The sequence below is a fragment of the Microcaecilia unicolor genome, chromosome 11 (assembly GCF_901765095.1).
Source record: "Microcaecilia unicolor chromosome 11, aMicUni1.1, whole genome shotgun sequence".
NCBI classification, from domain to species: Eukaryota; Metazoa; Chordata; class Amphibia; order Gymnophiona; family Siphonopidae; genus Microcaecilia; species Microcaecilia unicolor.
The window spans coordinates 174837802-174909890 of NC_044041.1; the positions used below are offsets into that span (position 1 = coordinate 174837802).

A 72089-nucleotide genomic window follows, 5' to 3' on the forward strand; every position below is an offset into this window, starting at 1 on the left:
AATGGGGTCATGTGGGCAGGTTGAGGAAGCCCTGCTGTTATCTGGGTGTTGCTTCATCTACAGTTGTCATCAGGGTACTTCCCAGTCACAGCTGCTGCCTTCCATAACAGGAACAGTACAGAAAAGCCCCCCCCCCCCCCCCCCCCAAAAGGATGAGGGTCTAATGGTTTCTTACCTTTTACAGGTACTATAAACCATAACAGATCACATACAATAATTTTACCCTGGGTTCAGGTAGTTAACCACTAACTGGCAGAGTGGTTTAGGCTGTGTGTACAACTCCTCACCTCCCCTCCTGAATTCTAGCATTTAGATAATGTTTTTCCCCAATTTCTTTCAGACCTGTCATGCAGCAGTTATGCCTAGAGAATGGCACGGGGACAAAGTTTGTCTCCGTCCCTGCAGGCCCTGTCCCTTCTGACCTCATCTGCTGAAGCCTCAAACACTTATGATTTTATATTCAACTCTTTTTATTAAAGTATAAAAAGGAACAATACGCTGTGCAACTGTTGTGTATAAATTACAAATAGAGAACAATAATAACAATGAACAGCTATAATAACCCTCCTTCCCACCACCACCCTCTACCCTTTGCAACCCCAACAATAGCTGATTTCTACTACACCAAGGAATCCTAATTCACACTGTTAAAATGTCCAGGGGTATAAAATACAACCCATTCTATATGCCCTAGAGGGAAAAAATATGCCCTATGAAGCACTGTTACGGTTTTTTTATCTGTGGATAAATAAGAAGTCATTCAATCTAGCTCTCCAGTCTTCCACAGTCCTTCCTGGAATAGAAGTTGTCTTCTTAGAAGATGTGCTGGTAGCAGGATGTACAGGATCCCCCATGCAAATTTTGCTAGTTGTGGCCAGTATGTTTGCTTGTTTTTCCAAAAAATCAAAATATCTCACTTAAACATAAGTAACAGTCCAGTTCATTAACAAGCTTCAAAGTAGAAAATGACACGGGTCCCCTGTCCATGTGGGCTCTGTCCCCATCCCCATCCCATGGGCTCTGTCCCCGCCCCGTCCCCGTCTCCATCCCCACAGTTACTGCAGTTCCCTGTCCCCGTGTCATTCTCTAGTTGTGCCACCTTCGACAACACACACATCTCTGTAGCAGGACTGAATTTGAATATATTTCAATTAAAAAAAGGTCTTAATTATTAGTGGAGAGGGTGTGGCACAGCAGTAGAGGATGATTCCAGAATGTGTCCGCATCTCAGCACTCCACTCCATAGCGGTCAAAGTGGCGCAGTAGGACCCCCAGCTGCAGGTGTATCTTTCCCATGGCAGTGGTCTGCAGACGGTAACGGTCAGCCCCACTATAGATCAGGTCACTGTTCTTCAGCTGAGGCCCACCTCCGACAAACAGCTGGGACAGCTGCTCTTGCCAGGAGCCCTGAGGGCGCCAAGTCACACACTCCAACTGGTGGAAGCCAGGGCTGGAGGGCACGTGGCAGAAGCCATAGCCATATAGCTCATGGCGGCCAAAGGAGTCTTGATGCCAAACCTGCAGGTGCAACTTGGGCCAACCTAGGAGAGTGAGAGAATGAAAACCAGTCAGTCTAAAATCCTGTATTTGCACATTCAGGCCCCGATGCTCAATAGTAAATGCGGGCTGTTAGCGCCGTACTAGCACCCGCATTTACCTGCGCAGAATGTTCAGAAGGGTCTAGAGCGGCAAACAGCACATGCACCAGGCCTTAGCGCACACAGCATGCAAATGCAGTCAAGCTCATGTTAATGAGGGCATTTTGTGTTCCTCCCCAATGCTCAGAAAACAGAACCCTAAACAAAATTAATGTCAGGTCAGAGCAGCAATTAAGGTATTGGAAGAGAGAATTTTCCATGATTCTCATGCTTTTCTCATGATTATTTCTGCAAAATCTGCCAGATTTGATTGTTCTTGGAAGTAGAAGGAAGCCCACGCAAGCCTTTAAGCGCTGGTTGTGAGAAACAGCAAACCCCACACATTGGCATCTCTTTCCTGCATCTAAATTTAAAGCATCCATGCTAACAGAAAAAAAACAAATTTAAAAATGCCCAGTGAAAGCACACACTGACGTCTGTTTCCTGCATCAATAAAAATGCTTAGATTTAGGCCACAGAAAACAGGTACCAATGTGGGCTTCACATTTGGGTTTTACCAGGCGCATATACATAGAAGCAGAGCTTAATGCGTAACTCTTCTGCGCATGCACCAAGCGCAATCCTCCCACTGAACTCCCTAATGCTCAACACTATGAGCACCTATATTTGCATCTCATTAGCACTGAGCATTAGGGCATTGTTTTTCTGCGCTGTTCCAGCGGTATTTTTACTGCACTGTTAGGAACAGCGCTGGAGTTTTGAGCATCAGGTCCTCAGCAAACCACCATAGCAGGGCACATACTTAGTAATGCAACAAAGCAAAAACATAAAAACTGACCAAACACGGCAGGTCAATGCCACCAGACAAAGATGGCGACAGACACAAAAAGGGTGGGGATGCATAGCACAACGTTAAGTTATCAGAGACATATCGATAGCAACTCCAGTAGTTAGAACATAAAGAAAAGGCTGGGCGGATGTCTACGTCCCAGAAACGCCAAAGAAAGACCATGATCAAGTATTTTACATCATATTCATTGTTGCTTTAATCATGAATTGAGAATGAGTGAGGCAGTTGGGCAGACTGGATGGACCGTTCAGGTCTTTATCTGCCGTCATTATGTTACTATGTACATATAAAGACGATAATGTGAGAAAACTATTGTACATCAAGCACAGTGGCTCTCACAGGAAAGAGGCTGTGCAAAAGAGAACAGATTGCTGTCTTTCAAAAGTGGATCCTTTCTTACAACTATCTAGGGGGAAGTAATCTTTGCACAATGCTTAATTTTGTTGGACAAATCCTGGGGTTAACAGATTATCTTTAGAAACTGTATTTCCAGTTTTTACAGCAAGACCCCTAAAACCCTAAACACAACTCCAAAATCAGAAGATTGCTCATCATAGGGAAGGGAAGGTCTCTTTTTCTTAAAATTTGGTCCAACCTTCTGCTGCTGGAATACAAGGCTGGAAGCATCTAGTTGAGTGAACAGTAGTGTTTTCCAGCGCAGACGCAGCAGAGCAAAACAAAGCGGATTAAATCGAGAAACCAAATTAGACTGATAAATTGAATTAAATAAAAGAAAAAAAAAAGAAAAAAAACCCTCTCCTACAGCTGAAATGAACAGAAAACTTCATCCCAAGGCATTGTAATGATGTAAAATTAATTTGCATTGAAGGGGGGCTCTGGGCTTTCTTGTCTGAAACTGTTGGCTCACTGAGCCGTGAATAATGAATTTCTTAATCTCTGTAATCCCCAAACTTCTGCTTTGAATCTTTTCTTTTTTTTTACAGCCTGAAAGGGCAGAACACAGGAATGGCACTTTCACAAACCACTGTTGGAAATAAAGAGGTAACAGAAAGACAGGTAAAAGGGGGTATTTGTTTATTGATTTCACGATTTTATATATCATTTTTCCCAGTAAAAGTAGCCAGTCCAAAACTATGAACCTTCCTTTTCACAGATCACTACTTAAAGCCCATCAGCAGTTCTGCATTCAGTTCTTGAAATCTTCTTAAGGTTACTGAGAGTATTTATTTATTTATTTCCAGGACTTGATATACCGAAAAAAAGGGCCAAAACTGGCAGCTCAGCAGTTTACAATGAAAAAGTTAGTAATCTGATGGTGGACAGAGAATGAACACAAGGACGAGAGACATAAGCACAGGTAGGCAGCTGCAGCTGGAGGGTGTGAGAAAGAGAATCTAGTTGGGACTGGCCTCAAAGACTGAGGCGGTCTTTAAATGAACTTTGAATTCTTGAAGAGAAAAAGGGGACCTAAGTGGGGGTTGGGGCCAAGGTAACTAAAAGCAGTCTCACGTGTGAGGGAGACATGAACAGAAGGAGCTGGGTCACAGAGCAAGTTATCAGAGGCAGAACAAAGAGCATGGATGGGTGAATAGGGGATCAACAGTCTATTCAGGTAGGCGGGGGACAAGAGACAAGAGTGGTTTTTAAAGACCAGAATGAGCAGCTTAAAGTGGATGTGAGAAGAAACTAGAAGCCAATGCTCAAGACGGAAAAGTGGGGTGACACGGTCAAAATAGTGGGCCAGGTGAATAAGTTTGACCGAGATAGATTGTATGAGTTGGAGACGTATTAACAAAATATAAAGGCAAACCAGCCTAGAGAGAATTACAGTAGTCAATACAAGAGACTATTAGGGCTAAGAAGAGTGTGAGAATAGAATGAGGTGACAAGAAAGGGTGAATGGCACAGATATGTTGGAGGGCAAAGAAGGAGTAACACATAACAGAGTCAATTTGCAGTTTAAAGGTCAAGTCAGAGTCAAATATGATCCCTAAGATCCTGACAGAAGAGCTGTAGTTGATGGGCCTGTTGTCAACTATAGGTAGTGAAGGCAGAGGAGAGGAGAGAGGAGTAAAGGCAACAGTTTCACATTTAGAAGGATTAGGGAAAAGACAGTTTTCTTAGGGCCAGGTTGAAACAGCAACTCAGGCAGGATTTCAAGCAAGAAGGGTCAGGACAGTGGTAGAACTGATGATGCAATATGCGGAATACCAACTGATTATAAGAGGAGACTTCAATATCACAGTGACCCCCTCACTGATTGTAAAGCTGCTAAGCAGCTGCTTGTGCTGAGTCACGAGGATACGGGGGTCAGTTTTTTGTTGACACAGCTGGATATGGTGGATGCATGGCGAACACGGAGTTTACTCACTATTCCAACATCCACAAGGTCTATGCCAGGCTAGAATACATTTTAGTGCCCACTGCTGCTTTTTCTTCACTATCTGTGTAATATTTAACCTTTGATAATTTCCGATCATGCGGCAGTAGAGATCACCTTGCGGGTGTCAGATAGGAGTTTGTCTCGCTGGTGGAGAATTAATTCTAATCTTATACAGAGACCCGTTTGCCATATTTTATGCAAGGCTTGTCAGGATTCTCTCAATGAAACTGAGGGTATTAGTGCGACTACACTTCCTATTTGGGTCAAAAAAAGGAAGGCTAGGGACCGGGAACTACTGAATCTCACAGATCAGTTGCGAGCTTTACAGAGGAGACACCAAGCTTCTTTTTAGGATGGGGATAAGCAGCAATATAAACAATCACACATGCAGATAGACAAATTACTGGATCAGAGAACATTTTGTTGTATAAATACTGTGACAAAAAGTGGGCTTCCAGACCTGAAAACTGAATTGTTTCATGAAGTGTATTTCTCCTAATTGGCCAGCAGATGGTGCATGTTTTGAGTTTTAATGCTGTTGCAGAAAGAGACTCTTCTTTCCAGTTTAAGCTTATGGAAAAGCAATCTGCAGTACCATTGGGCAGCTACTTTCAAAACTGATGCCCTGAATTTCAAATCTAGCCTAAAGGTACTGGATTTTTCCCAGCCAGGTAGCAGAGAGAGAAAGATCTCTTTACTAAGGCCCTGTGAGCTACTACTACTACTGTTTAGCATTTCTATAGCGCTACAACGCATACGCAGCGCTGCACAAACATAGAAGACAGTCCCTGCTCAAAGAGCTTACAATCTAATAGACAAGAAATAAAGTAAGCAAATCAAATCAATTATTGTGTACAGGAAGGAGGAGGGTAGGTGGAGGCAGGTGGTTACGAGTCAAAAGCAATGTTAAAGAGGTGGGCTTTCAGTCTAGATTTAAAGGTGGTCAAGGAAGGGGCAAGACGTAGGGGCTCAGGAAGTTTATGCCAGGCGTAGGGTGCAGCGAGACAGAAGGCGCGAAGTCTGGAGTTGGCAGTAGTGGAGAAGGGAACAGATAAGAAGGATTTATCCATGGAGCGGAGTGCACGGGAAGGGGTGTAGGGAAGGACGAGTGTGGAGAGATACTGGGGAGCAGCAGAGTGAGTACATTTATAGGTTAGTAGAAGAAGTTTGAACAGGATGCGAAAACAGATAGGGAGCCAGTGAAGCGACTTGAGGAAAGGGGTAGTATGAGTAAAGCGACCCTGGCGGAAGACGAGACGGGCAGCAGAGTTTTGAACCGATTGGAGAGGGGAGAGGTGACTAAGTGGGAGGCCAGCAAGAAGCAGATTGCAGTAGTCTAAACGAGAAGTGACAAGGGTGTGGATGAGGGTTTTGGTAGAGTGCTCGGAAAGAAAGGGGCGGATTTTACAGATGTTGTAAAGAAAGAAACGACAGGTCTTGGCAGTCTGCTGGATGTGAGCAGAGAAGGAGAGAAGAGTCAAAGATGACCCCAAGGTTTCGAGCCGAGGAGACAGGGAGAATGAGAGAGCCATCAACAGAAATAGAAAACGGGGGGAGCGGGGAGGTGGGTTTGGGGGGAAAAATGAGAAGTTCAGTTTTGGTCATGTTTAATTTCAGGTGGCGTTGAGACATCCAGATAGCAATGTCAGACAAGCACGCTGAAACTTTGGTTTGGATGCAAGGTGAGATATCAGGGGTAGAAAGGTAGATTTGGGAGTCATCAGCATAGGGATGGTAGGAAAAGCCATGGGATGAGATTAATGAACCAAGGGAAGAAGTGTAGATAGAAAAGAGGAGGGGACCAAGAACCCTGAGGTACGCCGACAGGCAGAGGGATAGAAGTAGAAGAGGATCCACCAGAGTGAACACTAAAGGTGCGGAGGGAGAGGTAGGAAGAGAACCAGGAAAGGACAGAGCCCTGGAATCCAAGTGAGGACAGGATATCAAGGAGTATGCTGTGATCGACAGTGTCAAAAGCAGCGGAAAGATCAAGAAGAATGAGGATGGAATAGAGACCTCTGGATTTAGCCAGTAACAGGTCATTGGAGACTTTAGTAAGAGCAGTTTCGGTTGAGTGGAGAGGGCGAAAACCAGATTGTAGTGGGTCAAGAATAGCATGTGAGGAGAGAAAATCAAGGCAGCGGCGGTGAACAGCACGCTCAAGTAATTTGGAGAGAAAAGGAAGGAGGGAGATGGGTCGGTAATTAGAGGGACAAGTAGGGTCGAGTGAAGGCTTCTTAAGGAGAGGTGTGACCACAGCATGTTTAAAGGCGTGGTACATTTTGAGGAAGAAAGGAGAAGTGTAGTTTCCTCTACAGTAACTTCAGGAAAGGAGGAAAAAGAATGAGGGGAAGGAGAGAGAGGGGAACGGACTAGTGGAGGGAGAGGTGGCGAGGTAGAGAATTCAAGGTTTATCTTTTGAACCTTGTCGTGAAAGAATTCAGCAAGGGTCTGAGGAGATAATGAAGGGGGAGTTGGGGGAGGGGGCACCTTGAGGAGAGAGTTCAATGTGGTGAAGAGAAGTCGAGGGTTAGAGCCAAGAGAGTTGGTCAGTTGGATATAATAATCCTGTTTGGCGCGTAAAAGAGCAGATTGGAAGGAGGTCAGCATGAACTTAAAGTGTAAGAAATCAGCAAGGGCCCGAGATTTCCACCAGAGGCGTTCGGCGGAGCGGGTACAGGAACGTAGGTAGCGGATATTAGAAGTCAGCCAAGGTTGTATAACCTGTGAGTAGCTATATTTCCTGAACTCCCCAGGTAGTAAACAAATGTTTAGATTTTTATAATTGATCCATATTCAGTTACCTGTTATTGTTTGCCGAGTTCAACTTTTTCTGTTCACTGTTCAAGTTCTGTGACAATAGACATTTTTAAGTTTATTGACTCTGCTGTTCTGGACTAAGAATCTTGGTATTTCTATGCTTGGTCCGTTGGACCCCTGGAGTGTGGCCCTGTGTCCTAGTAATCACTGAGGAATAACTTGAGAGTGGAAGACTAGCCCAGAGCGAGTGGGACCCAGCCGGTGGGAGGAGGGTGCTAGTATAGAACATGAGCCCAGGTGCAGGCGAGTCTGGGGAGATCCCTCAGGTGGACACAGGGTAACCCCCAGGCGGGTGCTTAGCATTTTGTGACAAATACAACTTGCATAGATGGGGTAATAAGTCAGGGAGATTGCTGGCGAATCTGGGTCGCCCACGTAAACACTTGGTAATTCATTTACATATCTGAGGGCAGCGGGTGGGGATGCGAAGTGAACAAGCCTTTTTGCAATATTACAAAGGCCTCTATACTAAAGTACCTTGCAATGCCATGCAGCAGGATGCCTTTTTTGCAGATCTGGATATCCCTTCTTTGTCTTACTCAGAGCGGGCCTTCTTGAATGCCCCAAATAAGGTAGAGGATATCAGAGCAGCTATAGCATCTTTGAAGCAGGTCAAATCACCAGGCCTGGATGGCTATGGCCAAGAATTCTACAAATTAATCCTGGATTTGGTGCTTCCCGTTCTACAGGTGTATCAGGAAAAAACAGAATATGGGTGAGCTGGGAAAGTACCAAAATAGAGCTTGTCTTGTTCTTCCCTAAGCCAGGGAAGGATTTAGAAAGGGTGGAGTCATTTCGTCCCACAGCCTTGCTTAATCAGGATTTGAAGATTCTGACAAAATCTTGACTTCCCGTTTGAATAGGTTTCTGCCCCAGTTAATAAATTCAGAAAAGATATGGTTTGTACCCGGTTGGTATACGGTATGCATCCTTCAATATCATCTGAGCAATTCTAGTGTTACACGGCCCTGGTGGTGAGCAGGGCCTTTGCTGAGTCTGGATGCGGAAAAGGCCTTCAACAGGGTAGTTTGTGATTATCTGTTTTAGGTGCTGAGGAAGTTTGATTTGGAAGAATCATTCAGTTCGTGGATTCATTTGTTGTACTCCACTCCAAATCCATAGTTAATGGTGAATGGGTTCCTGTTGAAGGTCTTTCAGCTACTGAGGGGCACCCGTCAGGGATGTCCTCTCTCTCTCCACTCTTGTTTATTTTATCTTTGGAACCGTTTGCGCAAAAGGTTAGGCAGCAACTGCATTTGCAGGGGCTCTGTATGGGGGACCAGGAGTAACGTATTCATTTGTTTGCAAATGATATACTGCTTTCTCTAGGTCGCCCTGCATTGGATTTGGGTAAAATCACAGATCCGATTTGTGCATTTGGAAGTCTTTTGGGTTTAAAGATGAACTTCTATAAGTCGAAGATGGGGGGGGGGGGGGGGGGGGGGGGGCTGACTGGCCGATTCGGTTGGCTTCTTCTAGCATAAAAGTATCTGGGTGTTCATTTGGATCCAGACTTGCGTATGATGTATAAGTTTAACATGCAGGCTAAGTTGGATAGCATTTAAAAAAAAAAAAAAAACTTGCCTTTGTCTCTACTGGTCAGATGTGCCTTGTTTAAAATGGTCATAAGTACATAAGTACATAAGTAGTGCCATACTGGGAAAGACCAAAGGTCCATCTAGCCCAGCATCCTGTCACCGACAGTGGCCAATCCAGGTCAAGGGCACCTGGCACGCTCCCCAAACGTAAAAACATTCCAGACAAGTTATACCTAAAAATGAGGAATTTTTCCAGTCCATTTAATAGCGGTCTATGGACTTGTCCTTTAGGAATCTATCTAACCCCTTTTTAAACTCCGTCAAGCTAACCGCCCGTACCACGTTCTCCGGCAATGAATTCCAGAGTCTAATTACACGTTGGGTGAAGAAAAATTTTCTCCGATTCGTTTTAAATTTACCACACTGTAGCTTCAACTCATGCCCTCTAGTCCTAGTATTTTTGGATAGCGTGAACAGTCGCTTCACATCCACCCGATCCATTCCACTCATTATTTTATACACTTCTATCATATCTCCCCTCAGCCGTCTCTTCTCCAAGCTGAAAAGCCCTAGCCTTCTCAGCCTCTCTTCATAGGAAAGTCGTCCCATCCCCACTATCATTTTCGTCGCCCTTCGCTGTACCTTTTCCAATTCTACTATATCTTTTTTGAGATACGGAGACCAGTACTGAACACAATACTCCAGGTGCGGTCGCACCATGGAGCGATACAACGGCATTATAACATCCGCACACCTGGACTCCATACCCTTCTTAATAACACCCAACATTCTATTCGCTTTCCTAGCCGCAGCAGCACACTGAGCAGAAGGTTTCGGCGTATCATCGACGACGACACCCAGATCCCTTTCTTGATCCGTAACTCCTAACGCGGAACCTTGCAAGACGTAGCTATAATTCGGGTTCCTCTTACCCACATGCATCACTTTGCACTTGTCAACATTGAACTTCATCTGCCACTTGCACGCCCATTCTCCCAGTCTCGCAAGGTCCTCCTGTAATCGTTCACATTCCTCCTGCGACTTGACGACCCTGAATAATTTTGTGTCATCGGCGAATTTAATTACCTCACTAGTTATTCCCATCTCTAGGTCATTTATAAATACATTAAAAAGCAACGGGCCCAGCACAGACCCCTGCGGGACCCCACTAACTACCCTCCTCCACTGAGAATACTGGCCACGCAATCCTACTCTCTGCTTCCTATCTTTCAACCAGTTCTTAATCCATAATAATACCCTACCTCCGATTCCATGACTCTGCAATTTCTTCAGGAGTCTTTCGTGCGGCACTTTGTCAAACGCCTTCTGAAAATCCAGATATACAATATCAACCGGCTCCCCATTGTCCACATGTTTGCTTACCCCCTCAAAAAATGCATTAGATTGGTGAGGCAAGACTTCCCTTCACTAAATCCGTGCTGACTTTGTCTCATCAGTCCATGTTTTTGTATATGCTCTGCAATTTTATTCTTAATAATAGCCTCCACCATCTTGCCCGGCACCGACGTCAGACTCACCGGTCTATAATTTCCCGGATCTCCTCTGGAACCTTTCTTAAAAATCGGAGTAACATTGGCTACCCTCCAGTCTTCCGGTATTACACTCGATTTTAGGGACAGATTGCATATTTCTAACAGTAGCTCCGCAAGTTCATTTTTTAGTTCTATTAATACTCTGGGATGAATACCATCAGGGTCCCGGTGATTTACTACTCTTCAGCTTGCTGAACTGACCCATTACATCCTCCAAGGTTACAGAGAATTTGTTTAGTTTCTCCGACTCCCCCGCTTCAAATATTCTTTCCGGCACCGGTGTCCCCCCCAAATCCTCCTCGGTGAAGACCGAAGCAAAGAATTCATTTAATTTCTCCGCTACGGCTTTGTCCTCCTTGATCGCCCCTTTAACACCATTTTCGTCCAGCGGCCCAACCGACTCTTTGGCCGGTTTCCTGCTTTTAATGTATCTAAAAAAGTTTTTACTATGTATTTTTGCTTCCAACGCTAATTTCTTCTCAAAGTCCTTTTTTGCCCTCCTTATCTCCGCTTTGCATTTGGCTTGGCATTCCTTATGATCTATCCTGTTACTTTCAGTTGGTTCTCTTCTCCACTTTCTGAAGGATTGTTTTTTGGCTCTAATGATTTCCTTTATCTTACTGTTTAGCCACGCCGGCTGACGTTTAGTCTTTTTTCCCTTTTTTCTAATACGTGGAATATATTTGTCCTGAACCTCCAGGATGGTGTTTTTAAACAGCATCCACGCCTGATGCAAGTTTTTTACTCTGCGAGCTGCTCCTTTCAGTCTTTTTTTCACCATTTTTCTCATTTTGTCGTAATCACCTTTTCTATAGTTAAACGCTAGCGTACTTGATTTCCTAGTTTCACTTCCTTCAATGCCAATATCAAAACCGATCATATTATGATCACTGTTATCAAGCGGCCCTCGTATCGTTACCCCCTGCACTAGATCATGAGCACCACTAAGGACTAAGTCTAGTATTTTTCCTTCTCTTGTCGGCTCCTGAACTAGCTGTTCCATGAAGCTGTCCTTGATTTCATCAAGAAATCTTATGTCCCTTGCGTGTACAGATGTTACATTACCCCAGTCTATATGCGGGTAATTGAAATCCCCCATTATTATTGTGTTGCCCAGTTTGTTTGCGTCCGTGATTTCCTTTAACATTTCCGCATCCGTCTGTTCGTCCTGGCCAGGCGGACGGTAGTACACTCCTATCACTATCCTTTTCCCCTTTGCACATGGAATTTCAATCCACAGTGATTCCAAGGAGTGTTTTGCTTCCTGCAGAATTTTCAATCTATTTGATTCAAGGCTCTCGTTAATATACAATGCTACCCCTCCACCAATCCGATTCACCCTATCACTACGATATAATTTGTACCCCGGTATGACAGTGTCCCACTGGTTATCCTCCTTCCACCAGGTCTCAGAGATGCCTATTATATCTAATTTTTCATTTAGTGCAATATATTCTAACTCCCCCATCTTATTTCTTAGGCTCCTGGCATTCGCATATAGACATTTCAAACTATGTTTGTTGTTCCTAAGTACATCATGCTTAGTACTTGACAGTATTAATTGGCAATCTTTTGTCTGATTTTTATTGTTATTTAAAGATACCCGATCTACTACAGTCTCTTTTGCAACCTCACTATCAGGATACTCTATCTTCCCTGTTATGGTGATATCTTTGAAAGATACCTTATCCCGAACCATGCTCTTTTGAGCGACTGTCGGCCTTCCCCCCATTTCTAGTTTAAAAGCTGCTCTATCTCCTTCTTAAACGCCGATGCCAGCAGCCTGGTCCCACTCTGGTTAAGATGGAGCCCATCCTTTCGGAATAGGCTCCCCCTTCCCCAGAATGTTGCCCAGTTCCTAACAAATCTAAAGCCCTCCTCCCTGCACCATCGTCTCATCCACGCATTGAGACTCTGGAGCTCTGCCTGTCTCTTGGGCCCTGCGCGTGGCACAGGTAGCATTTCAGAAAATGCTACCCTGGAGGATCTGGATTTCAGCTTTCTACCTAAGAGCCTAAATTTTGCTTCCAGAACCTCTCTCCCACATTTTCCTATGTCATTGGTACCCACATGTACCAAGACAGCGGACTCCTCCCCAGCACTATCTAGAATCCTATCTAGGTGACACGTGAGGTCCGCCACCTTCGCACCAGGCAGGCAAGTCACCAGGCGATCCTCACGTCCACCAGCCACCCAGCTATCTATATGCCTAATGATCGAATCACCAAGTACAACAGCTGTCCTAACCTTTCCCTCCCGGGCAACATTTGGAGATATATCCTCGGTGCGAAAGGATAATACATCCCCTGGTGGGCAGGTCCTGGCTACAGGAGTACTTCCTACTTCACCAGGGTGATGCTCTCCTTCTAGGAGACCTCCCTCCTCCAAGGTAGAACAGGGGCTACCTGACTGGAGGTGGGACTTCTCTACAACATCCCTGTAGGTCTCCTCTATGTACCTCTCTGTCTCCCTCAGCTCCATCAAGTCTGCTACTCTAGCCTCAAGGGAACGGACACGTTCTCTGAGAGCTAGGAGCTCTTTGCATCGGGCACACACATATGACACCTCACCAATTGGGAGATAATCATACATGTGACACTCAATGCAAAAGACTGGATAGCACCCCTCTCGCTGCTTCCCAAACCTCCTTATCCCCTACAGATGATCTCCTTCTGGGTGAGTTCTTAGAAAGGATGCTTCAATCTTTCCTTTGGAGAGGGAAGGTCCCCAGGCTTAGTTACTATAAACTTGTGATGGAGAAATCTAAGGGGGTTGCTGGAGCTCCTAATTTGCATCTCTATAATGCAGTGGCAAAGCTGAGGTGGATTAGGGAGTCGGGAGAGGAGTCGTCGATGATACGCTGAAACCTTCTGCTGAGTGTGCTGCTGCGGCTAGGAAAGCAAATAGAATGTTGGGTGTTATTAGGAAGGGTATGGAGTCCAGGTGTGCGGATGTTATAATGCCGTTGTATCGCTCCATGGTGCGACCGCACCTGGAGTATTGTGTTCAGTACTGGTCTCCGTATCTCAAAAAAGATATAGTAGAATTGGAAAAGGTACAGCGAAGGGCGACGAAAATGATAGTGGGGATGGGACGACTTTCCTATGAAGAGAGGCTGAGAAGGCTAGGGCTTTTCAGCTTGGAGAAGAGACGGCTGAGGGGAGATATGATAGAAGTGTATAAAATAATGAGTGGAATGGATCGGGTGGATGTGAAGCGACTGTTCACGCTATCCAAAAATAATAGGACTAGAGGGCATGAGTTGAAGCTACAGTGTGGTAAATTTAAAACGAATCGGAGAAAATTTTTCTTCACCCAACGTGTAATTAGACTCTGGAATTCGTTGCCGGAGAACGTGGTACGGGCGGTTAGCTTGACGGAGTTTAAAAAGGGGTTAGATAGATTCCTAAAGGACAAGTCCATAGACCGCTATTAAATGGACTTGGAAAAATTCCGCATTTTTAGGTATAACTTGTCTGGAATGTTTTTACGTTTGGGGAGCGTGCCAGGTGCCCTTGACCTGGATTGGCCACTGTCGGTGACAGGATGCTGGGCTAGATGGACCTTTGGTCTTTCCCAGTATGGCACTACTTATGTACTTATGTACCCCATGTTATGCCCACCGGAATTAGCTAGGGCGTTGGCAGGTACCTGGGACTGTTTAACATTGATGCATACGCCCTGGAGGGACGGAGGTGATGCCTCCAAAGGGCTCCTTAGGTCACTCCCTCGAGCCTGGAGTTGGTGGCATAGGCATTTATCTCCGGCAATTTCCTTTTTGGCAATTTGTAATAACGCAGATTTCCCAGAGAAGCAAGGGGACCTCTAGACTTCGGCTCTGGGAGCAGTGAGGATGTTGGACTATGGGGGATCTGGTAGCCTTGTTGGAAGATTGGAGGACTGGCCTAGCGGTCAGAGCACTGGGCTTTACATCCAGAGGTGGCCAGTTCAAATTCCACTGCTGCTCCTTGTGATCTTGGGCAAGTCACGTAACCCTCCATTGCCTCAGGTACCAACTTAGATTGCGAGCCCTCCAGGGACAGGGAAATGCCTAATATACCTGAATGTAACTCACCTTGAGACACTACTGTAAAAGTGCGAGCAAAATCCAAATAAATAAATTTCCATCATGTGAACAGGTCAAGCAGAAGTATAGCATTCCCAAATCCCACTTTATTCACTATTTACAGTTATGCCACTATTGGGGGGAACTGAAGCGGAAGGTGGAGGATAGTATACACTGGAATGAAACTGATGAGGGTCTCGGAGATTTACCTATCAAATTCAGGGTCTGTTATCAAGCCGCACTAGTGGTTTCTGCACAGCAATAATGATGGAGCCCGTTTAAAGTAAATGGGCTTTGTTGGAATTACTGCACTGGGAGCTGCTAGCACAGCTTGATAAAAAGAGGCCCTTAATAAATTAGAGATTTGGTATAAAGACATTTTTATAGCTGGCTCCACTTCCCACATGAATTCCACAGCCAGACTCTGGCAGGAAGAGCTGGGCATAGATATTACAGTTTGAGTACCTATTGGGATTCTCTTCTGTCCCTCTGCAGGAAATTATGTTGAAGCTATCTCATAAGGTGTATATTACTAAGTGCAGAGGGGTCCAGATGAACCTCTGGGACTCCGATGAGTGACTGAAATGCAACAGGCAGCCAACAACAGTCCTATATGCCTTAGACTGTCCCTTGCTAGCTGACCTGTGGAGTTCAGTTCAATTTGCCTTTGGGCAAGTACTTGGTAAACCCAGTTTACATATATTCTGTTAATGTTGGTGGATTGGGAACCTGAAGAGAGTAGGGAGTCCAACAGAATAGTCTTCATTGCACAGAAGTAGTTTATTCTCTATGCTATTTTGATGGCAAAAAAGCTGATTTTAAAGGGATGGATTTCAGTAACTGCTCCTAATCCCTTGTGTAATGTAGTTTTTCCAGGATCACCTCCAGGTCCCGACTGAGGGAGATGCATAGGGGGTCCTCCATCCTACATCTTTGTTTGGCGGGGGGGGGGGGGGGGGGGGGGGGGGGGGGGGGGGGGGGGGGTGGGGGGGGGAAGCAAGGGTGTGGATGGGAGGGGATGTATCTGTTGATCGGATGTTGTGAAGGATTTTTGGAAGGGAGGGGTGCTCTAAAAACTTGCATCCTGCAGGTTTTTACAGTCCCTCTGGATAACAGTCCACCAGGGGACCAGTTGATTTCATTATGGACTGTGCAAAGCTGTATAGTTTTTTTTCTGAGTTGAAGATCTGTGTACAGTGCCTACTGGGAAATCACTAAGTTGACTGTATACTTGTTTGGGTTGCTCCTTGCAGGTTACCAAGAGGACAGGGAAGGGTTGCTAAAGCAATACAGGGCCTGCACCACAGCCCCTACTTCCTGCACCTGTATAAGAAGACGTTTTCCTGAGTTTCTGCAGTCGGGCCCTTCCACGACTGCATTTGAATTCTGACTAGAACACCAACTTTAAACCCCCAATTTCGGCATTGTTCATTTTAACTATTTTTCTACAATAAAGCTCCTGAACTTCGTATTTGTCATCTGTGTGCCTTGACCACATTATAAGCTAGGGATGGGCTCTCTTGAAATGAATGTAGAGGGCACACTAGGTGTACATAATGCCAAACTCTCTAGAGGTTGCCCAGAGTTGGGGGTGCAATTTTGGGTGTGGAACACAGATCTACATGTAAACTAATTAGCTAATTAAGCGCCAACACTTAGTGGCATTAATAAGCACTCAATTAGCAATAATTAGGAATTACACACAGATCTGCCCTATACCCTATTCTATAGCACAACATAAGAACATAAGTATTGCCATAGTGAGACAGACCGAAGGTCCATCAAGCCCAGTATCCTGTTTCCAATAGTGGCCAATCCAGGTCACAAGTACCTGACAAGATCCCAAAAAAGTACAATATATTTTAAGCTGCTTATCCTAGAAATAAGCAGTGGATTTTCCCCAAGTCCATTTTAATAATGGCTTATGGACTTTTCTTTTAGGAAGCCATCAAAACCTTTTTTTTAAACCCTGCTAACTGCTTTTACTACATTCTCTGGCAACGAATTCCAGAGTTTAATTACACATTCAGTGAAGAAATATTTTCTCCAATTCGTTTTAAAATTTACTAATTTGTAGCTTCATTGCATGCCTCCTAGTCCTAGTATTATTGGAAATTTCATAGCGTGTAGCGCCAAAGGGGCAGTGGCATTCTCAGAAAATAGGTTTAATGTTATAGAATACCTGCATTTGCTCGCCAACTACCATTATTTGGGCACCAGCTTTTAAGTGCTTTCACCCAAAGTTAGTTGTGAAATGTGCAGCAAGCTAGTATTCTGTATAGGTCGTTCTGCGCCATTTACAGAATACTAGCTTAACGCAGATCATCCCAGTGCCTAACTTGGGGCGCCATTTGCTGAATTTCCCTCATCATGTACACTTTGAAGAAGAGGGGCAAACTTAACATTTGTTAGAAATTAAAGAAAAAAAATCCAAACAAAAATGAAAAAAAATCCAAACAAAAATGACATGAAAAAAGTCCTGGATGCTCCACCCTACTGAAAACTCCATAGAGCAAGGATTGTGTGTCTAACTGTTGGACACATCTAGCAGCACTATAGAAATTATTCATAATTACTCAGGAAGGCTTAAAATACTAAACCCTGTGCTTGCTGGAGACATGAAAAGAAATGACAGTATGTGACAAACATTCAAATATCTGTCAGGCAGGATTTTCCGTACAAGACGCAGTTCAAGGACAAAAGCCATGGTGTGAAACTAGAAGGAGGGAGGCTCAAAAGGAAAATATGGCAAAATTATTTCCTAAAAAGGTGGCGAATGACCGAAAATATCATCAGTAAAGGCAGGAGCAAGCACACCTGGCTTAAAGTCTCACTGCAAGAAACAACATTATCCAGAATATGGAAGAGTATTATCAAAACGTGTATTATAAAAAAAATATTTAATTAACAATATTTAATACTGTTGACGAACCATCACAAAAATCAGTCCAGTAGGCAGGCAACATTTGCATTAGATAATTTAGGGAGTTTTTTTTTTTTTTTTTACAAAAGATCAGCTCCAGTCATCTGCAGAAGGGCCCATAGGAATAAAACAGGACCTGCTGAAGATTACTCAAGCTAACCTTTAATAAAAGGCCCCCTCACACCGCATGCATGGGACAGCTTGGTGAACCAAGGAGGTCTGTATCAGTGGTTATGTGATCTGCTAATGACCTGTATGATCCTTCTCATCACATTCTCTTTTTGACAGGAGCAGTTCTCATGGAATGATTTGCTGCACACGTAATGTAGAATATATGCACTCATCTTCAGAAAATTAAATTAGTTTAAAAATGATTTACTCTTTAATTAAGGGTTTTGTTCTGGTGCCACGTGCTGGGTTTTCCCTAACTCCCTACATCTCCACTCTGGGGTTACTCAGGCAGTCAGTACAAGGAGTTCACAGCTCCTAGAGAGCAGAATACCACCCTCCTCGACATTCCTCTGATTCCCGGTAACCATCAGAGCGATACAAAACAAGCCACAAACATTTTTACCTTGCAAGCCTTTCGTGGCAAAGTGTATGTCGATGGGATGGGACCAGAAAGCCATCTCTTCGTTTTGGGGATTGTCGACTTGGGTCTGTCCTTCCGCCACCCCAGACAATAACTTCCAAGCACTACCTGAAGAACAAACAAAGACATCAGCTCCCAACCCCCAACGGTACAGCATGCCTGCATCCGAACACACTGTTCTCCATCACTGTCAGGAAATTAAACAAAGGCTTTGGGTTATTAAACAGCTCTGCATGTGGGGACAGTTGCTCAATTCTGTAAACAGAGACCTTAAACTCAGGTCAGGGAATGTCTAGGTGTCACACTGATACTGGAACGCACTGCTCTGTTACATCTATAAAGCCTCTCGAGGTATTAGGCCTATCAATACATTGTTCCATTTATTATTTCCATATGTTATTAACAGCTCTTCTCCTCAGGTATCACAGCAGCTGACAATAAAAAAAAAAAACAACCTCTAGTTACAATGAATCATATCTCATCCCCTCAAAAAAAAAAAAAAACTCCTCCTTCAGAGTTCCCTACTCTTTTGCGCCTCAGTTAATATGAACCTGAGGAAAGGTACCTCTTTCCTAGGAATAGATTTAAGTATGTTACACGGTGTAGGTCAGGAAGGACGTCAGAGGTCCTGAGTTCAGGGGTCTGCGCTGCATGTGTGTTTATGTGTTGTGGCTGTTTTGCTTATGGGAATGGAATGTTATGTACATCATGGTTTCTGGGAGAATATTATTAATGTATTCTGTTATATTCTTATAATATTCAAGAGTATCTATATAAATAAATCCCACCTCGAATGTTCTGAATCTCACTCCAAATCACTGAAGCACTGAACTCCTGTAGTCTTCATAGGCTAGGCTATCAGGAGGACCAGTCACCCTCACTCATAGACCCGCCCTCAGCCACGCCCCATCTGTACTTAAAACGCTACCTCAACGTTCTGAAGACAAAACCTGCTGAAGCCATCTGCACACTCCCTCAAGGGTTTGTTAGTTCATGGTGGTGAAGCCATGAAACTCACCATCTCTGTGTTCCCTGCCCTCGCGTCAAACGTCATGATGTCGAGGGCACAACACAGACGGCCATCAACACGCCAGCCACCACCCACACACGTCACTCACTCCATCCCTCCCACTTCAAGCCTGTCACGCCCCTAACAAGCACTTACACACTCCCCCCTCCCTTCGCGTTACTGCCTGCCCCGCCCCCGACCCTCTCGAGACCACCTTTACCTCCGCAAAACCTGGCCCGAAGCCTCTGCGTCCCTGTGCTGACGGCAGTGAAGTTCTTTTCAGGGCTGCGGGGCGTGCCTTGATGAAGGAGTATCTGACATCTCTGTGCGTGCATCTGACATCAGACGCATGCACAGACACGTCAACAGAAGCTCCTTCAACAAGGAACGCCCCACAGCCCTGAAAATAACTTCACCTCCATCAGTACACGTACGCAGAGGCTTCGGGCCAGGTTTTCCGCAGGTAAAGGTGGTCTCCACGGGGTTGCGCCACGGGGGAGGCACCCCAGCAGTAACGCCAAGGGAGGGGGTTCTAATCCGACGGAGCGGGGAGTGTAAAACTCGGTGGGAGGGCCAAGAAGGGGGCGTACTATTGCGACTGAGGGGGTCTAGAACTCGGGAGGGACTAGGGAAGGACACACGAAGGGGAGCCTTGCTAGCGCCCGTTTCATTGCGATTTGAAACGGGCCTTCGTTACTAGTAATAAATAAATTCATAATACTCTCCCAGAAGCCATAATGTGCATGATTATGTTTTGCTTATAAGGATTACTACTACTACTACTACTATTTAGCATTTCTATAGCGCTACAAGGCTTACGCAGCGCTGCACAAACATAGAAGAAAGACAGTCCCTGCTCAAAGAGCTTACAATCTAATAGACAAAAAATAAATAAAGTAAGCAAATCAAATCAATTAATGTGAACGGGAAGGAAGAGAGGAGGGTAGGTGGAGGCGAGTGGTTACGAGTCAAAAGCAATGTTAAAGAGGTGGACTTTCAGTCTAGATTTAAAGGTGGCCAAGGATGGGGCAAGACGTAGGGTCTCAGGAAGTTTATTCCAGGCGTAGGGTGCAGCGAGACAGAAGGCTCGAAGTCTGGAGTTGGCAGTAGTGGAGAAGGGAACAGATAAGAGGGATTTATCCATGGAGCGGAGTGCACGGGAAGGGGTGTAGGGAAGGACGAGTGTGGAGAGATACTGGGGAGCAGCAGAGTGAGTACATTTATAGGTTAGTAGAAGAAGTTTGAACAGGATGCAAAAACGGATAGGGAGCCAGTGAAGGGTCTTGAGGAGAGGGGTAGTATGAGTAAAGCGACCCTGGCGGAAGACGAGACGGGCAGCAGAGGATGCAATCAAAACAGAAACACAAACACATGCAACGCATAAAAGTCATAAAAAACAAACCCTGTAACTTCTCCAGCAGCTTGACTACAGAGATAAACTCACCCAGGCAGGCTGAAATCAGGGTCTCTGTCCCACACTGTGTAACAATTAAATCTATTCCTGGTCGTGAGGTGCCTTAAGTTTATGCTGTATTTAGCTCAGGTGCGAAACAGTGAGGAAGTCAGAAGGGACCAGCTGAGCAGAGTAGTCTATATTTATCTTAAACACTGATGATTACATGGCTATCAGGTATTACTTACATGTTTTATGGCAGATGACATATCTTGGGACATGAAGAAAAGAAAGATGTAGTGGGAGTCAATCTATTACTGGCCCCAGCAATCTGAATTCCTGTTCTAGAACTGGGTTCAATTTTTTTTATTGTATTTTTATTGAACAAGAGAAAAGCACAAACAAAATATATTACAAATATCTGTATGCAGAGAAATCAAGTTGAACCCCAACTATCACTACTACAGAGGCACAGTACTGAAACTAAATGACAAGCTAACCAATAAGAAATTTAATTGGATTGTGCACCCTGACCATTCATGAGACAATATACATGTTCCCCCCCCCCCCTATAATAGCTAAATAACTAACCCCCCTCATCATTAGCCCCCCCCCCCCCCGATTCCCAGAGGCTGGTTCCTATCCCACCCCATATCTCCATTTTGTTAATTATTGGACAACTACAGCAGGCACTCGCGGCTCTTCTGCCACAGATCACTGCAGGGAATGGGACGTCCCCGGGTCCGGTCAAATGAACCTCCACCCTCCCACTCCGCCATTTGTTTCATACTAGCGTACCATTTAGCGAGAGGGGGAGGAGTTCTGTCCACCCAGTGCTGCAACATAACTTTCTTAGCCAACACTAGGGCCAAGAGAGTGAGCTGGATCTCATGCAACCCCACATTGGGAGTTATCTTATAGGCCAGAAGGAAACAACGTGAAAGGTCCTGCTCCATCACTCCCACTCCCAACATTAGAGCTCCTCTGGCCTGCTAGCTGAGCAAATGACTTGGAGGCTCTCCATGCCTTACCCACTCGGTACCTCTAAAGTCTGTAATGACCTGTTCCTTGCCAAATCCAGAGGCCACTACTCCATCCTCATCCTCCTTGATCTATCCGCCACTTTTGACACTGTCAATCATGACTTACTTCTTGCCACACTGTCCTCATTTGGGTTCCAGGGCTCTGTCCTCTCCTGGTTCTCCTCCTATCTCTCCCACCGCACCTTCAGAGTTCACTCTCATGGATCTTCCTCCACCCCTATCTGTTGGTGTTCCCCAGGGATCTGTCCTTGGACTCCTTCTCTTCTCAATCTACACCTCTTCCCTAGGCTCCCTGATCTCAACTCATGGTTTCCAGTATCATCTCTATGCTGATGACACCCAGCTATATCTCTCCACACCAGACATCACCGCAGAGACCCAGGCAAAGGTATCAGCCTGCTTATCCGACATTGCTACCTGGATGTCCAACCACCACTTGAAACTGAACATGTCCAAGACCGAGCTCATCGTCTTTCCACCAAAACCCATGTCTCCTCTTCCTCCACTTTCTATCTCAGTTGATAACACCCTCATCCTCCCCGTCTCATCTGCCCGCAACCTCGGAGTCATCTTTGACTCTTCCCTCTCCTTCTCTGCGCATATCCAGCAGATAGCCAAGATCTGCTGCTTCTTCCTCTTTAACATCAGCAAAATTCGTCCTTTCCTCTCTGAACACACCACCCGAACTCTCGTCCACACTCTCATTACCTCTCGCCTTGACTACTGCAACTTACTCCTCACCGGCCTCCCACTTAGCCATCTATCCCCCCTTCAATCTGTTCAGAACTGTGCTGCACGTCTCATATTCCGCCAGAACCGATATACTCATATCACCCCTCTCCTCAGGTCACTTCACTGGCTTCCAATCAGATACCGCATTCAATTCAAGCTTCTCCTTCTTACCTACAAATGCACTCAGTCTGCTGCCCCTCACTACCTTTCTACCCTCATCTCCCCTTACGTTCCCGCCCGTAACCTCCGTTCATTGCACAAATCCCTCCTCTCTGTACCCTTCTCCACCACCGCCAACTCCAGGCTCCGCTCATTCTGCCTCGCCTCACCCTATGCTTGGAACAACCTTCCTGAGCCCTTACACCAAGCTCCCTCCCTGCCCATCTTCAAGTCTTTGCTTAAAACCCACCTCTTCAATGCTGCATTCGGCACCTAACTCTTACCGTTCAGTAAATCCAGACTGCCCCAATTTGACCGCCCCTATCGGACTGACCATTCACTTGTCTCTTAGATTGTAAGCTCTTTGAGCAGGGACCATCCCTCTATGTTAATTTGTACAGCGCTGCGTAACCCTAGTAGCGCTTTAGAAATGTTAAGTAGTAGTAGTAGTACCACCCAGAAAGTTTTATTATAAGCGACGGGCATCTGCATCATCAAGTGTGGAGAAAGCACGAAATTTCTTATTTACGTTACGTAAAGCGAGGAGATAGTGTCGCAGCTGTATATAGGAAAATAGAGATTTTGGGGAGAGGTGTCATTTGTCCTGACAAGTAGTGAAGGAAAAGATCCCGTCTCCCCCCCCCCCCCCCCCCCAGTCATTTGGCCTACATATCTGCAACCATTATGTGCCCATCCCACAAAAGAAGTTGTGCGTTGACCTGCAGGGAACCCCGGGTTATGACGAACCTCCAAAAAGGGCGATGGGCCAGACGCCCCCCCCCCAACCTCTGCCGCCACCAGTCCCACGCCATCTGAAGTGGTCTCAGAAGCGGAGAGAGTTTAACTCGAGATCCACGGGCGTGCAGAGCATTAAAAGACAAATGATGGGGAGGCAGCACTATCCCAAACACAAGCAGGTGCAAACACAAAGTGTCTCGAATGTAGTTCATGAATCCACTGGATGGTCACGAATCCACTGGATAACCGCTGCAACGTTATAGAGCCTAAGATCCGGTAAGTTAACCCCCCCCCCCCCCCCCCCCCCCCCCCTCACTTTTATCACTAATACATTTATTATACCCAATTCGGGCATGTCGCTCTGCCCATACGAAAGAGGAGATCATCCCCCTATAAAACCTCTCCTCATTGCTATGGACCCACAACGGCATCATCTGAAGGGGATATAAAATCTTGGGGAACAGAACCATTTTAACCAATGCCACTCGGCCCAAAAACAAAATAGGATAATCTTTCCAACGCTGACAGTGCGCGTGAATCATCTCTCATTTTTCATGAATGTTTTTCCTATACATCGTGGAAAAATCAAGATGTAGGTATACTCAAATATTTCATTGGGCCCGTCGACCACGCCAGTGGGAAGTCGGGCCAGCTCTTACATTCACAATTAGTAGACAGCGCTAATGCTTCCGCTTTCTCAAAATTTATCTTGAGCCCCGAAAATGAACCAAATTTCTGAACAAGATCAAGAGGGGGATCCCCCCCCCCCCCCCCCCCGAGACGCCTGACCCAAGAATACTAGCATGTCATCCGCAAAAAGGTTAATTTTGTACTCATGACCGCCCACAACTATACCTTGAATCTCCATCGATTGCCTAATTTTATTAGCCAGGGGCTCTAGGGCAAGGACAAACAGCATGGGAGATGAGGCATCCCTGTCTCGTACCCCACTCCAAGGCAAATGAGGGTGTCAAACTGCCATTGATCAATATTTGTGCCGTGGGACTTCTGTAAAGGGCTCGAATACCAGTCAGGAATTCCCCATAAATGCCAAACTGCGGCAGAACGCAAAAAAGGTAATCCTAGATGATTTTATCAAATGCTTTTTCCGCGTCGAGGCTGGCAATTATAGCATCTCCCGATCGTCCTTTGGCTTGAATGGCGTTCAAGGCGCGCAATATATTTGTGGAGGCATATCTCCCAGGCACAAAACCAGATTGATCCCCATGTACCAAAGAGTGAAGCACCCTATTTAATCGGGCAGCCATGATGCTGGCAAACAGTTTTATGTCCTAATTTAACAAAGAAATAGGACGGTATGAGCCCAGTTGTTCCTTATTACGGCCAGGTTTAGGTAACACTGTTATAGATGCAAGTGTCAGGGTTCCCGTGGGCTGTCCAGGAGTGCAGAAGGCCTGGCATAAGTCACAAAATGGCCCCACAATCTGGGTCCCCAGTAGTTTGTAATACTCAGGCCCCAAACCATCTGGCCCAGGAGCCTTTGCCAACTTGAGCTTCTTGATAGCAGCTTGTATTTCAGTCCCCTGGACCGGAGTGTTTAAAGTATCTAACTGCTCCTGAGACAGCGAGAGAAGCCAAAGTCCCTGGAAAAACAACTCATGCTGCTGGCCCGAGTCATATAGCGCCTTATAGAAGTCCACAAAAGCTGATTCTGTCTCCTCAGCCTGGGTTAATCTCTGCCCTGAGGGAGCCTTAATACCAGTTATCATTTGCTTTGCAGGCCTGTTGCGAACTAAGGTAGCCAGAAGTCTGCCCGCCTTGTTCCCCATCTATGCAAATTATATTTATATAGCTGGATGTCCCTCAAAGCCCGTCTGTTTAAGCAGACATTTATCTTGTTTTTCAATTCTCTAAAAGTGTCCCTAGCCCCCTCCACTCCCCGCGCAACTAGGGCCCGAGCTTCTTGTAGCTGCCGAAGCTGAATCAAAAGCTCCCCATCTCGTTGCTTACGCGTTTGGGTCATATATTCTATGATTTTCCCTGTCATCACCACCTTCTCAGCATCCCCATAGATGACCGGATCTGTGTCGCTGGGATCGTTATCAGTAAGGTAGTGCCTCCATTCCTCCTCCAAGAACACCCGAAATTCAGATTCTAAGTATAGTGTAGGGTTCATGCGCCAGCCTGCGCTACTCTTTCTCAGTGAAAGCTTCAAGTCCACCCAGACCATATCATGGTCCGAGACTACTCCCACATCAATTGCTGCAGAACAAACTCCTGAAAAAAGAGATGGCCTGAACTTTATGAACATAGGAATAGAAGTATTCCCGCCCAGATGGCACATCTGCCGTCAGGATCCTGAACTATTTTATGGCAGGTGCTATCCAACGCTTTATGCATGAGGATGGCTACCCCTCGTTGTCTATTATTAAAGGAAGCAGAGACCAGTGGTTAGGTATATTCTCTGTCATCCAGATGTAGCGCCCTCCAGGTGTCTACCAGCCCAAACTCTTTCTGTAGTAGCCCTATCCCTTTTACCTCTTTCCCCTTGGGCCTTGCTTTCAGCGGGTTACAATCAACTAATGGGTCGGCCGTGATATTAAAATCTCCCCCCAGAACCAACTGATACCCCTGAAATGGAGTCAAGGCGGTCATCAACAGGGAGAAGAACCTTTGTGAGTATATGTTCGGGGCATATGCTGAACACAAGGCAACCCTAGCGCCCTGAAGTATTCCCGCCCAGATGGCACATCTGCCGTCAGGATCCTGAACTATTTTATGGCAGGTGCTATCCAACGCTTTATGCATGAGGATGGCTACCCCTCGTTGTCTATTATTAAAGGAAGCAGAGACCAGTGGTTAGGGTGGTGGACTTTGGTCCTGGGGAACTGAGTTCAATTCCCACTTCAAGACAGGCAGCTCCTTGTGACTCTGGGCAAGTCACTTAACCCTCCATTGCCCCAGGTACAAATAAGTACCTGTATACAATATGTAAGCCGCATTGAGCCTGCCATGAGTGGGAAAGCGCGGGGTACAAATGTAACAAAAAAAAAAAAAAAAACAGCCCTGCTTCAGCTTTATGTGTTCTAATGGGGTGAGATGGCTTTCCTGAATCATAAGCACATCCACCTTTAAATGCCTGCTGTAGTTTAAAATGTTCTTGCGTTTAATGGGGGAGTGAATACCACCTACATTGAGAGTAGCCACCCTTAGGCTATCCATCCCACCGCCCACCAGTATAACCTGTGTCTGCCCAATATGACAAGATAACTCTCCAGAGCGATGTCCCAGCAAGACCGCTCCATGAGCAGGAAAAACCTTCCTGTACTTGTGCACTTAGTAGTAGCAGTGCAAGTGCCAACTCAAAGCCTCACAGCCTCTTCACCCTTCCCTCCCAGCCCTTAAGACCCCTCCCTTCCTTCCCCTGTCCTGTTAGAGCAAAGCCACCCCCCCCCCCCCCGGAACCCAAGTGAACTCTCCCAAACCCCTCCCCACCCATACTACCAACATCCAACACCCTTCACTCATAACCCTCCTGCAAAACCCGATTCTCCAATACTATCCTACACACAACTCCTGCTCCCCTCCCCCTATCACCCAACAAAACATCATGGATTAACCGCACATTTCAACCATCAAACACCAATGAGTTAAGCAAATTTAACACAAATAATCGCAATAAACAGTGACTTGTCATGAACAAACCTCAGCCTCCACTGGAAACAGCGTCCTCCCCTCTTCGAGGAGAGAACGTGTTTGGTTTTGGATTATATATTGCCCATAGTTCTCTACAATAGGGTTTTTCCTCCTTTTTTTCTGTTATTGAAAATGAAACGGTCAATAAAATACTTGAGTTAAAAAACGATTAGATAACATTTTCCAAAAGAGAATTTGACTCTGACCTGCATGGACCCCCCATTTGCAGAAGAGGCTATGCTGGGGGAAGCCACTTGCCCCCATGATCTGCCCAATAATGTGGACTTCTGCCATAGCCCTGAAAGAAAATAAGAACAATGGTGAATAACAATGCACTGTGTAAAAAGCTAAAACCTAGGAGTAACAAGCTTCCCTTTAGCTTGGCAGCCCATCTGGCACTGAAGACTGAACCACTCCTAGCTTTTACCCCATTCAACAGAGGGACTTGGGAGTTCCAAAGTCCCCAAGTAAAACTATAAATCACTGCAGTAAAAGCAAGACTGGATCAACCTTATCAGGCCAATCTGGAACCACTTTTAGTAACCCTAAATGTGCATTTGGCAAATGCAGGAGGGCCACAGCCCCTACTGCAGAGGTGCCAAGTTACCCCGTTTTAGGAGGGAGATTTTAGGTCAGCCCCAGCTTTCTGACAAACCTATCAAGGTGCTGTATCCGTTTTTTACCTTTTGCCAGGTGCATTGTGGTGCACTCTGGCACACACCCCTCGAGCATGAATTTCAATGGGTAGAATTAAGAACTATAAACCCCACATTGCTTAAAGAGGGTGTAAATTGAAAAAAACAGAAATACATTGAAACCTGCATAAGTAATAAAAGAAATGCAACGAATACACAACATCATAAAAAAAACGACACTCACTCCAAAGTGAAAAGAAAAACATTTCCCCTCCCCGTACAGCGAAGTTCACAGGAACGCGCTTCGCCTCGAGCCTAGCGACGCTACCGGAGAGGGAGTGGGCCCATGCGTCACTTCCTACGTACCCGGTACCCCCGGACCGGGACCTGCACACACGACGTTCAGAGGCCCTTAAGTCTCCGTGCTTAATTCCAAAACCGTTCTCAGCCCTTACCTCCTTGCTTAATCCCCGCGCCGCGTTGCCCCTCTGTTGCTATGGGAACCACGCGCGGTCCGTTGAGTCACGCAAGCCGATCGAGGGTCACGTGCTCCTTGTTGTGGTGGGCTAGAGAAAGATTTAACCTCCTTGGATTTTACTACGTCTCGACAGGGAGTAACTGGAGGCAATGAAAAAAGCAAGGGTGGGCGGGGAATAAAAGGGCTTGCAATTTATTGGTTAAGGGGTGGAATGAGAGGCAGGAGGTTGGTGGTGTCTGATTGTAGGTGGGTCTGCTCTGGGGCCTCAGCCACCACGAGCGTGTAAAAAGTTACTTCGCCGTACTTGTTGCCTTGCCTGTATACGACTATCTATGACCAGCAAGTGTTGCTCCAACCATGCAGGTTTCCCCAGTGTCTTTAGAAACAGAACAAAATAAAACATGGAAAAGAAAATAAGGTGATACCTTTTTTTATTGGACATAAGCGTGTATATTATGGCTTCTGGGAGAGTATTATACATTTATTCTGTTATACTCTTGAATATTATAAGAATATAACAGAATACATTTATATTCCACTCCGGAGGGAGTGGAAAACATGAAAAAAGATCTGTGGAAGCTAGAAGAATGGGATGAGGGCGGTTTAGGTGACAGCAGTGGCGTCGCGAGGGCAGCTGACATCTGGGGCGGGTCGCCGTTGCGCACCCCCCCCCCCCCCCCCGGGTGCAGCACGACGCACCCTCCCCCCTCCGTAGCGCAACCCCCCCCCCCCCCCCCGCCCGCGAAAACATACCTGGAAGGTGGTGAGGGGTGAGTGGGCGGGCCAATCCGCCGAGAGCACGCCGCTGGGGGGGTGTCGGCGCCTCGCTGGTTCCTTGCTCGTTCTGCCCCGGAACAGGAAGTAACCTGTTCTGGGGCAGAGAGAGCAAGGAACCAGCGAGGCGCCGACACCCCCCAGCGGCGTGCACCCGGGGCGGACCGCCCCACCGCCCCCTACCGCTTCCTACGCCACTGGGTGAGAGACAGGGAGAGCTGGGTGGATGAGGAAAGGGGAAAGATGCACGGTGATAAAAGGGTGACAAAGCAGCAGTGGTGTACCAAGGTGGGTGCGGTCCACCCCGGATGCAGGCCACTGGGGGGTACCGCGCGCCTGTCGGCTCCGCTCGTTCCGTGCTCCCTCTGCCCCGGAACAGGTTACTTCCTGTTCCGGGGCAGAGGGAGCATGGAACGAGCGGAGCCGAGAGGCACGCGGCACCCCCCCCCCCCCCAGCAGGTAAAAATGCACCTGGGGGGTGTCGGTCGCATTGGCGATCTGCTCCGGGTGTCAGCCACCCTAGGAACGCCACTGCAAAGCAGTACAATTTTATGGTTTATAATGGGCTAGAAAACCCAGATCTTTGTTAAGTCCTGTCTGGTAGGTGTCAAAATATTTAATCATTCTGACTTCAAAGTTCCTGTATTGTTTTAAAGTTCCCTTTCAGTATTCTTACCATAAAATCACTGGTACAGTGTTCTGGTTTTCTAAAGTGCTGCCCCACAGAGGTGACATCCTTGTTGGTACTGTCATTTTTCTAATGATGGCTATGTAAATTAAATCTCTTCTTTAGCATCTGACTTGTTTCTCCAATGTAGCACCACCCTTCATTTCATTTTTTACACTGAATGATATATACCACATTGGAAGATGAGCATGTGAAGGATTCCTTTATGCTGAATATTTTTCCTTTGTGAATGACTGAGGGCTCCTGTGAAATGTGATGGCACAGTTTGCAGCAGGATATATTGCAAGGATGTGTGCCACTCTCTTCTTTTTGAGTCTGTTTTGGGAGCTTACTTCTCACTAGCATGTGTTTTAAATTGGGTGGCTGTCAGAAGACAAGCACTGGTGGGGATGGGAATATCTCTTTCAGAAATTCATCCTCCTGGCGTAGTGGCTGTAGATCTTTTATGATTTTTCTTAATTTTTCCAGCTCTGGGTTGTATGTCACTACGAGGGGGATTCTGTCTTTGGCTTTCTTTTCCTTGTACTGTAGCAGATTTTCCCTGGGTGTTTTGAGGGAGGAGGCAATATTAGAGATTATTTTGGGGTTGTAGCCTTTCTGTTCGAGGGATGCAGTCAGGATTTTGAAGTGTCTATCTCTGCCCCCTGGGTCAGAGCAGATATGGTGATATCTTGTGGCTTGGCTGTAACTAATGGATCTTTTTGTATTTGGACGGTGGAAGCTGGAGTTGTGGAGGTAGCTGCATTTGTCTGTGGGTTTCTTGAATATGGATGTTTGTATATAGCCATTGCTGATTAAGACTGTGGTGTCCCAAAAAAAATTGACTTTTTCTGGGGAGTAGTCAATTATGAATCTGATTGTAGGATGGTATGTATTGAAGGAACTGTAAAATTATTTCAGAGTTTCTTCCCCCTCAGTCCTAATCATTAAAATGTCATCGATGTACCGGTTGTATTTTAGGGGTTTGGTCTGGTATGTATTCAGAAATGTTTCTTCCAGCTCAGCCATAAAGAAGATGGCATAGTGTCTTTGAAAGCACAAAGCAGTTGTACCACTTCTGTTTTGTGTTGAACTACTGCTTTGTGAAAGTAACCTCAGCGGTTTGTCATCGCCCGTTTGTCTCCAGAGATCCTCTACATTTATCCTTTGATATTTTAAATTTTATGACCATTTTTGTCTCCACCACCACTTTTAGAAGGGCATTCCAAGCATCCAGCACTCTTTCTGTGGAAAAAATATTTTCATATGTGTTGAGCAGGTGTTGCTCAAGCTCTGATAACCAAAGACTATCCAGCTTATAATCGAACGAGAAAAACGCCCAAGTTCCGACCTAAATCGGGAGATGGACGTTTATCTCACAAAAACGAATAAAGCGGTATAATCGAAAGCCGATTTTTGGGCGTTTTCAACTGCACTCCGTCGCGGATGCGGACAAAGTTTAGGGGGGCGTGTCAGAGGTGTGGCGAAGGCGGAACTGGGGCGTGGTTATCTGCCGAACAAAGATGGGCGCATTTCAGCGATAATGGGAAGAAAGTATGCGTTTTTTAGCTAGAATTTAGGACACTTTTCCTGGACCCTGTTTTTTCACGAATAAGGCCCCAAAAAGTGCCCTAAATGACCAGATGACCACTGGAGGGAATCGGGGATGACCTCCCCTGACTCCCCCAGTGGTACCTAACCCCCTCCCACCACAAAAAAATGATGTTTCACACATTTTTATTTTCACCCTCAAATGTCATACCCAGCTCCCTGGCAGCAGTATGCAGGTCACTGGAGGAGTTGTTAGGGGGTGCAGTGGACTTCAGGCAGGTGGACCCAGGCCCATCCCCCCCTACCTGTTACAATTGTGCTGCTTAATGCTTATTAGTCGTCCAACCCCCCCAAACCCACTGTACCCACATGTAGGTGCCCCCCTTCACCCCTTAGGGCTATAGTAATGGTGTAGACTTGTGGGCAGTGGGTTTTGAGGGGGATTTGGGGGGCTCAACACACAAGGGAAGGGTGCCATGCACCTGGGAGCTCTTTGACCTTTTTTTTTGTTTTTGTAAAAGTGCCCCCTAGGGTGCCCGGTTGATGTCCTGGCATGTGAGGGGGACCAGTGCACTACGAATCCTGGCCCCTCCCACGAATAAATGTCTTGGATTTATTCGTTTTTGAGCTGGGCGCTTTCATTTTCTATTATCGCTGAAAAACAAAAACGCCCAGCTCACACATTGTTGAATAAAACATGGGCGTCTATTTTTTTTCGAAAATACGGTTCGGTCCGCCCCTTCACTGACCCGTTCTCGGAGATAAACGCCCATGGAGATAGGCGTTTTCGTTCAATTATGCCCCTCCATGTTTACTAAGGCGCGGTATGGGTGCATTAGCATTTTTAATGTGTGTAAATGGTTTACGAGCATTAAACGCTAACACACCCATAGAAATGTATAGGCACGTTAGCGTTTAACGCGCCTTAAATTTAAGGGCGCGTTAGAAATGCTAACGCGCCTTAGTAAACATACCCACAAGTGTTGCCAGATGGCAAACATTTTTCCAGTCCAAAAGTAGCCTAAACATAGCCCAATATTAATATAAATATTAATATGATTTATATGAATATAAATAAGGTAAATATGAATATAAAGGTAATTGTAATCAGAATCAGCAGCAGCATAATCGTAATCATCAGACTCATAATCAGCAGCAGCATAATTGGTATCAGCATAACCATCATAATCATAATTAGTACAAATTCATAATCCATCCATCCACCCACCCACAAAACCAAAGGAGCAAGTTTCCACCACAAACCATCTCTCTCTCTTTTGACCTAGGCACAGGAAAAAGAGATTTTACATGTTTCCAGTTTTCAACCTAAATCATGTTTAATGTGGGATATAAATGTTCTGGAATGCACTGCCTGAAAGGCTGCGCTTAACACAAGACTATCTCTACTTCAGGAAGCAGGTGAAAGCTTGGCTCTTCAACCAGGCCTTTAATGGAAGAAGTAACTAACTCATTAGTCTCACTCACACACACACACACACACACAAGGAGTACTCAGGCTGTATATACTGCAGCAGGACATGTTTATCAACTCCTGCCCTTGCTGAGATAACATTTAACCATTTCTCTGACCTCACGTACAACTTTCTTTAACTCAATCACCTTACTTTCTAACTCTTCCAACTTTCTTACCCTTCTATTTGTTACATCTTTGCTTTACCCTTATCACTCATAATGTTCTATTACGTATTGTGTTGACATTATAAATAGTATACCATGCCATACTTTGTATTGTTTTTGAATATTTTTACTTTTGTAATTGTCTATTGCTCATGTTTGATCTATTCTTACTGTACACTGCCTTGAGTGAATTCCTTCAAAAAGGCGGTAAATAAATCCTAATAAATAAATATAAACTCTGAATATTGAGCACCTGTCTGTTTTTGTGGCCCTTTACCAAGAGAAAAAAAGTCTTCATGATGTAACACATGCTAGGGTGTCCCTATAAGCAGCCCCACCAAATGACACACCGAATACAATTTATAACAGATTACTACTCTACCTATGAGTACATCCATATGCTGCAAGTTGGCATGTTTGAAAATATGAGATTAAATAAAAATGCTACCAACAATAAAACACAACAACATGGATGCAGTAGCAGCAACTGCAGCTCATAGCTGGGGCCCCCTCTGCTCCGGCTCCTTCCCCCTCCTCCAGGACTCACTTTTCTGCTGTTGACTTGTGCCTCCGTCCTCCTTTCTGGTGGTGGCCTCAGGTTCCCCTCTGCTGATGATCTGCTCTCTGACTCATAGAGCAGACCAGGAGGGGACCCACCACCAGAGACAACACCAACCATCCAGACCCATGCGGCCTGCCTCAGGCCTCACAGTCGCCTCCACACCATTTGCACAGCCACAGGCAGACATGTCAAAGAGAAAAAAGGTGCATGGCCCATGCCGCCGGATGGTGCAACATAAACAGGGCCAGATCTCACCTATTGGTCCAATTAGGACCAATAGGAAGGCGAGCCGTAAAGAAGCAGCCAACCCACAGGCTGCGGTGATTAAAAATAGTTCAAAGCAGCCAAAAATAGCCCAAAAAGCCAGGACCCGCAGGTGTTCAAAAAAGGCTGCAGGGAGAAGTGGGAAATAGCCCAATTCCGTGGTTTTACAGCAGAATTGGCAACCCTCCCCCTGAGAGAGAACCACACAAAACCAAGGGGAGATAGCATGGATAAATTCTTGACAAATGACTGGGTGAAATAGCAAAACAATAAAAAATGAAAAGGAAAGAGTATCCTTTTGTTTGATGTTTATTGTGTTTTTTAAGATTTTTATTCTATTAATAAAATAGAGCATGTTAAATATCTTCATTTTTCACCTATAATTTTGATGTTTGTATTTTTTTATATACATAATTATTGTTAGTTGGCTGAAAATTTTTTTGTGACTTCTGTTGATGGTACTGTCTTTTAAATTCTTATTCTACTGTATGACTCATGTTGTTTTACATGTCTCTGGTTTTTTACAGTCACACATTGATCTAATTTTAATTGTGCTTTTATGACATTTTATATGTGCTTTTTATGTACTTTTTTACACCCCTGACAGGCAATTTGCCGAAACAAAACCCATGTTGGGTTCTTCAATAAACATGGCTTCTCCTATATCCAATTTGCTTCTTGTGGCTGACTAGACTTTCTGTGGCATATTTCCAAGCAATTTGCCTTGTCAGAGAAAGTACACATATGAAGATCAAGACCTTGATGGTCTAGAAAATCTGTCTGAGAATAGAAACCCCCGGGTTGAGTGATTATGAGGAGCTGCCCTGTAATTTAATATAACAGTTAAATCAGGGGAGACAAAAGCTTGCATATAGATGAAGCTTACAGCAACTAAAATAATAATTACTGGAAATTAAACTAATGTTGCAATAACTGGAAATAGAAGCTAGAAATAACACATTTTTCTAAATCAACAACTGAGGCTAGCAGAATGAGAAATAACACAGAACTAGGCAGTGTCCCTGATCAGTACATTTAATTATAGCCTGTTTTGGGGAAATCATAGCTTTTGTCAGCATTAAGTGACCAAAGATCCGCTGCCCGGCCAGATAGTTGCCACGTGAATTGGAAAGATAAATATGGGTGGTGGTCAGACTTGTTGCTAATAGGCTGGCTGGACTACTGACATATAATGATTAATGAGTAATGCTCTCCGCTTGATGCTGATAACATGTGATTGGTTTCTGAAAATAATGATGATGTAGTATTGATTGCTCACCAATAAAAAGAAGAGGGCTGAAGCGTATCTCTGAGCTAGTATCCGAACTGCTCCGTATTGGCCTTTGCTTTTATATATATAGTTTGTGTTTTATTTCTCTTGACCTCTCCGGGGACAAGGATAAAGAACCGGTGGGTCCCCTACTTGGTGGGGGAGGGCGCGGGAAAGGGAAATGGGACTTGATATACTGCCTTTCTGAGGTTTTTTTTTTAAAACCAAAATTACTAATTAGGGAATAACTCTTTTAATTCCAGAGTCACTTTTAATATCTATTACAGAAAGACTCCAGTATTTTTTTCATATCACAAAAACGTTTTATTGTATTGCAATGCCCACTAACCTCACCAGCACTGCTACCTAACATTAAAACCTCACACATTCATTCCTCCACTCACCTTGCACCACCTGTATTTCAATGCAAAACAACTGGTTTTACATTGTAAACTGCATACTTATGCTGTTTCTTATTTTACATATGTTTTACCATGCTTATACATTATATCATGCACAAATGATCAGAACTCAGTCCTGCCAGCTAGATAGTCCTTTTCCTACAGACGCCAACTCTTCCGCTTGGACGCTGTAAAAGTGTTTCCACGTAAACGCTGGATGACTGCTCTTCATGGAAAAACACTGTATGTCTATTGACCCTCCGTTGGCTGATTAAATACGCCACCTCCAATCATCTGTATGCATCACAATACAATTGCTGTGTGCTCGATGACTAACTCAACAGTCCACCATATCTGTTTCATATTGTGCCGGTTCCACAATGCAGGGCCGCATTTCACAAATCTTCCTCAGGAGGAACCACCATCAAATTTCTTCTACACATCAAATGGCTGCATGAAACTACATTCAAAGCGGTTTACATATATTCAGGTACTTATTTTGTACCAGGGGCAATGGAGGGTTAAGTGACTTGCCCCAGAGTCACAAGGAGCTGCAGTGGAAATCGAACTCAGTTCCCCCAGGATCAATGTCCACTACACTAACCACTAGGCTACTCCTCCACTAGCAACATTCCATGTAGAAGCCTGCCCTTGCAGATCAGCAATGCGGCCACTGCACTGGGAATTAAACTCAGTTCCCCAGGATCAAAGTCCACTGCACTAACCACTAGGCTACTCTGAAAGATCAGTTAGGCCCTAAACACTTTCCGTTGGTATGACCTGAATGGAGAAGACAAAGAGTAAGTAATGAGTAGAGGGTGAAGGAGGGTTTACAATAAAATTGAGTACTTGGCTTTCAAACTTTATGAAGAGAGTTTGAGGAAATGAGAGAAAATTATGATTTTAAGTAGCTTCTGCCACAGATAAGAACAATTAACATGTCTCAGTAAAGACAGCATTGGAGGCATGGCTGAATTGGCATGATTGTCCCGGCTTCACAGAGTCCAGCAGGAGGGTTTCATTGTGAGTCGGTGTGCTAGGGGCCCTAATGTGGAGCAGAACCTTGAATTCCCTTGTGCAGCCTGTTGTCTTGCAAGAAAAACCACAACAAAATGGAAAGAACACAAAGGTCCCACGGGGTAGACAAAGTCTGAAAACGAGGAGTGGGAACTGGATCAGGCTCTTCAAAAACAGACTCAGGACTCCAAAATGAAATTATAGGTGTTTATTTAAGACTAGTAGAAAAGGCCCGTTTCAGGCACAAATGAAACGGGCACTAGCAAGGTTTTCCTCGGAGTGTGTATGTTTGAGAGAGTGTGTGTGAGAGTGACTGTGTGAGAGAGAGAGAGTGAATTTGCGAGTGTGTGTGTGTGTGACAGAGTGAGTGAGACTGTGTGCAAGTGTGTGTCTGTGAGAGAGAGTGTGTGTGCCTGGGGTCCCTCCCTCCCACCCAGTTCCAGGGTCGTCCCCCCTTCCTCCGTGTTCCAGGGTCGTCGTGTTACAGGGTCGTCCCCCCTTCCTCTGTGTTCCAGGGTCGTCGTCCGTCCCCCCTCCCTCCAAGTTCCAAGGTCTTCCCCCCCTTTTTTTTTTTTTAGTTTTTGTACAGGTGGTGCATTCCCCCCCCCTCCTCCCCTCTCGTCCCCTCCTCCGGTCCAGACCCCCCTCCCTCCCTCCCTCCCAGTTCCAGACCCCCCTCCCTCACTCCATCCGAATTCCAAACCCCCCTCCAAGTTCCAGACCCCTCCCTCCCGCTGTCCGAGTTCCAGACCCCACCTCCCTGCCTCCCTCCCTCCGATTTGCAGACCCCCTCCTTCCGATTTGCAGACCCCCCCATCGGAGTTCCTGACCCCTGGACCCCCCTGTCGCGACCCTCTCGAGCCCCCCTTCCCACCGCTAAACCTCCCCCGCCACCGTCGCGTACCTGTGCTGGCAGGGGACCCCAACCCCTGCCAGCCGAAGTCCTGTTCTCGGCCGCGCAGCGTGGAGTCGTGGAGGAATGATAAAGTTGGAATCAGTTTGTGTTCGTGCGTCTGACGTTTGACGCACGCACACAAACAGATTCCAACTTGATCACGTCCAGTGACGTCAGCTGGGGCTTCGGAGCCCAGCAAAGAAAGTTACGGACACAGGCAGCCAGGTTCATAGTGAGTATTATTATATAAGATGACTCGACACAGCACCATGTTTCGGCGATGCGTCTGGTAAAATAAACATGAACTGGATTTTAAAAAGACCATTGGTAAAAGAAAAAAAATGATTAATAGTATGTAAAATGCCACTGTGGTGCTATTTATAATTTTTTCTCTTTTACTAACGGTCTTTTTAAAAACCAGTTCATGTTTATTTTACCAGACGCATCACCAAGGATAAATGTGATTGTCAAGTATACACATTAAGACTCCTGAGGCAGGCACGTATGTGCCGAAACATGGTACCATGTTGAGTCAGCTTAAATAAACACCTATAATCTCACTTTGGAGTTCTGAGTCTGTTTTTGAAGATCCAGTCTGTTGTCTTGACATATTCTTTGTTTGATGTATGAGATTCCAGTGGCAATGTCACATAAAAGTTTTTGTGTGTGTATGAGTGATTGAACAGAGATGAGAATGATTCTTAGTGTTCTGGATATATTGGGCCTGCCAAGGAGGGGGCAGAGGGGTGCTCATGGGTGGGGGTAGGGGTATGTTGTGAGTAATTTCAGCCACAAGAAAGAGTAATGGTTAAAGTGGGATAGAGTAGGGTTAATGGGAAGGGTCAAGTCAGAGAGGGAGGTCATGTGGGAGAGTTCATGGAGGACATAGGAGCAATGGTCTAGGGGTAAATGTGTTATTGGTGAGTACAGAGCTGGGAACATGAGGTGTTTTTTGTTTTTTTGTTTTTTTACATTTGTACCCCGCGCTTTCCCACTCATGGCAGGCTCAGTGCGGCTTACATGGGGCAATGGAGGGTTAGGTGACTTGCCCAGAGTCACAAGGCGCTGCCTGTGCCTGAAGTGGGAATTGAACTCAGTTCCCCAGGACCAAAGTTCACCACCCTAACCACTAGGCCACTCTTTCCAGAGAAGGGAGGATCTAGGTGGGGGCTGGGCACTGTGGTTTGGCTTCATGTGGCAAAGGTGATGAGTGAGTATCCAGCGAAATGACCAAGCTCATGAGGGTGGGGACAGTAAAAATTGCATCATGGAATATCTCAGGAATTGGTTCCCCTGTGAAAAGATATAAAATGTTGCAAGCAGTGAAGAGGTCAGGGGTACATATTGCTTGCCTTCAAGAGACAAAACTTCTTGACAGAGCATAGTAAGCTGAAGCCTAGTTCGGTGGAAGAGGTAGTCCTTGCATCAGCAAGCATGTGAAAAGCAGGAGTGGCAAGCTTGTTCAGTAAATGTATTTTATCAGTTTCATCACGTTTTGGTGAATTGCAGCTGAGGTGTCACTGATTTTTGTGAGGGATTTCAACTTGGAAATGGCCCTTCAAGTCAATAGATTTAGTAGGGTGGAGTGGGGAAAGCATATGAGTGGGGGGTCAGGGACTCACATTTATTTATTATTTAGATTTTGCTCACACCTTTTTCAGTAGTAGCTCAAGGTGAGTTACATTCAGGTACTCTAGATATTTCTCTGTCCCAGGTGGGCTCACAATCTAAGTTTGTACCTGAGGCAATGGAGGGTTAAGTGACTTGCCCAAGATCACAAGGAGCACCAGTGGGATTTGAACTGGCCACCTCTGGATTGCAAGACTGGTGCTCTAACCAGTAACCACTAGGCCACTCCATTTGTATGTTGAAGCGTAGATCTGGTAGATGTGTGGCAACTGCTGCTCTCATTGGATAGGAGCTATAAAGATGTTTTGTTTTTTTGTTACATTTGTACCCCGCGCTTTCCCACTCATGGCAGGCTCAATGCGGCAGGCAATGGAGGGTTAAGTGACTTGCCCAGAGTCACAAGGAGCTGCCTGTGCTGGGAATCAAACAGTTCCCCAGGACCAAAGTCCACCACCCTAACCACTAGGCCACTCCTCCACTGTGACCTGTGTGCAGCAGTAAGATATCAGCCCACTGCAAATTTCAGACCACACGTTGATACGGTTGGAAGTTGCAGTCAGGGATGAGTGGTTAAATGGCAGGTAGTAGTGGTTCCTGCATCATGTGTAGAAGGAGGACAAGTTCAGAGTGTTTTTGCATGAAAAGTCAAAGACTACTGTTGCAATAATGCAAAATATGTAGATGTGCCAGACATATTCTAGGAAGGGGGAAGGTGATGCTTCAGGGAGAAATTTCTTATGTAATTAGGAAGAAGAGATCTGCTACCCAGGGTATTTTATGGTTAGAAAATAATTGAAGAGCACTTTTCCAAAACTCAGTCAATTTTTTTTGTCAGTTTTGAGCTATGTGATTTAATTTTGTTCATCAAAGCGAGATTCGTTTACTGTGGCTTATTCCTGTGCCAAAACTCAAGGACTTAGTGAGTTTGGCACAGGAATATGCTACAGTAAATGAATCTCCTTGATGAATGAAATTAATCACATAGCTCACACAAAAAATGAACTGAGTGAATTTTGGAAAAGTGCTCTTCAAGAAGGGAAAGACAGGTGAAGGTTCACACAGTTTTCAACAGAAGCTAACAAGAACCAATTTATTGCTAGTCAGATTGCATTGAATGCTCTCATTCAGGAGAAGACTTGTTATAAATGCTGCTTATCCCATTACTCAGGCTTATTTCTGGGTACGGCTGTCCTTACAGCTAAGCGCTGTATTTTGTTGCAATGGATCTCTCCCACCCCTCCTACTTTGATGCAATGGAAGAATCTTATGTATGAACTCCTTACCATGCAGCATCTTACAGTGGAAGAGGGTGGTGTGAAAGCCCGATAATGTTTTTTTACTCCTTGGACTCCATTGTTAACTTTTACTCCACTCTTTAACTTTTCCAGTTAGGGTTTGTTCTGCTTTTCTTAATACTTTGAGCATATAGTTTAAGTACTACTTACAGTTTGTTGTTCAGGGGGGAGTATGCCACTCCCCAATGCCAGCCCTGGATATGGGAGCAGGTGTGATATTGAAAGGCTAGATTTGAGATATTCTATGGAGGTAACCCCAATCTGGTGTGAGAAGTAGGGGTGGGATAGAAATCTCTAGGAAAATACGGGAAGTGGGGGATTAAAAATGGAAAATTGTATACATAATTGACTATACCAGACTTGCTAAGAATTATTTTTGGGAACTTGCTATGGTTTTGTCACTTTTTTTTTTTTTGCCTTGTTTAATGAACAGGTTGGGGTCAATGTTCAGCCATCTTCGGTGAGCGTTTTGCTCACTGCTGATGGCATTGTTCCCAGATATTCAAAACTGGGACCGGTGCAAGCTTCAGCTTTGAATATCCGGTTATTTTTAAGCCGGCTAACACATGGCCGCTTAATCTGATATTCAGCCCTTAAATAGCCATGGGTTACCGCATAAAAGTAGGACATATTATTTTTTAGTCCCATTTATGCAGTAAACCTAGCAGTTTAAGGGCAGACTATCAGCACTTAAGCGGCCAAGTGCTGACTCATAAGCACAGAAGCACTGCCACGCTGGGAAAAGACCAAAGGTCCATCAAGCCCAGCACTCTGTCTCCGACAGCGGCCAATCCAGGCCCCAAGAACCTGGCAAAACCCAAAATGTAATAATGATCAATGGACTTTTCCTTCATGAATCTGTCCAGACCCCCTTTAAACTCAGCAAGGCCAGCTGCCATCACTACCTTCTCTGGCAATGAGTTCCAGAGTCTAACTGCGCGCTAAGTAAAGAAAAACTTTCTCCGATTTGTTTTAAACCTACCACATTCTAATTTCATCTTGTGTCCCCTGGTTCTAGTATTGTTAGAAACTACCCCCGAACGCCCCCAACAGAGCTGGCTTTGTGTTCGGTGCTAACCTCAATATCCAGCGGTACTTAGCCGGTTAAATGCCACTGAATATTATCGGCTAGCCCCGACCAAGCAATTTAACCGGTCAACGGCCGGCTAAATCGTTTTGAATATTGGGTCCATTATTCCTTAAAACTATATTTCCTGATAGTATTCCTGGGTCTGTTGCCTTGGCACTTCATATTATAACCCCTAGTTATTCCACTGGAAAAAAAATCCACTTTTTATGTATTTTAATACCTTTCAGGTATTTAAATAATTCTGTCCTAGCTCTCCTGTCCTCTAGGGACAGAAGGTCACCATATGAAACTCCAGGTACGTAGACTCAGAGCAACATCTGAAAATATTTCTTCGCAGAAAGAAAGGCAGATGCATGGAACAGCCTCCCAGTGAAGGTGGTGGAATAGCAGGGAATAAGGGAGAAACAGAGGAACTGGGGTCTGCGGCAGTGTATCAAGAATTAAACTGGGCAGACCAGACGGGTCTTTATCTGATGTGATATTCTATAGATCTGTGAGTTCTTGGATGCAATGGGAAGGAAGCAGGACAGTCCGGTTTTTATGATGTGGATCACGTTGGTGACCTGTCGCTGGTAACTCATCGCCAGAGGTGTCAGAGGGGGTATGTCAGCCATTAGCAAACACAGCGGCTGTGTTTCCCACTGTGTGAGAGTGTCTGATAACAGCTGAAGCCCAGGCAGCAGATTTACAAAATGCTCTAGAGGCTAGGCTCTGCATTATCAGTAATCCAAGTCAAGGCATGTCTGTGGCAATAAAAATGAAAATCAATGATGGCAAATAACAGCACAACGTCTTCATATTACTTCCTTGCCCACTTCACCCATCCATGACTATGGTTCAGAGGCTCATCAGCTGTATCAGTGGCAAGGGAACATGGGGAGGAGGAGGCAACACACTGAGCCAGTCCTGCTTTCATTCCCATTGCATCTATGGACATGTAGTTCCTACTTGCTTTACTTACATTGGAAGTACAAGTCCATAAATAGGATTGGGAAGGGGGAGGAAGTAAAAGCAGGAATGGCTCTGGGTAACATAAGTGGGAGATTAAAAAAAGAAAAAAAAAGCAAGGCATTGAAAATGAGTCTGCTCAGACATCTGAAATGTGCACAGCCATAGATGGGGAGGCTCACTTCAGCAGGAGCTGATGTGATTGAGGGTCACTGTCATTTGAAGCTTTAAATAATAACCTCCATCAGGCCTTTTCTCTCCTGATGAACATAAGTACATAAGTATTGCCATACTGGGACAGACCAAAGTTCCATCAAGCCCAGAGTCCTGTTTCCAACAGTGGCTCTGTTGGAAACAGGTGAACCAACCCCAACGGTGTTGGTTCACAGGGGTATTTCCTCAGATCTCTCTGACAAATTGTATAACTTTTTCTGCTGTTGTCGGTGCTATTTAAAAGGTCCTCTGGTATCCAGAAAGATTATTTCATTTTTTAAGCAGATGCAAGCTGAAGTTAAACCATCTGTTACCTCCCAGTAAAAGCTCTCAGCCTCTCCTAGCCCCTGTGATGCTGTCATGGCTGGCGCCTCAGAAATGATGCCATCCCTAGTACTGTTTGCCCTGCAAACACTGGTGTGACTGACAGAGCTGTGCACTTTGCAGGGCTATTTGGGCAAATACACTGTAAAAGATTGCTAGTTACATACAAGGGCATGTTGACTACTCTGGCGCATGCTAACATGCATTGACGTGCTGTCTGCTGCTGCACTTGTAGTAATAACATGGGTGCAGTGACAGATGGTGTTCACTAGTGCATGTCAGTGTATGCCAAAGACCCTGAATACAGCACGGACAGCTAAACTGCTGCTGCTCCTCAGAGCCCCATGCAAGCAGAGCCTGAATACAGCACGGACAGCTAAACTGCTGCTGCTCCTCAGAGCCCCCATGCAAGCAGAGCCTGAATACAGCACGGACAGCTAAACTGCTGCTGCTCCTCAGAGCCCCATGCAAGCAGAGCCTGAATACAGCACGGACAGCTAAACTACTGCTGCTGCTCCTCAGAGCCCCATGCAAGCAGAGCCTGAATATAGCACGGACAGCTAAACTGCTGCTGCTCCTCAGAGCCCCATGCAAGCAGAGCCTGAATACAGAACAGACAGCTAAACTGCTGCTGCCCCTCAGAGCCCCCATGCAAGCAGAGCACCGGTACATGAAAAGCCTGAATACAGCACAGACAGCAGAAGAACAGAGCTTTATCAGGGCCACCAATCAGATATTGCACCAATATGCCTGATGCAAAAATACAATATAGGAGTGCAGGAGTAGTCTAAAGCCCTGGGCTTGACACACAGGGATGCCTGGTTCAAATCCCACTGCTGCTTCTTGTGGTTTGGGGCAAGCCACTTAATCCTCCATTGTCTCAGGTACAAAATTAGATTGCGAGGGACAGGGAAGTAACCAGTGTACTTGAAGGTAACTCACCTTAAGCAAAACCCAAATTAAAACAAACAAAAGAAAACCTGAGCTTCTGCATCAGAATCCCATACAGGCTTTACACTGGAACAGCAGAGGAGTGTGGTAGCCGTGTTAGTCCACTGTTAAGGTTATCAATAGAAATCAAACAAGATAAAATATGGAAAAGAAAATAAGATGATCCCTTTTTTATTGGACATAATACATTTCTTGATTAGCTTTTGAAGGTTGCCCTTCTTCGTCAGATTGGAAATAAGCAAATGTGCTAGCTGACAGTGTATATAAGTGAAAACATTCAAGCATTACTATGACAGTCTGACAGGGTGGGAGGATGGGGGTGGGTAGAAGGTATGCATGGGGACATCAAAGCATATCATTGATATTCTAACAGGATGGGTGTGGATAGGTGAGGGGTGGGGTGATCAACAGAGAAATACAGCTTTATGGTTTATAATGGGCTAGGAACCCCAGATCCTTGTTAAGTCCTTTCTGTTGGGTGTTAAAATATTCAATCATTCTGATTTCAAAGGTCTTACGTTCTTGTATGGTTTTAAAGTTACCTTTCAGGATTCTCACTGTGAAGTCACTGGTACAATGTCCTGGTCCTGTAAAATGCTGACCAACAGGGGTGGGAGCCCTACTGGCACCAATATTGTTCATGTGATGTCTATGTAAATTGAATCTTGTCTTAAGCATCTGTAATTTATCCAGTTGCAAACTATGCCAAAATATTTCACAGGACCCCACAGTCATCCACAAAGGAAAGATATTCAACATAAAGGAATCTTTCACTTGCTCATCTTCCAATGTGGTATATATCATTCAGTGTAAAAAATGTAACAAAGTATGCTATATTGGAGAAACAGGCTAGCACATTTGCTTATTTCCGATCTGACGAAGAAGGGCAACCTTCGAAAGCTAATCAAGAAATGTATTATGTCCAATAAAAAAGGGATCATCTTATTTTCTTTTCCATGTTTTATTTTGTTTGATTTCTATTTATAACCACTGGAACAGCATAAACAGCTCTGACTGGGCCTTCATCTGAGCACCATGCGGTGAATTTAGAACAGGGAATTCAGTAAATGTGCCAAACAACAAGAGGGGCTCGATGGCACCAACACAGCACCTCCTATTTAGCAAGAAGAGCAGCTCAACAGCCCCAACCTCATACCTCCTACTTCAGCAATTAAACCCCAAGGTTGGCTCGGTGGCCCCAAAACTAAAAGTATTGTAAGACCCAGTAACCAGACAGATGGTAAGTACAAGTTACTAGTTGTTTATTTAAACCCCAACTTGGGGTATAGAAAATGTGGTGTTGTTAAGACATTAGGTTCTTCAGTTGCATAAACATACATTAAACATTTTACCCAAATTGCTCCCCACTTTGTATTCTTTCAGAGGCTCCAAAGAAAAGCCAATATCGTTTAATGCTGCCTTGATTCATTTGCAAAGGAATACTACACACAAATCATTCTAGATTCTTGGATGTATAGTCTAAAACAATCTCACTCCTTGACAATGATGACTGAACTTCTCTCTCTCTCCCCCCCCCCCCCCCCCCCCCACTTTCAGTGGCCTGTGGCGATGTTGCACCTGTGGGAGCACGGAGGGAGAAAAAGGGGGTGATGGACAGGGTTGCCAGGTGGAAAAATTTTTTCCCACCCAAACCAGCCTAAATCCAGCCCAAAACCCGCCCAAACTCAAACCCCGCCCCTGACACCCCACCCCCGTGTCATCGCCCCGCCATCATCAACCCCGCCCCCACCGTCACGGCCCCGCCTCCCCGTCATCGGACCCGCCCAGAACGTCACTAACCCCGCCCAAAACGTCACTAACCCCGCCCCCCCGCGGCCGAAAAAAACGCCTAAAAAACCGCCCAAAAGACAAAAAAGAAGCCCAAAAAACCGCAACCCGCCGCGGGCAAAAATGTCCCGCAGCGGGTCGCAGAAAACCGCCCAATTGGGCGGTAAAACCGCCCACCTGGCAACACTGGTGATGGAAGGCTATAACGGAAATGCTGCCCCCTGCTGCTTCTTGGAGACCAAGTTGCCTAAGGTAGCCAGTTTTTTGAAAGATAAAAACCCACCACCTGCCACACCCAAACTCTGCCCCTCACTCTACCTCCTTGCCCTGTACCCCTAAAATAGCTACAGGATCCCACACAGGCAGCACTATTTTTTCCCCTGTAAAACTCACCATATAAAAACATTTCTGATTCTGGTGTAATCTCAGTAATACAACATAATTTTCTTAATACCAGCATATTAAGAACATAAGAATAGCTACACTGGGTCAGGCCATTGGTCCATCTAGCCCAGTATCCTGCTTCCAGTAGTGGCCAATTCAGGTCACAAGTACCTGGCAGAAACCCAAATAGTAGCAACATTCCATGCTACCAATCCCAGGGCAAGCAGTGGTATTTCCCATGTCCATCTCAATAACAGACTATGGACTTTTTCTCCAGGAACTTGTCCAAACTTTTGTTAAACTCAGATATACTAACCACCTTTACCACATCCTCTGGCAATGAGTTTCAGAGCTTAACTATTCTTTGAGTGAAAAAATATTTCCTCCTGTTTGTTTTAAAAGTATTTCCATGTAACTTAGTGTTCCATGGTCTTTGTACTTTTTGAATGAGTGAAAAATTGATTCACCTCCACCCCAGTCAGGATTTTGTATATTTCAATCATTTTTTTTTATTAGTACCCCACGCTTTCCCACTCATGGCAGGCTCAATGCGGCAGGCAATGGAGGGTTAAGTGACTTGCCCAGAGTCACAAGGAGCTGCCTGTGCCTGAAGTGGGAATTGAACTCAGTTCCTCAGGACCAAAGTCCACCACCCTAACCACTAGGCCACTCCTCCACAATCATGTCCTCCCTTAGAGGTCTCTTTTCCAAACTGAAAAGGTCTAACCTCTTTAGCCTTTCATATGGGAGGAGTTCCATCTCCTTTATCATTTTGGTTGCTCTTCTTTGAACTTTTTCTAATTCCACTATGGGGTGCATTTTCAAAGCACTTAGACTTACAAAGTCCCATAGGTTACTAGGGAGCTCATTTTCAAAAGAGAAAAACATCCAAAAAGTAGCATAAATCTGCATTTGGATGTTTTTCTCACTAAAATGTCCAAATTGGTATTTTTGAAACCAATTTTTAGATGTTTTTCTATGAAGTCCATCAGAAGTGCATTCAAATCACAAGGGGGCATGTCAGGAACGTGTTATGGGCAGGATCTGGGCATTCCTAACACTTGATGGTTTTCTGCCATAATGGAACAAAAGAAAAACATCCAGGGCTATAAGCTGGATGTTTTGGTCTAGACCTGTTTTATTAATGAACTAGTAAAAAAGGCCCGTTTCTGGCTCAAATGAAACGGGCACTAGCAAGGTTTTCCGCGGAGTGTGTATGTTTGAGAGAGTGTCTATGAGAGAGAGTGAATGTGCAAGTGTGTGTGTGTGACAGAGTGAGAATGGGTGTGAGAGTGTGTGCGAGTGCGTATGTGAGACAGTGAGTGTCCTCCCCCGTCCCCCGTTGGGTCTCAGGACCCCCTCCCCTGTGGTCTGAGGACCCCCCCCCCCCCCCCCTCTCCTTATTGTTCATAATTAAGTTTGTATGAACTTGATTGCTAATAGTGTGTTGAACTGGACATGCTGGCACATTTAGACTGACTCTGGACAGTCATGAAGGCAGCCCCTACCTCAGTATTCAATATATATCTGTGAAATAGTAATATAAAAAAATAAAAGCAAGACCATTTTTATAATAATCACTGCATTGCAGAAAACAAAATGGAGCAAGTTCCCACATGCTATCTTTTCCTTATGATGTAGGCACAGGAAAAAAATGATGTTAAATGCTCCAGTTTCAACCTAATGTTTTCTTTTTAATTGTACTTATAAATAGTAAGTGTGCTTGTTAAGTACCTGATTCTCATAACATGATTTCTGTTTTGTTTGCCCTTCACTAACTGAAAACATCTGTGGCATGAATACAGGGAGTCCCTATAGCCAACCCCTCCAAATGACACTACACTTCCCATGCTGCACCTATAAGTTAGATTAAATAAATATGCCACCAATAATAAAGGACGACAACTTCGATTCAGCAGCTCACAGGCTTGCTTGACTTACCTAAGTGGCCCACCTTCTGCTTGCTTCAATCTTTCGATCTAATCAAGGAGGTTTAATAGACAGGAGTGGAAGTGAGCCTATCTAGCCCACTGTAAGCAAGGAAGCCAATTTGGTTAATCTTTGGTTCCACTCCCCCACGTCGTCGTCATTGCAATACACTCAAAACAAAGCAAGGAAACCTATGAGCTGCTGCAAGGAGGAAGCAAATTTGGCTAATCTCTGTTTCCACTCCTCTGCGCAGCCATCATCCAGTACACTCAAAACAAAGCAAGCAAACCTATGAGCGCCCTCGACGTCATCACATTGTGGCGCGAGGGTGGGGCAGACACTTATGTGATCTACAGAGCATCAATTTAGAACATCGGAAATTTCTGAGGCTTCAATAGAACGTTGGAGGTGCTTTTTATATAGAGAGATAAGCCACAAAAAAGTGCCCTAAATGACCAGATGACCACTGGAGGGAATCAGGGATGACCTCCCCTTACAACCCCAGTGGTCACTAACCCCCTCTCACTCCCCAAAAATGTGATGAAAAACATTACTTACCAGCCTCATGTCCATTAGAACAGCATGCAGGTCCCTGGAGTAGTCTAATGGTGGGTGCAGTGTACTGCAGACAGGTGGACCCAGGCTCCTACCTCCCCCTACCTGTTATACTTGTGGTGGAAACTGTGAGCCCTTCAAAACTCACCAGAATTCCACTGTACCCACTTTCAGGTACCCCCTTCACCCATAAGAGCTATTGTAATGGTGTATAGTTGGGGGTAGTAGATTTTGGGTGGGTTTTAGGGGGCTCAATAGACAAAAGGGAGCAATGGTGAGATGTGTACCTGTGAACCCTAATCTTCCAACCCCTTTGATCCCTGCAACAAAAAAATTCTCTGGTGTCTAGTGGCATTTGCTATTCCTGCCTGGGTTCCCCAGGCCATCCTCCTGGTGTATCTTCAAGAAGAGGCAGGGGTGATGCCCACTCACTCTTGTGTCTATGCTGTCATCTGGGGAAATGGCAGTACCTGATCCCGCACAGTGAATCTTGGAATATACTGCACAGGGTCAGTCTGCCAAATAAGGGAAATTTTCTCTTATTTGGTCATCTCTGCACAGATGTCCAAATAAGGGAAAAATGTCCTTAATGGCAGACTGACCCTGCAATGTGTGTGGGGCCAGTGTCTGGAGACGAGGAGGGCACTGAGGTCAGCCAGGCTTGGGGAGGGAAGAATGTGTAAGACTGCATGTCCCCTCTCCCCATTAATCTATGTCAGTAGAAGAGGAAGACCTTATCCCCCCCCCCCCCCAATAAATCTGACCTCTCCTCCCCTAGTCCCTCCTCAGATTAAGCAGTCAAACTACACCTATGCCTCAGCACTACTGGTAAAGAAATCTCAGAAGCAGCTAATTAAATTCTTAATAAAGCCTGATATTACCTCAGCTGCTCTTCAGTGTGTGTGTGGGGAGGGGGGGGGGTTAAAATATTCCCCTGTCTGTCGTCACCCCACCCCCTCATCCTGCCAGGGTATCAGGAGACCCTGAACACTCCCTGTCAAGACTCCTCTCCTATCAGAAATCTGTAGCACTTTTCCACAGGCAGCTAATCTGTTCTCCAGCTGCTGGAGAAAATGATAAGCCTTTGTCAGTGGAGCATATTAGCTATGCGCTTTTTATATCAATCAGACATTCTCCAGGCTGCACAGAACAAAAGCCTGCCTTAAAGTACATCTCTCACATTTACAATCAATTCATAACTCTGCCCCTAAACACTGACTGATTAAATACAGCCTGGATGGAAGAGAAATAGCTTCAACGCACCAAGCATAGAAAGCACCTTAATCCAATCTGTAAGAAATACCACCCGTTTAGAAGAATTAAGAGTTACAGACAGGTATTATTTAGATTTGCTTGCACCTTTTCAGTAGTAGCTCAAAGTGAGTTACATTCAGGTACTTGGGATATTTCTCTGTCGCAGGAGGGCTCACAATCTAAGTTTGTACCTGAGGTAATGGAGAGTTAAGTGACTTACCCAAGATCACAAGGAACAACAATGGGATTTGAACCGACCATGTATGGATTGCAAGACCAGTGCTCTATGCACGAGGCCACTCCTCCACTCCACAGGTATAACAGACACCCTACTGTGCACCTTACCCAAGATATTGTTATAGGATTACTGTAACAGGGGTTAAGGGGAAAGAGAAGGAAAAATAAATTTAAAAACTTACTCCGGGTCCGCGGTCCACCTTGGGCTCCGAGGGGGGCTGGTCCGTGAGGCGCTGTGGAAGCGCCGCGATTTTGTTTTGTTTTTTTGCTCCCGGGACGATTGGCACGTTCCCGGGAGTGAAGAAGAGGTCCGGGGCATGTTTGGGCCGGGTGCGGGCCGATTTGAGGCCGCACAACGAGTTTCGGGGCCCGGGAGCGATGGAGCACGTTCCCGGGCCAGAAAATGTAAACCGGAGGGGGGAGAGCGCTGGTGACTGTGGAGGTGGAAGGAAGTGTGTTTGGTGGTGTGGCTAATGTGGTGAGTTTGGAGTGATTTTGAGAAGGTTGGAAGTGGGATTTTGACTGAGTTTGGTGATAGGAGGGCAGTGTGTGAGGGGAAAGTGGTGAGTTGGAAGTGTTTTGTAATTTTGTCCTGGTGAAAGGTGGAGGAGGTGTATATATGTTGGTGCTCATTAGTTTAGGAAAAAAATAAGTAAGTTTAGGGGGTTTAGCGAGGGTATAGTTATTTTAATTTTCTTAGTTAAGTGTTGCCCAGTGTTATAAATTATACATATTTAAGTCATTTAGTGTGGGAAGGGGTTGGTTAAGAAGATAGGGTTTTCCTTCCATTTATTTTTATTAAGAGTGAGGTGTAGGGTGACGGTGTCAAAGACAGTGGAAAAGAAGTCTGGAAAACCTGAGCTCCCACGCAAGAAAGACCGTGAAGGATTCTGCATCAGAGAAAAAAACTGCAGCTAAGTGACAACACAGTGACAGGACAGAGAAATATTTTTTTTACTTACCTGAGTTGGGTCACTGGGGTTGCTTTACGAGGACCTGTGAGACAAGGGGAAAAGAAAAAGGACACAAAGTATCAATTCTTTAAAGTTGAGATACAAGAGAGTTAAGAAAGAAATTATTCAGAAAGAAAAATTTACAATTAATACTTATCTGATAAGACTCTTGGTATCGATACCAGAGAGGGAAATTCTGAAAAAGAGAAAAAAGTTATACAATAGTAAAGTACATTTGTTTTGCAATAAAAAATAAAAGTTGATATCTTATTGTAATTGAGGGAAATTTGGGGTATTGAAAAAGGAAATATACTATTGTAATTAAATTCTATAAATTTAGTGGTTAAAGTATGTTAGTTAATTATCCTTTTAGTATTTAAATTGAATTAAAATATTGTTGTTGTTGATTAAGCATTTTCCCGTTTGGTTATTTCAAAACAGGACAAATCCAACTTTAGTTTATTTTCCCCTCATTTTCTTTGAGATTTTGAGGCGAGGTTAGTGAACTGTCGGCCTCTCCGTCCTTGGTGAGGTGGTTCTGGGCACTGAAAGAAATTTTAAGTGCTCAGGGACACTTTACACTGAGGAACGAGTGGGGTACAATGACAATTTTGGCGTAGTCGGCAGGATTTCTCCTGAAGTTGGGGTACCAAAGGGTAAAACTGTGAAGCTCAGGAATTGACTAACAGTTGTGAAGAATTTTCCCATTTAGGTGAAGCAATTTAAATAAAGGTTTCCAGGTTTAAGTGTGTTTATTTTGGGGAAATTTCTTTTGTCCTGGGTCTTGTTCCCCTGGGAATTTCTGTCTCTGGGGTGATTCCAGTTCCTGGAAGATCAAGAAGATGGAGGGAGAAGCCGCTGGAGCTAGAGCTATCCCGCAGATCCTCACTCAGACGATTGTGATACCACAGGACAGAACCGTGCCGGACTTTCACGGTTTTCCTAGAGGTCCGGAAGATTTAAAGATTGAAGAATGGGTGGACAAGATGAAGTCCCGGTTAAGAATATTGAGAGTACCTGTGGAGGACCAAGTGGAGGTGGTGCGTGACCACTTGAAGGGGATAGCGTTGGACACCGTTAAGTATTCGTTACCAAGCGACTGCACGGTGGAAGAAATCTATAATTTACTGAAGCAAGAATACGGCGATACTGTGGCTTTGGGCCTGAGGATACAGGAATTTTACAACATCCGGCAGGGCGAAAGGGAATCCATCAGGGTATTTGCCTACAAGCTGCAAGGAATGTTGGAAGCAGTAATGAAAAGGGACCGGAGAAGGGTCGGGGATCCAGATGAGACCCTTAAGGAGCAGTTCATCATCGGACTGCGTGATGAAGTCCTGAGGAGAGAGGTCTCGAAAAGGAATGAAGATAATCCTGGCTTATCCTTTGCAGAGTTAATGCAAGCGGCTATTCGTTGGGCAGGAGAAGAGCGGGGTTTGGCTCACTGGGAGTTCCCCAAGAGAATTCTACAGAGACCCCGGGAAGATGCAGGGGATTATGGAAGAGCTGGGCGACCCGTAGAGACGGCTACAGTAGCGATGCTGCATCAAATGACCAACATGCTGTCTCGGATGTGCGAACGTCAGGAGGAGGAGTGGGGCCGCCAGAGAAAAGAACGAGAAAGAGATAACCGGACGTATGCTGGTGCTCGTGGTGGGCAGAGAGATTACTATGTGGGACCTTCGAGAACTTCCTCTGGGGAGGTAATCTGTTACAGATGCCAGGAGCCCGGACATATCGCAAGAAATTGTCAGAGCGAAAGGAGGAACTGTCCTTTACCACGAATTATTAAGGAGAACCCTGAGAGTCCGAGCACCAGTGCTAATTGTAACAGGAACAGCGGGAGTCCTCAGGGGGAGACCTCTGGTGCTTCACAGTTGAGAGATAGCAAACCCACCGTCCGGTTGCAAAAGCCTGTGGAGAATGAGGATTGCAAAGAGGATAAACTATTGAGTGAAAGGGCAATTGGGACGAGCCCCTTGATGAAGGTGAAGATTGATGGAGTAGAAACTCTCTGTACGGTGGATACTGGATCCAGTGTGTCTACAATACTAGCAAGTTTTTTTTATAAAAACTTTGAAAACACGGAATGCCTACAAGATGCAAGTCAACTGACGCTTGTAGCGGTAAATGGGACAGACCTTCCGGTGCTTGGTTACATAGATGCAGATGTGCAATGTTTGGGTCAGCTGGTACCGGAAAGGTGCATTTTCGTGGTAAAGGATAACTTCTGTAATGGCCGGATAGAGAGTCAACCAATCCAAGGAATCGTGGGCATGAATGTCCTGAGGCATTTAGAGGGTCTGTTCAAGGACCTTGCCTGCTTTACACTTGAGCCAGGGAGAATCTCAGGAATTCTGTCAAAAATTGCACAAAAACAGGTGACTAAGGTCAGACAGGTGGATGGTCTGGTTAAGCTGCAGGGAAAGGTGAGGAAAGTTATTTCTGCAAGGTCAGAAAAGTTCCTGATGGGAAAGGGTCAACGGGTACAGACGAATGCAGGAGTGGTAATAAGGCAAGGAAAAGTTTCCATTCGGAAGATAAATGTGAGAGTTCCAGATGTCCACCCCGGCAGAGAGCAAATGGCGGAGACAGGTTCAGCAGAACCCGTGAGCAATGTGAATAAGGAACAAAGTAATGTGGAAACAAAAGGCATGATAGAAGCTGTGGAAAGCAGTAAAGCCTGGCTACATGTTACTGTAAAAGGAGTGAAAGAGGGAGACTTGCCTGAGAAGAAAAGGGTGGTGACAGAATCATGTCAAACAAAATTGATGCAATTTGGTGAGAGAACAGCTGGGAGCACAGAAAAGCAGAGAGTGTCTTATAGACCTGAGAAACATAATGTTATATCAGAACATCAAGAGGCAGCTGATGGCAAGATGATATCTGGGACACGATGTGTAGTGACGAATAAGAGTCCTTGCCTTAAAGAGGAATTGAATGAGGGGACCGAGATGAATATGGCCCTGGTGCATGTTAATGGCGATACCATTCTTGTGGAAAACAAGAAGGCCAAGGACGTGAGGCCTGAAGTAACTGCAAGTGCAGAAAAGAAAGGGGGAAGGAAGAGTGAGCAAATGCTGGAGTGGGAAAAAATCATCTTTGGAAGAAAGAAAATCAAAGAAGCACAGCTATATGCTGCTCAGGCCCATTTGAAGCTTGGAAGGAACGGTGAGGGTTCAGAAAATTACGCACCGACAAAAAAAAATAATTATGAAGATTGTCTCTTTGCAACAACAGCAGTTGGAAGTTCGTGTTGCGTCGCTTGCCGAGACACCTTCTCCGAGGAGGGGATTGGGTATTGCTCAGGAGGCAGAGGTTCCCGGGAAGGCACAAGATTCAGGATAAATGGGAATCACACCCATATGAAGTCCTGGAGGTTTTGGGAGAAAAGTTAAATGTGATTAAAATTCGTAATTACAAAGGTGATGTGAAAACTGTACATAGGGATGCAGTAAAAAAATATAATTTGGATGTTGAGGAATATGAAATTGGCCAAGTTCAGGAAGAAAAGCTTCCTGATTTAAAAGTTGAATCAAAAGTGGGACCTGCAACAAATAAGGGGTGGTATACAATCAGAACAGATGTTATTATTAATCCTGGGACAGGGGAGGATGGTCCTATAAATACTGAGGAGATAAGGGTGTCAAACAGAAGTACTAAGGGTACTTGTTCTGCTTACCTTAGGGAAAATTTTATCCTGGGTTAAGAGGGGAGTGGGGGAATATGTGATGTCATAAAAAATCTGAAATGTTATAAAGATATAATATGTTACAATTCAAAGTGGTAATACTTATACTGTAAAGAGGATGACAGTATATCAACTCTGTTGATGGGGAAAAAAAAGGGGGGAAAGGTTAAGTTTAGGTATGATGGTTAGATAGAAGGAGTTTGAATGGTTAGAGTATTGGTTTGGATGGAAGGAAGAATTTGGATAGAATGATAAGATTATGGATTTGGGTGAAAGTGTGGAGTTTGGATTTATGAGTGTTGGGGTATGAATGAGAATATTGAGGACAATATTCGGTTTTTTAAGCCCGGGCGAATGTAACAGGGGTTAAGGGGAAAGAGAAGGAAAAATAAATTTAAAAACTTACTCCGGGTCCGCGGTCCACCTTGGGCTCCGAGGGGGGCTGGTCCGTGAGGCGCTGTGGAAGCGCCGCGATTTTGTTTTGTTTTTTTGCTCCCGGGACGATTGGCACGTTCCCGGGAGTGAAGAAGAGGTCCGGGGCATGTTTGGGCCGGGTGCGGGCCGATTTGAGGCCGCACAACGAGTTTCGGGGCCCGGGAGCGATGGAGCACGTTCCCGGGCCAGAAAATGTAAACCGGAGGGGGGAGAGCGCTGGTGACTGTGGAGGTGGAAGGAAGTGTGTTTGGTGGTGTGGCTAATGTGGTGAGTTTGGAGTGATTTTGAGAAGGTTGGAAGTGGGATTTTGACTGAGTTTGGTGATAGGAGGGCAGTGTGTGAGGGGAAAGTGGTGAGTTGGAAGTGTTTTGTAATTTTGTCCTGGTGAAAGGTGGAGGAGGTGTATATATGTTGGTGCTCATTAGTTTAGGAAAAAATAAGTAAGTTTAGGGGGTTTAGCGAGGGTATAGTTATTTTAATTTTCTTAGTTAAGTGTTGCCCAGTGTTATAAATTATACATATTTAAGTCATTTAGTGTGGGAAGGGGTTGGTTAAGAAGATAGGGTTTTCCTTCCATTTATTTTTATTAAGAGTGAGGTGTAGGGTGACGGTGTCAAAGACAGTGGAAAAGAAGTCTGGAAAACCTGAGCTCCCACGCAAGAAAGACCGTGAAGGATTCTGCATCAGAGAAAAAAACTGCAGCTAAGTGACAACACAGTGACAGGACAGAGAAATATTTTTTTTACTTACCTGAGTTGGGTCACTGGGGTTGCTTTACGAGGACCTGTGAGACAAGGGGAAAAGAAAAAGGACACAAAGTATCAATTCTTTAAAGTTGAGATACAAGAGAGTTAAGAAAGAAATTATTCAGAAAGAAAAATTTACAATTAATACTTATCTGATAAGACTCTTGGTATCGATACCAGAGAGGGAAATTCTGAAAAAGAGAAAAAAAGTTATACAATAGTAAAGTACATTTGTTTTGCAATAAAAAATAAAAGTTGATATCTTATTGTAATTGAGGGAAATTTGGGGTATTGAAAAGGAAATATACTATTGTAATTAAATTCTATAAATTTAGTGGTTAAAGTATGTTAGTTAATTATCCTTTTAGTATTTAAATTGAATTAAAATATTGTTGTTGTTGATTAAGCATTTTCCCGTTTGGTTATTTCAAAACAGGACAAATCCAACTTTAGTTTATTTTCCCCTCATTTTCTTTGAGATTTTGAGGCGAGGTTAGTGAACTGTCGGCCTCTCCGTCCTTGGTGAGGTGGTTCTGGGCACTGAAAGAAATTTTAAGTGCTCAGGGACACTTTACACTGAGGAACGAGTGGGGTACAACGACATTACCACACTACAATATGCCATAGCCATGGAATTGGCATAAGAATGCCATACCTGTGTGTGTGGGGGGGGGGGGGGGGGGGGGCAAGGTAAAGAGAGAGATTGTTGCTAGATAATGAGAAGGAAGGATGGAGGAGAAGCAATGTTGGATCCAGAGGTGGTGGGGAAGGATAAAGAGAGAGCAATGCTGGACCCGGAGGTGGAGGGGAGGGAGAGAGAGAGGGAGCAGTATTGGACCTGTTTTCAGCCTCGACTTATACACGGGTCACAAGTTTTGGCCATTTTTAGTCCCAAGCTGCCCTGGACTTACACACGATTGACTTATACTATAGGATTTCTGCATATAATGTTCCATACTCGGGATGTTCTCACAACAATACCACACTATAGTGTCCCACAGAAATACCATACTACAGAGTTCAGAACCAGCCCAAGGGTGTCTGATGCTTTAGACAAATGTTCAGCCATGTGCCCCCATTAGGGGCAGCTCAAAGCCCTATTCCCCCCCCCCTTTAGCCCAGCATCTCCTCTTCTCTAGCATCTCACCCCGCCCAAGGTGCCCAGAATCTCATATCTTCTTCCCCAGCCCTGCTTCCAAGATGTCCAGAATCTTCCCTTTCCTTTCTATCTCCGCCCAAGGTGTTCAGCATTTCATCTTTCTTATGCCCCCTCTCATCCCTTTACTGCTGCCACCCAACCTCTGTCCTCCACCCTCCACTTCTATTGCAAAATTAAAGTTAGCACAGTGTAGGGCCTTCGGCGCAGGTCCTCACTCACGGCCTGATGCAGCTTGCTCCCTTCAATGCCAAATTCCTGTCAGGGGGGGCGGGATGTGGCTCTTCTTGAGCTGGGCCTGTGCTGGAATGCCCCAAGTCGTGCTGAGAGTAGCCTTAAAATTCTTTCCAGAGGCACAGATGCTGCACCATTGCCTCCCTAATGGCAGTGCCAGCCTGACAAAATGCCATGTCACAGTGTGCCATAAGTATTGCCATACTGGGACAAACCAAAGGTCCTTCAAGCCCAGCATCCTGTTTCCAACAGTGGCCAATCCAGGTTACAAGTACCTGGCAAGATCCCAAAACAGTACAATACATGATTTTATGCTGCTTCTCCTAGAAATAAGCAGTGGATTTTCCCCAAGTCTATCTTAATAATGGCTTATGGACTTTCCTTTTAGGAAGCTATTTAAACCATTTTTAAACCCCACTAAGCATTACTATAGGAGGAGTATCACACTGTAAGAGCAAAAGGCAGAGAGCACAGATAGCCTCTGTTATTCACAAAAATGCCTGAATTCATGCAGAACAGATGTAATTAACAGCACACCTGTGACTGTCTGGTAGGAGATGTGACAAGCGTGACTTGGAAATCTTACAACTGGGATTAACACAGCAGGAGTGGATCATCTTTATGATTGGAGGGACCAGACAAACCAATCTCCAGCCTCACCCCCAAGCTCTCTATTCTTTATTCTTTGTTTATTCACATTAACTATACCGCTACAGCTGAGAACAGAACTAAGCGGTTCACAGACTAAAAACAGACAGAAAAGCAGAAGGGGAACATGTGACCTCATCAAAATCCTAAAGGGAAAATAGGCAAGGGAAAGGGAAAAGACATCATCGAGAAGATAGATAGGGAGGGAAGAGGATTGTGGCATAGCACTCACTACTGGGCACCAAAGGCCTGTCTAAAAAGCTAGGGCTTAATGGCAACTTTTAATTTAGAGAGGGATAATTCAGCTCAAATTTTGAGAGGGAGGTTATTCCATGTGGCAGGTGTAAAAAAGCACTCTGGTGTGCTCATGCTGAGCTAGTTTGGGCCAGATAAGACCTTGCGATGATCATTCAAAGAGTGCAAAATACGGAGTGGAGAGTAGGGGATGGTAAAGGATGCAAGGTAGGTAGGGAGACCAAGACGGAAGGCTTTGAAGGCTAGGAGAAGAATCTTATATTGAATTTGAAAAGGAACTGGTAGCCAGTGATGATCCTTAAGAAAATGGGAGGCCCGATCAACCTTTCTAGCATGACACAGAAGCCAAAGAGCTGTGTTCTGCAGTGACTGTAGTTTCTCCAAGGAGGCTTGAGTGGAACCAGCATAGATAACATTGCAACAGTGAAGCTTAGACATGAATAGACAGAGAATAAGAGCATGGAAGGAGTCGTGGTCAAAGAACTTCCAAACAGGCCAAAGTTGCCATAGAGAGCAGAAACACGATTTTACAAGGGAAGAAATGTGTGGTGCAAAAGACAATTGTGAATCGATTGTCACTCCAAGGTAATGAAAAACGTTGATTGGCATGGTGGATGCACCTAAAAGTAGAAGGTCTGAGGAGGGACAAGTGGAATGACCAGTGATCCAGCATGCTAAAGTTTTGTCAGGCTTTAGAACCATGTGACGTGAGGTAAGCCAATGAGACACAGCAGGATCGGAGAGGGGTTGATGTTAGGTGACTCTAGATCAGTATAATAAAGCAAAAGAAGATCATCAGCATAAATAAATGTAGAAAGTACAAAACCTCTAAATAAGTAAGGCAAGTGGACTTAGGAATAAATTAAATAAGAGAGGGGAAGGTATTGAGCCTTGTGGGACACCACAGTGTAGAGCTTGGGGAGTAGACTCAGAGGAAGAAATTATTACCTTAAATGAATGAGAGGAAAGAAATGAAGAGAACCACTGTAGAACTGCCCTGGAAATCCCTAGAGGGGCTATAGCACTACTAGACGTACACAGCGCTGTACACTTGAACATGAAGAAAGTGTGATCGATAAGATCAAAGACAGCAGAGAGGTCTAAAGAGATGGCAAGTGCAAAGTGATTTTTGTCCAACTGTGTGTGAGTTTCGCTTAAAACACTAGCAAGGATGGTTTCAGTACTATAGTGCGCCCTATATCCTGATTGGGGTGCAAGGCAAGGGTTTTTTTTCAACAAAAGAGGATAATTGCTGAAAACAACTTTTTCTAGGACCTTAGGAAGCACAAATTTGACACAGGACATTAGTGACTGGAAATGGAGGTATTGAGAGAAGGCTTATTTAGAATAGGATGGACAAGAGCTGTTTTCCAAAGGGAAGGGACCTGACCAGAAGAAAAACTAAGATTGATTATCAAAAGGACCAATGGAAGAAGATTCCGATTGGGGTATCTCAGCCAAGTAGAAGGGATGGGATCAAGTACACATGTAGTAGGTTTCATCTAGATGACTAACTTAGAGAGTGAGACCAAAGTAAGAGGCTGAAAGGAGGCCCAAACAGAGGAGGGAAGAGTATGGGGAGGAGAAGAAGAGGATGGGGAATGAAAGTGAAAAGGAGAGAGAAGATTTGTAGGTTGAGATAGCACTGAAACTCAAAGACAGGAAATATTGGAACTGAAAAACTGAGCCAGAGCTTCTGTGGAGGGTCCAGCTGATGATTCAGAAAAATGCAAAACTGTAGTCAGTGATTGGCAAAGTGAATGTAGAGCTGTTGTGGTGAACGTGGGCAGCTGTGGCTTTCTTTAGATGAAAATTAAATTCTCAGTGATGCACTCAACAGAGTTCAAGGTCTGTGATAGAGTTAGATTTGTACCAAAGATGCTCAGCCCTCCATGCCTGATGCTTCAAAAGGTGTAAGCCAGGGCCTGTGTTGGTGAGATGAATCAGGGTGAAATTTGAGCAGGGCTATGGCATCAAAAGCAGCTACAAGGGAAGAGTACCAACAAGTAGCCTGTGTGTCAGGAGGATTTTCCTGTAGATCAGCTGATCAGGAGAAAGGGACTCAGGTCAATGTGTCTATAGGATCTCAACCAACATCCAGAGGTAGGAACTTTCATAAGGGAAGAACAGAACTTCAGACTAAAGAGAAGTGCATGGGTATTAGAAGTGACTGAGGAGATTTTAGCAGGGGACAGAGATGTGGACCATAGGGAAAGCCTTAAATTTTCTCTGCACCTGAACTGACAGGTCAGGAGACAAAAGAAAATATAGATCAGTGTCAGAATGTGCTATTACGGGACCCTCTGACTACCACTCCAGTGCGGGAGTGAAGTTTTGGAAATAAAATTTAAGCTTCTAGGTTGAAAGCTGAAATCCAGAACCTCCAGGGTAGCATTCTCCAGGGTAGCTCCACATGCAGGATCCCAAAGGCAGGCAGAGCACTGGAGTCCCACTGTGTAGATGAGACATCGGTGCAGGGAAGAGAGTTTTTGATTTATTGGGAACTGGGTAAGAGTCTGGTCAAGTAGAATCCTATTCAAAAAGGATGGGCTGTATCTTAAGCAGGGTGGAACCTGGTTGCTCCCCCACACAGGAGCACTGGAAACACCACTTAAAGTATCTTGCTTTGTCTTAGTTCTGGCCCTGAAAGGGATTCTGTCAGACCCAAGACCTGCAACTGTGGTGAGAGAAAGACCATGTAACATTTCTTGTTCTGACTGGCCCTACACCATACAGGATCTTCCTGAAGCCCACTCACATGCCCCAAAATGTGCTCACCATTTAAAAGAAATATGAATTTAGTGGATGGACAAGAGAAGAAGACCAAGACATTGCTAGAATTATGTGCTGTAGGGGGCCAGATCCATACCACCAGAGCATTCTCTATAGAAGGAGCTCTTGATTTCTTTTGATTCCACAGCAATGGGAAGGATGGTCAAATCCAATCCTTATGGGATTGTGGGAAACTAGGGGCAGCAGTATAGTATGAGTGAGTGTGGGGCATCTCCCTCCCCTTCTCCAGACTCGGCAAATCCTTCTGCTTGCCAGTAGGAGGAAGACTATGATGGCAATGTCTTGGGTGAGGCTGGACCCTGGTAGCAGAGAAAGAAGATGCAGCCAGGGGTGCAGCCGCTTCTCCTACTGCTGGCTCAGTGCTGGGTGAGGATGAAAGGGGATGGGAAGGGCTAGCTGGGGAGGTGAGACTGGGAATCACCTGGGTTGAGAGTGTATGAAAGGGACATGGCAGAGTAGCAAGGCTTAACCTCTAAATGTATCAAATTTGCAATATATGTAAAATTGTTATGCCAATAAAGTTATTTGAATCAGAATCTGGGAGTTTGAGAGAGAAAATCTGCTCCAGATAAGGAAGGGGTATGAGAGAGGAATCCTCCCCATTCCCACATCTCCCCTCCTTCAGTCCTCCATCTCTATCATCTCCTCCCTCCATTTTCAATCCTCCCCTCATCTTCGATCCTCCCTCCTTCCCTGGTTATAGTGTAAAAGGCAAGGATGAAACTAAGGTGGGTAACAAGTCTTGAAAAGTGTGAAATGACTATAAATCAGATTACAAAAGATGTGGCAGTTGAAATACTGGTGCAAATGAGGATGGATCAAGCCGTATGACTCGTAAGGTATCCCCCAAAATATTAAGGAGTGTTAAGATCCTGCTGATGCCATCCCCCCTTATGGCTCAGTTCAATTTGTATTTTGAGAAATTCTGAGGAGCTGGAAGACAGAGGATATGCTTTCACTAAACAATGGTGGAAACAGGGAGATGATTAACATTGGTAGTGGGCAAAACTAGGGAAACACTGCCAAAAAAAAAAAATTATGCGACACCAGCCAACATGACTTCACAAGGGGAAGGTCCTGCCAGCCAGACAAACATGATTGATCATTAGGGGTGTGCAGCCAGGCAATTTTTGTTTCATGTCATTTCTGGGAACGTTCGTATTTTAAATTATGTTGTCATGGGAGCAATATCGTTAAGACTGCACGCTCTTTCGAAAGAGTGTACACTGGTCACAAAAGGAGGAATATTCAGTGAGCTAACCCCAGATATTCAATGCCAGGGCACGCGCAGTTCCCGGCAGGGGCGGCCTAAGGCAAGATGCTGCCTGAGGCAGGGCTGAGATGCCGCCCCCAGGTTAAATTCTGGCATCTCCCCCCTTCCTTCCTCTACCTGTTCCCTAATTTTACCTTTACTTCACCTTGTTTTAAAGCCGGAGGCGGCAGCGATTCCCATATGCTGCCCTGCCGCTGGCACCAGCCTCCTCTCTGCTGCAGCCGCCTCTAAGGAAACAGGAGAAGAGTGGGAACAGAATCAGGCTCTTCAAGGAAAAGACTAAGGATGTTCGATGTAGCTATACAATTTATTAAAAGAAGACTCAACACAGTACCATGTTTCAGCATTGAAAGTGCCTTCTTCAGGAGCAGGGCCGTGCCGATGCAGTAAGCGGGGTAAGCGCCGCAGGGGGGCACTATCCTCTGGGGGGGCGCCGCCGCTGCGTGCTTACCCTGCCCTCCCGCTCCCATGTAGGAACTGCCCACCCTCTTCTCCCCCCCCCCCCAAGATCCCGTTCCTTTTTTTTTCTTTTAAATTTACCTTCCTTCCGGCAGCGCAGCGTCAGTGAAGGAGGCGGCGCTCCCAGTCCCGACGTCTCTAGCCTTCCCTTGATCGCTGCTCACTGCCCCGCCTTCTTCTGACGTCAGCGAACAAGGGAAGGCTAGAGACGTCGGGACTGGGAGCGCCACCTCCTTCACTGACGCTGCGCTGCCGAAGGAAGGTAAATTTAAAAGAAAAAAAAAAGGAACGGGATCTTGGGGGGGAGAAGAGGGCGGGCAGTTCCTACATGGGAGCGGGAGGGCAGGGGAGAGAGGGGAATCGCTGCCTTGGAGCCAGGCAGGTGCGGGGGGGGGGGGCGCCAGGGGGCGCCAACTGGTAGTCTGCAGGGGGGCGCCAGAGACCCTTGGCACGGCCCTGTTCAGGAGCCTCAGTAAAAGTGTATAAAAATCCTTATAGGACAAAGTCTTCAGAAGTAAATCTTTAAAAAACGTTGTGGTCTTTAAAAAGACCTTTGTAAGGTATGGTGAGAAGTAGACGTTCTTGGCAATATCCTTTTTGTCTCCTTCGCTGTGCTTGCTGGCCTGGTTTTACCTGTGCGGAGGCTACTTGTTCTTCTCTGTTTGTCGCTCTGCTCCTTGACTAGCCTGATTCTGTTCCCGCTCTTCTCTTTTTTCATAAAAAACTAGAGAACAGATGCAGTAAGCTTGTGTCAGAGCCACGCACTGATGTACAGCATACGACTTCCTAACACAAGCATAATGCTAGGATTTTGCTCACTGATGCAGTGCCTAAATAGTATGCAAATAGACCTTGCACAAAAAAAGTACACTAACATGGGAGATCATGTCGGATGCATGCACTCGTCTGCAGTAGCGACAGCTAAAGCTTTCTCACAGGTCTGAGCACAAGAAGATTGTGTATCAGCACCCGGAATTGCAGGTGCTGGAATGCTATTCCAGTCACAAACAGAAGGAAAAAACCTCCAGGGATGGGATGCACCAGGTGAAAAAAACAGTAGAGGAAAAAAGGAAAACCTCACGCAGATGATGTCCAACAAACTTCTTTATTTCTGCAAACTTCAAGAGCAGTAAAGGAGACCCCACACGACTCGTGTTTCAGCCCTACTGGCCTGCATCAGGGGTCTAGGAATTAAGTCAAATCTTACGTATTCCCAGAAAGATCATCAGAAAAAGTCTCCACTTGCAATCCTGAAAAACGTTGGCCAAGTGCTTTCTTCGGGATTGCAAGTGGAGATTTTTTCTGATGATCTTTCTGGGAATACGTAAGATTTGACTTAATTCCTAGACCCCTGATGCAGGCCAGTAGGGCTGAAACATGAGTCATCTCTGGTCTCCTTCACGGATCTGGAAGTTTCCTGAAATAAAGAAGTTTGTTGGACACCATCTTGAGAGGTTTCCCTTTTTTTTCCTCTACTGTTATTTTGCTGGAATGCTATTCTATGCATACAATGTTTGCAATACCAACTTTTCCGCGCAGAATAGCATTCCGGCACATGCGCAGCTATTACACAACTCCAGGCGCTGATAAGGGTGTGCTCAGATCTGTGCATGTAAATAGTTCTTAACAGTCCAGTTCTTCAAATATCAGATCTGTCTTTTTATTTTTTCACTAAGCGCTTTGTGGAACCAAGAAAAAAAGCTGCTGGTCTTATGTGATGACATTAAAGAAATAGGCATGAAATTCTCACTAATGTGACTGCAGAAGAACGAGCTAACCTTTTGAGCCTTCCCAAACTTGGCATTAAAGTCCCAGCATTGTGCTCAGTCTTCTGCGCAATTCTCTGTGACTGCAATGACTAGCTAATAGCTTCATTAGCATAGCTTTAAATGTGCTATGTGCTGGTGTCTACGCAAGTCTTTGTGCAGGGTTAGCTTATGCACAAAATCTTTTTTTATATCTGTGCACCCATAAAATTATGCAATAAAATCGTGGCAATGCTGTGCAAGCCAATGCTGGGTTGTAAGAGGCAGAGCAGGGGTGGCCAACCCAGTGGCGTTCCTAGCGTCGACGACACCCTGGGCGAATCGCCGATGCGCCCCCCCCCGGGTGCAGCGCCCCCCCCCCCGGCGAAATGACCCCCCCCCAGGTGCACGCCGCTAGGGAGGGGGTGCCGCGGCGCGCGCATGTCGGCTGCGAGTTCGAATCGCTACGCTAAATTCTCTCGTTCGCTGCAGCTCCCTCCCTCTGCCCCGGAACACGAAGTAACCTGTTCCAGGGCAGAGGGAGGGAGCTGCAGCGAACGAGAGAATTTAGCGTAGCGATTAGAACTCGCAGCCAACAGGCACGCGCCGCGGCACCCCCCAGCGGCATGCACCCGGGGCGGACCGCCCCCACCTTGGTACGCCACTGGGCCAACCCTTATACACAGAAGGCCACAACATTACATACTGTCGGAACACCAACCAGAAACCTCCATAGTCCGCTATTGAGATAGACATGGGGGAAACCACTGCTTGTCCTGGGATCGGTAGCATGGAATGTTCTGATATGTGGGTTTCGTATTTGACGAGTGCAAAGTGATGCATGCGGGTAAGAAGAACCCGAATTACAGCTATGTCATGCAAGGTTCCGCGGTAGGAGTCACAGACCTAGAAAGGGATCTGGGAGTCATCGTTGACAAGACGTTGAAAACTTCTGCTCAGTGTGCTGCGGCGGCCAAGACAGCGCACAGAATGTTGAGTATAATTAGGAAAGGGATGGAAAACAAACACGAGGATGTTATAACGCCGTTGTATCACTCCATGGTGCGACTGCACCTCGAATATTGTGTCCGCCACATCTCAAAAAAGATATAAAGGAATTGGAGAAGGTGAAGAGAAGGGCGACAAAAATGATAAAAGGGATGGAACGACTTCCCTATGAGGTAAGGCTGAGAAGGTTAGGGCTCTTTAGCTTGGAGAAAAGGCAGCTGAGGGGTGATATGATAGAAGTCTACAAAATAATGAGCGGAGTAGAGCGGACAGATGTGAAGCGCTTGTTTACACTTTCAAACAATAATAGAACCAGGGGACACAAGATGAAGCTAGAATATGGTAGATTTAAAACAAATAGGAGAAAGTTTTTCTTTACTCAGCATGCAGTTGGACTCTGGAACTCGTTGCCAGAGAATGTGGTGGCAGCGGCTGGCCTTATGGAGTTTAAGCGGGGTTTGGACAGATTCCTGAAGGAAAAGTCCATTGAACATTATTAATTTTTTTTTTTTTTTTTTTTTTTTTTTTTGGGGGGGGGGGGTTGCCAGGTTCTTGAAGCCTGGATTGGCCGCTGTCAGAGACAGGATGCTGGGCTTGATGAACCCTTGGTCTTTTCCCAGTATGGCGGTGCTTATGTGCTTATTCTGCTAGGTACTTGTGACCTGGATTGGCCACTGCTGGAAGCAGGATACTGACTTCTGTTATGTTCTTGTGTTCTTAACTGAGAAACACGATCAAATTTTGAGAGTGAAAAAATCAACCTAACTGCTGTATTTTGCATTGCCTGCAATATTTTAAAAATAAAGTATGTTAAATAACCAAAACTCTGGTTAATGACATTTTCTGTGTATACTTCCTGTGGTCTTGGGGGCCGCATAAAATTCAATGGTGGGCTGCTGGTTGCACACCCCTGAGGTAGAGGGATCAGCAGCAAATCAAAGGAGAAAACAGTAGTGGCCTAGTGGTTAGGGTGGTGGACTTTGGTCCTGAGGAACTGAGTTCGATTCCCACTTCAGGCACAGGCAGCTGCTTGTGACTCTGGGCAAGTCACTTAACCCTCCATTGCCCCATGTAAGCCACATTGAGCCTGCCATGAGTGGGAAAATGTAACAAAAATAAAATAGATACTATTGGAGATTCTACATGGAATGTTGCTATTCCACATGTAGAAGGCTGCGCAGGTTTCTGTGAGTCTGACGTGCAGGATGTCAGACTCACAGAAGCAGAAGCCTGCATGGCCATGGCCACATTGGTGATCTGTGATCTGCAAGGGCTGACTTCTACATGAAATGTTTCTAGTGGGACTCTGGGCAAGTCACTTAACCCTCCATTGCCCCATGTAAGCTGCATTGAGCCTGCCATGAGTGGGAAAGCGCAGGGTACAAATGTAACAAAAATAAATACCTTGAGCGCTACGGTCAGTTCTGGAAGCTTTAGCTTGGAGAGGACATTGATGGAGATGCCAAGTTACCCAGGTCTAGGCTGGAGATTTTGGCCAGTCCTGGATTTCTGACCACCCCCACTTCAGTGCTTTATGGGACTTGCAGCACTGATTTCAATGGGCAGGATCAGGCACTACAAATCCCACATGGCTGAGGAGGGATATGATTGAGGTCTATAAAATCCTGAATGGTGTAGAACAGGTAAAAGTGAATCGATTTTCACTCTTTAAAAAAAAAATACTTTTAAAACAAATAGGAGGAAATATTTTTTCACTCAAAGAATAGTTAAGCTCTGAAACTGTTGCCGGAGGATGTGGTAAGAGCTGTCAACATATCTGGGTTTAAAAAAGGTTTGGACAAGTTCCTGGAGGAAACATTCAGTGTCACGAGGAAGCCACTACTTGCCCTGGGATTAGTAGCATGGAATGTGCTAACTCTTTGGGTTTCTGCCAGGTGCATGTGACCTGGATTGGACACTGCTGGAAGTAGGATACTGGGCTAGATGGACCACTGGTGTGACCCAGTATGCCTATTCTTATGTCCAAAACCAGCACTGGCCAAATGGTCTCCAGCCTGGAACTGGGTAACTTGGCATCTATGCATTTAGAGTATGGAAACAGTTATAGAAAGAGTTAAAGTCCTGCATAGTAACCCCACAAAGAAAGGCTAAGATGCTTAAAATGCACTCTCTGGACCAGGGGTTCTCAACCCAGTCCTTGGAACATGCCCAGCCAGTCAGGTTTTCAGGACATCCACAATGAATATGCATGAGATACATTTTCAAGTTTGCACTCCTAGGAGTTCAAGCGCTCTAGAAAGTTTTGGAAGTAAAGCAGCAAGATATCGAACATCACCTGTATCACATTGAGCTTAGTTTAACGTCAACATACATCCAAATTAAGACTCCTGAAGAAGGACTTTGAGGGCCGAAACACGACTCGTGTCGAGTCCTGGATGTTTATAATAACGGTGTTAGTTTGAACATTGTCTGCTGCCCTTTTCTTTGTCACCCTTGTGATTGCTTCGTATATGTGTCTACAAGGGTTCAGTGGTGTAGGAAGGGGGGGCGGTGGGGCGGTCCGCCCCGGGTGTACGCCGCTGGGGGGGGTGTCGGCTCCTCTGGTTCCTTGCTCGCTCTGCCCCGGAACAGGTTTCTTCCTGTTCCGGGGCAGAGAGAGCAGGGAACCAGCGGAGCCGACGCAGCTCCCAGCAACGTGCAGTCGGGGCGGATCGGCCCTACCGCCTGTCCTCGCCGCTTTGCGAAGTAAGTAGGCACTCCGGGGTGGAGGCACGCTCCAGAGGGGGGAGGGTGCGCCGTGCTGCACCTGGGGGGGTGGGGTGCGCAGCGGCGACCCGCCCCGGGTGTCAGCTGCCCTCGCTACGGCAGTGCAAGGGTTACTGTTCTTCTGTTTTCCTGCCGTGAGATAAATTTGCACATACTACCTCCACTATATGCAAAATCTATCTCATGCATATTTATTGGTTATCCTGAAAACCTGACTGCTAGATATGTCCTTGGAACGGGGTTAAGAACTACTGCTCTGGAGGAAAGAACAGGAGAGAAGCTTTAAAGCAGTGTTTCCCAAGTCTAGTCCTGGAGTACCCTTTGCCAGTCTAGTTTTCAGGATATCTACAATGAATATGCGTGAACTTGATTTGCATATACTGCCTCCATTATATGCAAATCTCTTTCATGATTATGCATGGTGGATATCCTAAAAACCTGACTGGCAAGGGGTACTTCAGGACCAGACTTGGGAAACACTGCTTTAAAGTATTTCTCTGTTTTCAGTAAAGTATGGGAAGGTGGAATCTGCAATAGAAGAGGCAATTGAAGGATAAGAAGTCAAGGCATGAAGATTTAAGAATGGAGATGTAGGGCAGAGGTTCCCACACTTGGGCCCGTGAACTATACCTGGCCCCAGAAGGTCCACTTTCCAGTCCACCATGATCTTCCTTTCTGTGATCGCACCTGGCCATGAAGAACATTTGTTCCCCCCCCCCCCCCCCACCCCAGAGTGGCAGAAGAGCTGGCCAGACTCGTACGTATAACCATCATCAGAGAGGGAAGATGCCAATGTGGGTGGAGGTGAGTGAGTGAGAGGAAGGGAGGAGAGGAGAAAGGAGTGAATAAAAGGGAAAAGAAGGAAGGGGTGAGTGCGGTTAAAGGGAGGGTGAGGTGAAAGAAAGGGAAGGGGGAGGCAGTGGCGTAGCCACAGGTGGGCCTGGGTGGGCCGGGGCCCACCCATTTAGGGCTCAGGCCCACCCAAAAGCAGCACACGTTTAGCGGTAGCTGGTGGGAATCCCAAGCTTGGCCAGCTACTCTCCATGATACTGGCACCTGAGCTTGCTCATTTTTCAACGCATGCCTGCTGCAGACTGCCAAGGTGGAAAGAAACGTTTTCCCATCAGTTGAGATATTATTTTGGTGGTGGTTGTGGGGGGGGAACAACGCTTGGTGCCCACCCACTTCTTGCCTAGGCCCACCCAAAATCTGTTGTCTGGCTACGCCCTTGGGGGGCGGGGAGAGAGATAAGTGACTAAGAGAAGAGGAGGGGAAAGAGGAAAGGGAAAAGAGAGGAGGGGAGTAAAAGGAGAGGTGATAGGTGAGTGAGAGGAGATGTGGGGATGAGAACAGAGGGTGGAAGTGTGTCCCACCACTACTACCTCCCCCCCCCACACACACACCTTCAGAGGGCTGATGCAGGAGAAGGAGTAGGGGTATAAGGAAACCCCTGAGCAGGAATGCCTAGGAAGGCAATGGTAACCGGGTGAGGTTGCCTGTTCCCAGGGCAAAGGATGAAACTGCCCCCTTTCCTCTTCTTCCTGGAGGATGGGTGGTGATCACTCATCACTGGGTACCTGTGACCAAGAGGAAGGCTAAGGGTAGGATATGACCATCCCCAGGACTGGAGTTAAGGGGCCCTCATGCTAGAAAAGGCCTTAAGTCTTTCCAAGACTGAAATCGGCACAGTCTTCTGGCAGACTTTGGGGTCCCTTGCTAATTTCTGCCCTGGGCCCCAGAATTCCCAAAACCTGCCCTGAGGTGGGCAGCAGGTGAGAGATAAAAGGGGGTGAACCTTGGTAGTCCCACCCTCGACGATGTGGATGGAGACAAGAGGTCCTTGGAAGGAAGCTTGCAATGCACCTCAGGAGGGTGCATTCCAGATCCAGTAAGCCAGATCCCTGAAGAAGTGTACTGTGCAGGGTGCATTACAACCAGGGATGGGAGGTCAACGCTGCCCAAAAGGACAAGGATGGAGGTGTGACAAGAGGGGATCTGGGCTGGCCTGGACAGCCCTGCCAATTATGGCATTGATTTAGCTGGACCAGAAGCATCCTAAGCTGGAATCATGCCCTGTGTAACACACTCCCTAGAACCTCCCCCCCCCCCCCCCCCCACTCCACCCACTGCACCATAGCCACTACAGGGGAGACAATGAACAGAAAGTAAATTTTGCTTCCCCTGTACATCTCTTGCACCCTGTGCAGCTGCACTGCTCACACAGCTCTCTGTGTGGGCCAGGACCGGACCCCCGGACAGTGGACTGAGGGCTAGGATCATGCACAGACATTACAAATTGCATTGACTCAGGACAGGTTTTTTGTTGTGTTGTTTGCTTACCAAGGGTACTGAGGGAGGGGAGGGAGCATACGGCTGCCTGGATTAACTATCATCGCCTGGCTAAAATGAAGCAATGGGCAATGAAATGCTAGCGGAAATTAGAAAAACTAATAAAATCGGCAGCTGAGTAATAAAGGGAGATTTCAATTACTCCAGTATTGATTGGGTAAATGTCTCATCAGGGTACACTAGGAAAAGCAAAGCTTCTTAGATGCCATAAACGACTGGAACCGATGAGAGGAGGAAATCCTATACAGTCAGCAGAGCTTTTTTTGGAATCCTTATAAATGTACGGCTGCTGCAGTGGTGATGTCTGCTATCAATCTTGCCCGCGAATATTACACCATTGCCCATGACATCACCCCTGAAGCAGCCGTACTGGAAAAACAATGGATATTTGTAAGGATTTGAAAGAAAGCTCTATCGACTGGACTTCTAATTGAGAAAAGTGCCTTTGGAGCTGTTATTTGTCATTTTAATTGACAGTGTTTTGCACTTTGGAATTAATTCTTGCTATCACTTTCAGACACAGCATGATGTAAAATTATGCAGAGAAATTGTTTGCTTAGGGAAGTGTTTCAGACCAATGACTGAGAGGTTAAACCCTGAATCACAAAAGGAAAATTGATAAGGGCATACATCTCTGAGGGTTTTTCCTCCTGGAGTGGAGGAGTAGCCTAGTGGTTAGTGCAGCAGACCTTGCTCCTGGGGAACTGGGTTCAAGTCCCACTGCAGCTCCTTGTGACTGTGGGCAAGTCACTTACCCCTCCATTGCCCCTAGTACAAAATAAGTACCTGATGTAAACTGCTTTGAATGTAGTTGCAAAATACCACAGAAAGGTGGTATATCAAGTCATCTTTCCATTTCCCATTCAAAAGAGACATTTGACCAATCAATCCCAGTTGTATTTGTTTGGAAGTGAATGTCATTTAAACTGAATCCTGCTTGGTTATTGTAGTTACAAAGCCAGTCCTTAAAGGGGTGGGGGGTCTACTAGTACTAATCATTTCTATAGTGCTACTAGATGTACACAGTGCTATACACATTATATGCAGGTACTTTCTCTGTTCCTAGGGGGCTCACAATCTAAGTTTTATACCTGGAGCAACGGATAGTTAAGTGACTTGTCCAAGGTCCTGCAGTGGGAATTGAACCCACATTGCCAGGATTAAACCCTGCTGCACTAACCATTAGGCCACTCCTCCCTAGCTTTGGGATCTGAGCTTGATGTGGATGGAGACAGGGCCGCCGAGAGGGAGGGGGGCGGGGGGGGGGGGACAAAATTCCACAAGCCCGGGCCTCCAAGGGGGGCCCGGCATCTGGGTTTCTCTCCTCCTGCTCCTAGGCTGCCGGTGCTGCAGTCCCCGGTCTCACCTGCCTGCCCTCGGCTCCATCGACAGCCCCCCTCCGTCCACCACCGGGCCCCCTGCATTCAAATCGGCAGCGCCTCACCTCCGTGTGAAAATGGTAGATCGCCTCCCTTCGGGCCTTCCCTCACTGTGTCCCACCCTCATCTGCTGTAACTTTCTGTTTCCGTGAGAGCGGGGCACAGTGAGGGAGGGCCCGAAGGGAGGCGATCTGCCGCTTTCACAAGGAGGTGAGGCGCTGCTGATTTGAATGCAGGGTGCCCGGTGACGGGCGGAGGGAGGCTGTTGACGGGGCTGTGGGTGGGCGGGTGGAGACTGGGGACTGCGGCGCCGGCGACCTGAGAGCAGGAGAGAGAGGCAACAGTGGTAGCAATTGGGGGGCCCCGGGGGCGACCTTGCCCCAGGCCCGGCTCAGTCTCTCGGCGGCCCTGGATGGAGACAGGAGGTCTGAGCCCAAAGCTGGGGGACACAAAGCTTTGTTTTGCACCCCAGTT

General features: G+C 45.8%; 1 protein-coding gene across 6 annotated transcripts; it reads right to left on the reverse strand.

The window, feature by feature from the left end:
* Positions 1-1039: 1039 nt before the first annotated feature.
* Positions 1040-28191, reverse strand: B9D2 (B9 domain containing 2). 6 transcript variants are annotated; one of them, XM_030218945.1, is made up of 4 exons: positions 28106-28191; positions 27222-27313; positions 18267-18392; positions 1040-1541 (listed from the first exon to the last, which is right to left on the reverse strand). In XM_030218945.1, the coding sequence occupies exons 2-4, from the start codon at positions 27307-27309 to the stop codon at positions 1228-1230; spliced, it is 528 nt and encodes a 175-aa protein (XP_030074805.1). In that variant the 5' UTR covers positions 27310-27313; positions 28106-28191; the 3' UTR covers positions 1040-1227. The 6 variants fall into 6 exon arrangements, with proteins under 6 accessions (XP_030074805.1, XP_030074803.1, XP_030074804.1 ...); XM_030218943.1 differs by lacking the exon at positions 28106-28191 and adding an exon at positions 28017-28094; XM_030218944.1 differs by lacking the exon at positions 28106-28191 and adding an exon at positions 27935-28012.
* Positions 28192-72089: the final 43898 nt, after the last annotated feature.

What these genes read in the sequence shown, in the direction of transcription:
- B9D2 (XM_030218945.1), bottom strand. Translation starts at nt 27,309, where the DNA reads ATGGCAGAAGTCCACATTATTGGGCAGATCATGGGGGCAAGTGGCTTC. An exon ending in CAAATGGGGGGTCCATGCAG is followed by an intron (nt 18,393 to 27,221) that starts GTCAGAGTCAAA and finishes TTTGTTCTTCAG; the next exon opens with GTAGTGCTTGGAAGTTATTG. An exon ending in TGCCACGAAAGGCTTGCAAG is followed by an intron (nt 1,542 to 18,266) that starts GTAAAAATGTTT and finishes TCACTCTCCTAG; the next exon opens with GTTGGCCCAAGTTGCACCTG.